Here is a 58,998-nt window from a genome sequence, read left to right on the forward strand (position 1 = left end):
ATGGAGTATTTACTTCCATGGAGAATTGATTCCCTACAAACATCATCTGTTGCAACAGCAAAGACACAAATCCTAACCAGGTGAGAGCAACTTAAAAAACTTACAACCCATGACAGGCAGGCTCCAAACAAAATCGATGTTTTGACAACATAATTATGAGGGTGTGGGGAGTATGATTCCAAAAAGAGCAACTTGTTTGTTTTGTTTCCTTTCCAATTCGTCAGCCTCTGTCTTTCAGCGAGTACTTGCAAATTATAAAATATCATTGCTTATTACCACAAACCTTTGGTAGAACATGTCAACTATTCTGCCAGATGTCACTAGGTTTCATATTTCTTGAGCAATAATCCCATCTTCATATCCTCCATCGTTTTGAGTGACGTATATTGGGCTGCACGGGCGAGACTGATCTGGTATCCCAAACAATGGACATCCAAAAGGTACCATAGATAGACCACTGACAGCACCGAGAATGCAGGCAACTGCACTTTGCAACCTCACAGCAGAACAAATCTATCTATCAATCCAGGTAATCAACCCTAGCTCAATAATTTACAAAATTCTTAAGGGGTTGGACAGGCTAGATGCAGGAAGATTGCTCCCGATGTTGGGGAAGTCCAGGACAAGGGGTCACAGCTTATCACAGGATAAGGGGGAAATCCTTTAAAACCGAGACGAGAAGAACTTTTTTCACACAGAGAGTGGTGAATCTCTGGAACTCTCTGCCGCAGAGGGTAGTCGAGGCCAGTTCATTGGCTATATTTAAGAGGGAGTTAGATGTGGCCCTTGTGGCTAAGGGGATCAGAGGGTATGGAGAGAAGGCAGGTACGGGATACTGAGTTGGATGATCAGCCGTGATCATATTGAATGGCGGTGCAGGCTCGAAGGGCCAAATGGCCTACTCCTGCACCTAATTTCTATGTTTCTATGTTTCTAATACTGAGTGCAGAAAGGCATATTGAGAGCAGTACCTGGCCAATCTAAAATTGGTAATGAGGCAACATAAGACTGCCTGCCTGTATGGTATATAGCAAGACTGCATGCGGTAGACAAAGCTAAGTAATCCCTTGACTAACAGATGAGATGAATGGTCTATGGACCAGTCTCACCTAGTTGCAAATAGTAGTGGTCATCAAAACAGCTCCAGAAACATGCCGTCCACAATTCTGGCAGAGCCCAGATTGGGGAGCGAAATGTAAGGCTCAGCGACATTCAGTTAGAGGTTTCAAGTCTCAAGGTTGCCTCCTGAGAACCCCGCATTAAATAAGTTAGCCTTCAACGAATACAGTTCACAAGGAGATTTAAGCAATGGTTGAGAGCACAGGTTACAGCAAAAGTTAATAAACAAGCCAGCATTGGGTAAAATCGTGCCCAATCCTTCTAATCTGAATGATCAACAAAGTGGTGGAAGATATCATCAACATTGCTAGGAATTCAGCAAATACTCATCACAAATCTACTTACTGATGCTCAGTTTGCATTTCACCAGGACAACTTGGATTTAGGCCTCCTCGTAGTCTTGGTCAAAGCATAGGCTAAAGAGCTGAGGTGAGAGATGATGCTGGGCAAGGGGAAGCATTTGTCTAAATGTAGCATCAATGAATCGTGGTAACATTGAAGTCAATAGTGGAATACACCAGTCATGGTTACTTAAAGCACACGGCATTGGGGGTTCAGTATTGATGTGGATAGAGAACTGGCTGGCAGACAGGAAGCAAAGAGTAGGTGTAAACGGGTCCTTTTCACAATGGCGGGCAGTGACTAGTGGGGTACCGCAAGGCTCAGTGCTGGGACCCCAGCTATTTACAATATATATTAATAATTTGGACAAGGGAATTGGATGCAACATCTCCAAGTTTGCGGATGACTAAGCTGGGGGGCAGTGTTAGCTGTGAGGAGGATGCTAGGAGGCTGCAAGGTGACTTGGATAGGCTGGGTGAGTGGGAAAATGCATGGCAGATGCAGTATAATGTAGATAAATGTGAGGTTATCCACTTTGGTGGCAAAAACAGGAAAGTAGACTATTATCTGAATGGTGGCCGATTAGGAAAAGGGGAGATGCAACGAGACGTGGGTGTCATGGTACACCAGTCATTGAAAGTAGGCATGCAGGTGCAGCAGGCAGTGAAGAAAGCAAATGGTATGTTAGCATTCATAGCAAAAGGATTCGAGTATAGGAGCAGGGAGGTTCTACTGCAGTTGTACAGGATCTTGGTGAGACCACACCTGGAGTATTGTGTACAGTTTTGGTCTCCTAATCTGAGGAAAGACATTCTTGCCATAGAGGGAATACAGAGAAGGTTCACCAGACTGATTCCTGGGATGTCAGGACTTTCACATGAAGAAAGACTGGATAGACTCGGCTTGTACTCGCTAGAATTTAGAAGATTGAGGGGGGATCTTATAGAAACTTATAAAATTCTTAAGGGGTTGGACAGGCTAGATGCAGGAAGATTGTTCCCGATGTTGGGGAAGTCCAGGACAAGGGGTCACAGTTTAAGGATAAGGGGGAAACCGAGATGAGAAAAACATTTTTCACACAGAGAGTGGTGAATCTGTGGAATCCTCTGCCACAGAAGGTAGTTGAGGCCAGTTCATTGGCTATATATAAGAGGGAGTTAAATGTGGCCCTTGTGGCTAAAGGTATCAGGGGGTATGGAGAGAAGGCAGGTACAGGATACTGAGTTGGATGATTAACCATGATTATATTGAATGGTGGTGCAGGCTCGAAGGGCCGAATGGCCTACTCCTGCACCTAATTTCTGTTTCTATAAATTACACTGGGAAAGATGGTTGCGTAAACCAGCATTTGTAGTTCCTTATTTCCACAAGATGGTTGTGCTTGTTGGATATCAATACTCATCGCCTCAAGACATGACTGCAGGTGTTTGACGGCAGAGCAATGTCATCGGCTCAACCATCTTCCACTGCATCATCAAGTTTTCAAACGATGGAAAGGGGGAGTATTTGCTGAGCAACACAATGTTCAATTTCAATTAGAAATCCTCAGAAAATGAATAATCCACACCTGGTTGCAATAAACCCTTCACAATATTCAGACACAAGCTCATCGATGGAAAATTGCATATACGCCACCAGCGAACGAGGCATGGACTATCTTCTTCAAGGGGGAATCTAATCACCTGTCCCTGATGTTTAATTGTATTACCATCAAATACCCCATCAAAGCAGAATGTAAAATTGTACAGCACAGGAAGAGGCCTCCCTGCACATTATGCTTGTGTTGACCATGATGACAAATTAAAATAATCCGATCTACCTACACATGATACATGTGCCTATTTTCTCTGGATATCCATGTGCCTATATAAATGCTTCTTGAACAGTGCTATCATATTTGCCACGTCTGGCAACACATTCAAGGCATTTGGCTCAAAAATCTCCATCTCACCTTAAACCTGTGCCTACTTGTATTTGGCATTTCCTCCCTTAGAAAAAGACTCCGACTATCCACCCAAACATATGGCTCACTTAATTGTACATGCATTTATCAGATCGCCTCTCAGCCTCTGACACTTCTGAGAAAACAAGCCATGTTCGTCCAACCTCTCCTTTTGCTAACACTTTCTTATCTGATGAACCTCTTCTGCACTCGCTCCATAGCTTCCATATCCTTCCCATAACTCAGTGACCAAAACCGCACATCAACGTCAACATGGCGTCTCAACTTTCATTGTCAAATGAAGGTAAGTATACTATACGCCTTCTTTATCACCCTTTTCATTTGTGTTCCTCAAGATTCAATCAAACTCCTTGGGGCACAACCTGACACTCAACCAAACAAACCACATTGCAAGAGCAGGCTAGAAGTTGGTCATCCTGCAGCAAGTTGCTCACAATCAGACTCCTCAGGACTTTCAACCATCTGCAAAACACAAGTTGAGAGTGCAATGGAATACTCTCTGCAGTAACTCACTTAAGGGCCTGTCCCACGAGCATGCGCCTGCACGCGGCAAACGTGACCTAAAGTGGCCGGTCCCACTTCGATCGCCGGAGCCGTATGGAGTTGTGCAGAGCTGGTCCCGACATCGCGCGGGGCTCCGAAAAACTGACCGTGTTTAAAAATTCCGCGCTGCAACGGCCTGCCGGCCCGCAGCCGCCTCGATGCCGTGTCACTCACTCGACCTCCGCGCGGCTCCCGCTTCTGGTTTAGTCGCGCTTGCCGCATGCCGTACGGCTCAAGCGACCACGTTAGGTCGCGCTTGCCGCATGCAGGCACATGCTGGTGGGACTGGCCCTTTAGGTCGCGCTTGCCGCATGCAGGTCGCATGCCCGTGGGACAGGCCCTTTAGGCTTTTGAAGCAGCACCTCCCAAACCAATAACTTCAACCAAAAATGGTATAAGAATACCACCCTCTTGTACATATCTTCAAAGGCAAATGGTGACTCTGCAATGTATCACTAGTACTTCATCATCACCAAGTCCAAATCCTGGATTTCCATGCATTATGGGATTAACTTTGCCAAAAGGATTGCAGCATTCCAAATCCCAAGAGCAGAAAGGACAGATGGTGAATGTTGGTAATGCCCAGAAACTGAAACTGAACTAAATTAAGATTTTCATTTTGAAGATCAACACTTACGGGAAAGCTTGACTTGTTTTAACTTCAATAACAAAGAACATTGGATGCCAACATTAATAGCCCAGAGCAAAAGCAGATAACATCAAACTTTGAGCTGGCCTTTCGATTTACCTGGATGAATGCTTCTACAGTAAATATACATGCCCTTTACTCAAAAGAAGAACTACATTGTTGTTGAAAATTTGAGTACAAATAAACATGCCAACATTAATTAAATGTTGCAACCTTAATTAAATTGCAATTTGCCTCATCTGATAGAACATGGTTCTATTTTTGGAGTGCTCGTGTTGCCAGTTTTCTCAGCTCTGATTTTCAAGGGGTTCTTGTCAAAAAATTCAAAATGTCCTTTTTTTAAAAAAAGATAATTGACAAAAGTTTTGTTCTTAATCTTTTTTTCCAATGTTCTCCCATTAGCCTGGAATCAGTCCATTACATCCAGAGGACCCAGAAAAACCGATGTGATTTTCTTTCGCCTTCCACTAGCTGAGCAAAAGCCAGGATAACCTCTCCCAAGTTTTATCATGGCTTAGGCACTTTCCTTTGTGTGGCAATGGCTTTAATGAGATATGCACCTATAAGAAGAGTCATTAACAATGTTTTTTGTAATCATCAGAGTTTGGGACCTTGACTATTCAACATTTTATAATTAAACAATTCTTTATCCAGCACCAATTAAATTATATAAAACGTTCTTCCTTTAACTTCCTTCCTTTAAATTCTTAAGGGGTTGGACAGGCTAGATGCAGTAAGATTGCTCCCGATGTTGGGGAAGTCCAGGACAAGGGGTCACAGCTTAAGGATAAGGGGGAAATCTTTTAAAACCGAGATGAGAAGAACTTTTTTCACACAGAGAGTGGTGAATCTCTGGAACTCTCTGCCGCAGAGGGTAGTCAAGGCCAGTTCATTGGCTATATTTAAGAGGGAGTTAGATGTGGCCCTTGTGGCTAAGGGGATCAGGGGGTATGGAGAGAAGGCAGGTACGGGATACTGAGTTGGATGATCAGCCATGATCCTATTGAATGGCGGTGCAGGCTCGAAGGGCCGAATGGCCTATTCCTGCACCTAATTTCTATGTTTCTATGTTTCTAACATTTTATAATTAAACAATTCTTTATCCAGCACCAATTAAATTATATAAAACTTTCTTCCTTTAATCTAGAGAGTTTTCCAGTAGGACAATATATTCTCCATTTCAGAATATTTCTCAAAAAGTTAGACATATTGAAAATGGACATTATATATCTAGCAAAGAAGAGGCCCAGATAAATCAAATGGAGGGCCAATGTCATTCTATTTTTCTTGTTTACATGATATATGAACATCATGTAACTCACGGAGGCTTTTGAAGCAGCATCTCCCTGGAGCCTTAATACATCACCTTTCAAACTGCTGGTGGGAGACAACTACTTCATGTTTCATCAGCAAGCTGGAATCAAGAATATTGTATGACGCATGTGAGAGTGGTCAATGTGTCAGAATCTATTAACAAATCATTAGTTATAGCAGGACTATTCATATGGGGCTTACCAGGAATTGATTAGATTGGACCAATATGGTTTGAGCAAGCAAGCAATGTCTGTGTTTTGTGTAATTCTTCATCACACATACTGATCAACACTAATAATGCATAATCAGAAAGGTACAGAGAGAAAAATTGAAAAAAGTTAGTAACCCCTTTAACTCCTTTAATTTTCCTACGTCACAAATATAACCGCTTGACAAGCTCCCCTTAGCTTCATTTCTAACCAAATACCCAGGAAAACCCCTACAAGTAGGGTAAAGAGTTCCAATTCCTCCATCTATGCCATATCGGCACCCAAGATGAGGTGTTCCATACCAGGACATCCAAGATGTCCTCATTATTTAATGTCCTCATTCTTTAGGGAACGGGAGTTGTCCTCTTACAGTTCACAGCATTGGGTTATAAGCTCCCCAAGTGGAATACAAATTGTTGTTCCTCCAGTTTGTGCATGACCTCACGCTGGCTGTACAGTGCTGTAGAATCATAAGGTCAAAGACTGTGGCGATGAGATCATGAACAGTTTGGGAGATGATGGCCTGGTATTTGTCTATGGGTTCATGGTCAAGGTTTGAGTAGGAGATGTCCTGGAGCTGGAGCCTAGCTTCAGTTTGGTAGAGGTCAGCCTGCCTGCCCTCAAATTCACCTGGACTATATCTGAAAACATCTTTCCTCTTTCTTGATCTTTTCTGCCTCCAACACAGGGACAGACTATCGACTCACAAATACTGTAAACATACAGACTCCCACAGTTACCTGGACCACACTTCCTCTCACCTTGCCTCTTGCAAAGACAATATCCCCTACTCTCAATTCCATCATCTCCACTGTGTCTGCGCCCAACATGAGATTTTCCATTCTAGCACATCTGAGATGTCCTCTTCCTTTACTAAACTCGGATTTCCCCCTTCTGACAATGATGGGCACGCATATCCTCTGTGACCCATAGTTCTGTTCTTGCTACCCCTGATTCCCCTTGTCCTCACCCATCACCCCATCAGGGGAATGGCCCCAGGGATATCCTGCAGTTTCTGCCTTCTCCCTTTCCTGATGGCCCCTCATCTACTTCCTGCCTGTACCTTAGGTATGACCTCCTCACTGTAACTCTTCTCTATGACTCTCTCACAACACCCAAATAATCTAGACGTCATTACCTTAACCTTCTATGACCCTTTTCTCAGCTCTCACGCCAAAGCCGATTCAGAGTCACTAGCAAGTTGGAATTAGAAAGTTTTATTACGAATATACATGCATCAGTGCACTTAACTCTCTCAATAAATCATGTTATTGAAGAACTATTCATATGGGTCTTACCAGGAATTAATTAGATTGGACAAATATTGACTTTTTGTTCACTTTACCATAATAGCAAAATTGGATAGATAGATTGATCTAATAGATATAATTTATTGCCACACAACCAGGGTCGGTGGAAATTTGGGTTGTCAGCAGCAGTACAATAATAAAGAACACACAACCACAATAAAACTGAAACACAAACATCCACCACAGCATTCGTCACTGCGGTGGAAGGCACAACAATTGGCCAGTCCTCCTCCATTTCCCCCCCGTGGACAGGACCAGAGTCCAGAGTCAGTCCAGGATCAGGCTCTTCCTCACCGGAGACCGCGGCTTTAAGTTGGTGTAGGCTGCAGACCGGCGGTCGAGGTTTAAAGTCTCCGCCGCAGCCAGAAGCACCGTAGACTGCAGGGCCGGCGGTCGAAGCTCCCCTCCAGGGGTGATGGTAAGTCCATGCCGGGCCCACGGTAGAAGTTGGCCGCGGGCCAGCAGTGATGGCTTCTTCTTCCCCCGGGTCCCCCACAAGGGATCCCAGGCTGCAGACGCCGCGCCAGCTGGAGCTCTGCAGACCGTGGCTTCAGGCTGCCGGCAGCCCTGGGCCAGCGAAACAGAGCGCTCCCCTCCAGCGAGCCCCAGCAAGGGCTCACCCGCTCCACAACGAGAGTCCACGCTGCGCCCGCCGCTGAAGCCCCGGGCACGTCTCCGGGAAAGGCCGCGCCGATCCTTGATGTTAGGCCACGGGGGAGGCGACCTGGAAAAACTCGCCGCTCCATGGAGGAGGCGACCAAAGCGGCTTCCCCCTTACCCCCCCCCACACCCACACCCCCCCCCACACAAAACACACACAAAGGAACATTAAATACATACTTTAAAACATGCTAAAAAATAAAAAAAGTTGAAAAAAACTGACGCACTGCTGACATGGCTGCTGCCAGAGCAGCGCCCCCTAACTGAATATCAGAATGTATATATTTTTTTATTAATTCCCCTACATGAGCCCAGCTATATATGCACACTTTGTTTTATTATAACTTTGTAGCCATTACTCTATGTTGGTCTGAGCTTCCTAACTGAATTATCCCCATTAGTTTAAGAAAGAACTGCAGATGCTGGATAAATCTGCAGCTGTAAAAATCGAAGGTAGACAAAAAATGCTGGAGAAACTCTCGGGTGAGGCAGCATCTATGGCAAGAAGGAATAGGCAATGTTTTGGGTCGAGACCCTTCTTCAGACTGATGTTGGGGGGGGCAGGAAAAAGTACAGAAGAGGCGGAGACAATAGACTTTGTGGGAGAGCTGGGAAGGGGAGGGGAAGGAGGGAGAAAGCAAGGGCTATCTAAAATTAGAGAAGTCAATGTTCATACTGCTGGGGTGTAAACTGCCTAAGTGAAATATGAGGTGCTGTTTCTCCAACTTGTGCTGGGCCTCACCATGGCCATGGAGGAGGCCAAGGACAGAAAGGTCAGATTAGGAATGGGAGGGGGAGTGCTGAGCAATCGGTTAGTTAGTACGAACTGATGGAAGGTGTTGGGCGAAGCGATTGCCGAGCCTGCGCTTGGTCTCGCCGATGTGGAGCAGTTGACACCCGGAACAGTGGATGCAGTAGATGAGGTTGGAGGAGGTGCAGGTGAACCTCTGCCTCACCTGGAAAGACTGCTTGGGTCCTTGGATGGAGTCAAGGGGGGAGGTAAAGCGACAGGTGTAGCATTTCCTTTGGTTGCAAGGGAAAGTACCCGGGGAGGGGGTGGTTTGGGTGGGAAGGGACGAACTGACCAGGGAGTTACGGATGGAGCGGTCTCTGCAGAAAGCAGAAAGGGGAGGAGATGGGAAGATGTGGCCAGTAGTAGGATTCTATTAGAGGTGGCGAAAATGTCGGAGGATTATAAGTTGTATACGACGGCTGATACGGTGGAAGGTGAGGACAAGGGGGACTCTGTCCTTGTTACGAGTAGGGAGATGGGGAGTGAGAGCGGAGCTGCGGGTTATAGAGGAGACCCTGGTGAGAGCCTCATCTATAGTCGAAGAGGGGAACCCCCTTCCCTAAAGAATGAAGACATCTCTGATGCCCTGGTCAGGAACACCTCATCCTGGGTGCAGATGCGACGTAGACAGAGGAATTGGGAGTAGGGGATAGAGTCCTTACAGGAAGCAGGGTGGGAAGAAGCATAGTCCAGATAGCCATGGGAGTCAGTGGGTTTGTAGTAGATGTTAGTCAGTCTGTTGCCTGGCATGGGGATAGTGAGGTCTAGAAACGGTAGGGAGATGTTGGAAATGGTTCAGGTAAATTTGAGTGCCGGATAGAAATTGGTGGTGAAATGGATGAAGTCAGTGAGTTCTGCATAGGTGTAGGAGGTAGCACCAATGCAGTCATCAATGTAGCGGAGGTAGAGTTCAGGGGATAGGGCCACGGTACGCCTCGAACAGGGATTGTTCGACGTACCCTACAAACAAGAGCAGAACGCGCTATCAAAACATGGAGGGGACCGGGGGACACATATTTTTGGCGGCCCCGTGTCCATGCGCACACGCACACGCACACACACGCGCGCGAGGCTTCGGATGCTCAATCCAGCCCTAAATGCAGCTCAACTCTGCCTGTCTCACCGGGTTAACTACAGCCCTGTCTGGAATGACGGGATACCAGCGCTGCTTCTTCGCGCTGGCCATATTTCCCGCAAGTCCAGGGAGGGCTGTAGGCTCACCTGGCAGGACAGGCAGAGTTGAGCTGGGTTTAGCGCTGTTTCTCTGCGCTGGCTGTGGGCCTGGGGGCACCGCACCCATCTGACTCCTGACCAAAGATCCTATAGCGGAGGATCTTTGCTGCTGACCTCTCTGGCCACCAGCGTGGCGGGGGGGGGGGGGGGGGGGTACTCGGGAGGGGACGGGACAGCGCCGGAGACCCGGCCGGGATCGATCCTGGCTGCAGATGAAGCGCAGGTCTGTGCCACGTCTCCCTCCTCCAATCATCGCGCTGAATCATCAAGTCCCGCCCCCATTGCCTGCTGACCGATGACTCTCGTCCAATCGGCGACCTCGATCATCAGTCCCACCCCCACTGTCTTGCGGAAAGCGGAGATTTCACCAGGTTTTAAAATCCAGATCACAACAACTTGGGGGGGATGTCCCCCACCTCTCAAAACATGGAGGAAACGTCCCCTCTGCCCCCCCCCCCCCGGGTTTTCCTTGGATTTGGAGGAAATGGGAGGAGTCAAAGGAAAAGTTGTTGAGGGAGTTAATTTGTTCACTCTTAAGAAGTCTTTATTGTCCCAGTATAGACACAAAAAGCTGGAGTAACTCAACGGGTCAGGCATCATCTCTGGAGAGAAGGAATGGGTGATGTTCCAGGACGAGACCCTTCTTCAGACTGGTTTGGGATAAAGGGAAACGAGAGATAGAGACGTGACTGTCGTGCTGAGTTACTCCAGTTTTATGTGTCTATCTTTGGTTTAAACCAGCATTTGCAGTTCCTGCGTACATATTTATTTTGCCAGTCCTGTTCTGAAAATGCATGTACCTACTTGTTTAGGTTATTTCAGACAATCCACCTTTGGGAGCAAGTCACCAATAGTCCGATTCTCCAAGGGAACATTAACGGGTGTCTCATCAACTAGCTGTAACATAAACAGAAAGAGAGAAATAATATTAAAGAACAAATTGAATGATAGTTTTATATTCATAGGTCTGGAATAAAGGTGGCTGTAAGGTATATAATGTCTGTATTAATCCCTGGTTGAATCATGAGGAGGGATCTTATAGAAACATATACAATTATAAAAGGACTGGACCAGCTAGATGCAGGAAAAATGTTCCCAATGTGGGGCGAGTCCAGAACCAGGGGCCACAGTCTTAGAATAAAGGGGAGGTCATTTTAGACTGAGGTGAGAAAAAACTTTTTCACCCAGAGAGTTGTAAATTTATGGAATTCCCTGCCACAGAGGGCAGTGGAGGCAAAATCATTGGATGGATTTAAGAGAGAGTTAGATAGAGCTCTAGGGGCTAGTGGAGTCAAGGGATATGGGGAGAAGGGAGGCACGGGTTATTGATAGGGGACGATCAGCCATGATCACAATGAATGGCAGTGCTGGCTCAAAGGGCCGAATGGCCTCCTCCTGCACGTATTTTCTATGTTTCTAAATGTGACTTCCTGGTCCAGCATTGCTACAATTTGCTATACTTGCCCTTTGTTTCCAAATCTCTCCATGTTTTTGAATGTCCATGATCAAGAAATTAATTTGTTTCCGAACAGGACCGTTTTACCGACACGTTCCTTTGAAGAGTTGTCTACGTATCCCCAATCACAATCCCAGTGGCATTTCCAAGTGGCACGTACTAAAATGCTGCCAAATTAATTTCATTCAAACGAACACTACTTCGCTGTACAACCACAACATTGTGGCTGCAGCAGTTAAAACATCTGAAAAGACAAGGAAAAAGGCAGGCGGTGAAAAGCTTCACTGGGGGAGACTTCAGTGCTTTTGTGGAGAGGGGGTCCTGTGTGCTACTGGTCAAATGGTGACCAACAGCCTGACACAGCTGGCAGCGGAGGCTGCAGAGTGAAACCTTTTAAGCAAGACTCTCTAAAACTAGGGGCAATGCGCTAAAGTCACCAACAGCCAGAAACTACCTCCGCCCATGACACACCGACAGCCACAAATAGGCTGCCAATTATTTTTTTGAGAGATACAATGTATTCTGCTTCTGTCAGCCTGCCACGGAGCGAATGCACAGAGTGCGTTGACAGAAGATATCTTTTCTTTAAGCCAGCAAAGCGTCCGTCATTCCACCGGCTTGTGTCACCATGCATCGGTCGTGCAAATACTTGTTGTGAAAGATCATAGTTGGTGTGTTCTTCCTCCCCTCGCCAGCACCAGCGTCCAGTGACCAGTTTTCATCTGCTGTCAATCAAGCTCCGCTCCGGAAGGTGGAACGTGATCGCTGTCCCGGGTCGCGTTCGAATTTGGAACGCAGGTGGGTCGGCAGCGGTCGCCGCAGGTGGGCAGCGGTCGCCGCGGGTGGGCAGCGGTCTCCGCGGGTGGGCAGGGGTCTCCGCGGGTGGGCAGCGGTCTCCGCGGGTGGGCAAGGGTCCCCGCGGGTGGGCAGGGGTCCCCGCGGGTGGGGAGGGGTCTCCGCGGGTGGGCAGGGGTCCCCGCGGGTGGGCAGGGGTCCCCGCGGGTGGGCAAGGGTCCCCGCGGGTGGGCAGGGGTCCCCGCGGGTGGGCAAGGGTCCCCGCGGGTGGGCAAGGGTCCCCGCAGGTGGGCAAGGGGTCTCCGCAGGTGGGCAAGGGTCCCCGCAGGTGGGCAGGGGTCTCCGCAGGTGGGCAAGGGTCCCCGCAGGTGGGCAGGGGTCCCCGCAGGTGGGGCAAGGGTCCCCGCGGGTGGGCAGGGGTCTCCGCGGGTGAGCAGTTCGAGCCTGCACCGTCATTCAATATGATCATGGCTGATCTTCCAACTCAGTATCCAGTACCTGCCTTCTCTCCATACCCCCTGATCCCTTTAGCCACAAGGCCACATCTAACCCCCTCTTAAATATAGCCAATGAACTGGCCTCAACTACCTTCTGTGGCAGAGAATTCTACAGATTCACCACTCTCTGTGTAAAAAATGATTTTCTCATCTCGGTCCTAAAAGACTTCCCTCTTATCCTTAAACTGTGACCCCTTCTTCTGGGAGACTAAGCGTAGGTTGGGCGATCGTTTCGCCGAACACCTCCGCTCAGTCCGCAATAACCAACCTGACCTCCCGGTGGCTCAGCACTTCAACTCCCCCTCCCATTCCCAATCCGACCTCTCTGTCCTGTGTCTCCTCCATTGCCAGAGTGAGCAACAGCGGAAATTGGAGGAACAGCACCTCATATTCCGCCTGGGGACCTTGCGTCCGGTTGGCATTAACATTGAATTCTCCCAATTTTGCTAACTCTTGCTGTCTCCTCCCACCCTCCCATCCGCCCGCCCTCGGGCTCCTCCTCCTGCCCTTTTCCTTCCTTCTCCCCCCCCCACCATCAGTCTGAAGAAGGGTTTCGGCCCGAAACGTCGCCTATTTCCTTCGCTCCATAGATGCCGCTGCACCTGCTGAGTTTCTCCAGCAATTTTGTGTACCTTCGATCTTCCAGCATCTGCAGTTCCTTCTTGAACCCCTTGTTCTGGACTTCCCCAACATCAGGAATAATCTTACTGCATCAAGCCTGTCCAACCCCTTAAGGATTTTGTAAGTTTCTATAAGATCCCCCCTCAATCTTCTGAATTCCAGCGTGTACAAGCCGAGTCTATCCAGTCTTTCTTCATATGAAAGTCCTGCCATCCCAGGAATCAGTCCGGTGAACCTTCTTTGTACTCCCTCTATGGCAAGAATGTCTTTCCTCAGTTTCCTCAGTATGATGAGGTGAACAAGGACTGCCATCTTGTCTCTGGCCTTGGATTTGTGGGTTTTAGATTCAGATTCAGATTCAGATTCAATTTTAATTGTCATTGTCAGTGTACAGTACAGAGACAACGAAATGCATTGATGCCTAGTTTAAGATTGGTACAAAGTGAGTGGAGTGCAGTGCTTTTGGATGAGGTGAAGTTGGATGGGTTAAGGGGAGTGGAGATATTGAGGCTTCTTCTTCCACACTTTCCTACAGTAACTGCATGAGCTGAAAATCCTGTATTTTCATCTTTTCCTTCCCCATCATCAAAGGATCCAAATCGTCTTTCTTGGTAAAACTGCATTTCTTGCAATCCGTGCTGCAATCCGTGTGTGGTGTCATCTGTTTTGGGGAAACCAGATATAGCTGAGTGATTGCTTTGCAGAGCTCCTGTTCTTGACCTTCAGCGACCTTCCAATCCTCACTGCTTTAATTCACCATCTGTAACTTTCTGCACTGTTATAATGAGGCCCAATACAGGTTCTGCATAATATTTTCCAAATGGGAAAGGTGCACTATACTGGATTCAATCCCAACTTTTACAAATGGAGTTAACTTGTTTTCTCTCCCAGTAACGGACGTAAGCAGTTCTAATGTAAATCATTGGCCTGTGATGTAGACTTAGGTTTTCGTTTGTACAGTCTGACCTGCTGAGTGTGTCCCACAGCCCTGCTATTACCAATACGGTGATGAAACAAAATACAGAGCAGAGGTGCAGAACCTGGCGGACTGGTGCACACGTAACAACTTGTCACTAAACACCTCCAAGACCAAGGAGCTGATTATTGACTTCAGGAGGTCCCATAATGGAGAATACGCCCCAATCTCCATTTACGGGGAAAGTGTGGAGAGAGTGTCCAGCTTTAAGTTTCTGGGCACTCACATGGTCCACCAACACCGCTGCGCTGGTCAAGAAGGCACAGCAACGACTGTTCTTCCTGAGGACATTAAAAAAGACTGGTCTGCCCCAACAGCTGCTGACAACGTTCTACCGCTGCACCACAGAGAGCATGTTAATGTATGGCATCTCTGTGTGGTATCTCAGCTGCACGGAGGCGGAGAGGAGAGCTCTTCAGCGCGTCGTCCACAGAGCGCAGAGGATTATTGGGACAGAGCTACCAGCCTTGGAGGGCATCTACCACACACGGTGCCTCAGGAAGGCCGTCAGCATCCATAAAGACTCCTCACACCCTTGTAACGGACTGTTCGAACTACTTCCCTCCGGCAGACGTTACAAAGCCTTCTACGCCCGTACCTCCAGACTCAGAAACAGCTTTATTCCCAGAGCTATAGCGGCTCTGAACCGGCCCTGCTGAGTGCCCCCCACCCCCCCTGGACTGTCTCCCTCGGATGGTCACGCCACACAGCTTATTTATTTATTTTACTTTTCTTTTTCATCGGTTGGAAGCTGCATACTAAATCTTGTTGCACTGACGTGCAATGACAATAAAAGATATTATTATTATTATTATTATTACATAACACAAGTAATGCAAGTGCCCCCTAACTGCCCTCTTTAGCCCCTTTAACATGGCCTTGCCCTATTAGAGATATTCCATTTCTCCAATTCATCCCTTTTGCTCCTCCTCTGCTCGTTTTTTACTATTTTTATTACTATTAATACTAAACTATTTTTTTTTTTGTTTATTTATTTTTCTAGTTCTGACAAGGGATCTCCGAAACCTTAACCCTGTTTCTCTTTCCACAAATGATGCTTGTCCTGTGGATTCTTTCCAATGTTTTATGTGTAAAATTCCAGCACTCTAGCTGTTGCTCAAAAGAATAAAGTTCACCTTTATTTTTGCAGCTTAATGGATTTTCACCATCTTGCTGCTTTTACACCTATTCACTTATCTAAATCTTAAAACATTAGGTTAATTAGTGTCTAGCTCTGCTCAGTGGTAAAACAGTAAATATAAGAACATTAGACCTTGCAATCTATAAACATGAGCAATGTCATCATTTTATTACATTAGAATAAAGGGGAGGTCATTTAAGGGGAGGTCATTTAAGGGGAGGCATTTAAGGAGGGATCTTATAGAAACTTACAAAATTCTTAGGGGGTTGGACAGGCTAGATGCAGGAAGATTGTTCCCGATGTTGGGGAAGTCCAGGACTGTTTAAGGATAAAGGGGAAATCCTTGAGAAATACATTTTTCACACAGAGAGTGGTGAGTCTCTGGAACTCTCTGCCACAGAAGGCAGTTGAGGCCATTTCATTGGCTATATTTAAGAGGGAGTTAGATGTGGCCCTTGTGGCTAAAGGGGTCAGGGGGTATGGAGAGAAGGCAGGTACAGGATACTGAGTTGGATGATCAGCCATGATCATATTGAATGGTGGTGCAGGCTCAAAGGGCCGAGTGGCCTACTCCTGCACCTATTTTCTATGTTTAAGACTGGGGTGAGAAAAAACTTTTTCACCCAGAGAGTTGTGAATTTATGGAATTCCCTGCCACAGAGGGCAGTGGAGGCCAAGTCACTGGATGGATTTAAGAGAGAGTTAGATGGAGCTCTAGGGGCTAGTGGAGTCAAGGGATATGGGGAGAAGGCAGGCACGGGTTATTGATAGGGGATGATCAGCCATTGAATGGCGGTGCAGGCTCGAAGGGCCGAATGGCCTCCTCCTGCACCTATTGTCTATGTTTCTATTAATCATTTCTTTGATCTAAATATATACCAGCATGGAAAAATACTGCAGATAAGCATTGTGGGAGAAGAAATGTGAAAGGTTACTGGTAAATGATTGAAGACACTTTATTGGAGACACAATAAACTGTTGGTGCTAAAATCTTGTTCAAAACGCAAAATGCTGGAGGAACTCGACAGGTCAGGCAGGGTTTAGGGTGGGAATTGATAGACCACATTTTGGTTTGGGAGCCCTCTTCAGGTTCTTATATCAGTACATAATCTGCCCCTGTGATGGAGATGGGATATCGAGAAAAGGGAGAGAGGTATCTGAGATGATCCAAGTGAATTTGAGGGCAGGGTGACTGTTCTTTGTAAAGTTGTTGAAATCAAAGAGTTCAACATGGGTGTAGGAGATAGCTCCAATGTAGTAGTGGAGATAGTGGATGAAATTATGCCCCTGTCCCACTTAGGAAACCTGAACGGAAACCTCTGTAGACTTTGCGCCCCACCCAAGGTTTCCGTGCGGTTTCCGGAGGTTTTTGTCAGTCTCCCTACCTGCTTCCACTACCTGCAACCTCCGGCAACCACCTGCAACCTCCGGGAACCGCACGGAAACCTTGGGTGGGGCGCAAAGTCTCCAGAGGATTCCGTCCAGGTTTCCTAAGTGGGACAGGGGCATGAGATAGTGGTGTTGGGGTACATTTGGAACAAGAAGTGTTCAAGGTAACCAACAAAAAGACTGGCACAGCTGAGGCCCATGCGAGTGCCCCTGGCCACACCTGTGACTTGAAGAAATTGAGGAGTCATAAGAGAAATTGTTAAGGGTGAGGACAACTTTCACCAGGTGGAGGAGAGTGTTATTTGAGGGGAACTAGCTAGTTGAGAAGAACACATTGTTTGGCTTGCCAAAAACAATGACTGAATTCTTTAATAACCATATAACCATATAACAATTACAGCACGGAAACAGGCCATCTCGGCCCTACAAGTCCATGCCGAACAAATTTTTTTCCCCTTAGTCCCACCTGCCTGCACTCGTACCATAACCCTCCATTCCCTTCTCATCCATATGCCTATCCAATTTATTTTTAAATGATACCAATGAACCTGCCTCCACCACTTCCACTGGGAGCTCATTCCACACCGCCACCACTCTCTGCGTAAAGAAGTTCCCCCTCATATTACCCCTAAACTTCTGTCCCTTAATTCTGAAGTCATGTCCTCTTGTTTGAATCTTCCCTATTCTCAAAGGGAAAAGCTTGTCCACATCAACTCTGTCTATCCCTCTCATCATTTTAAAGACCTCTATCAGGTCCCCCCTTAACCTTCTGCGTTCCAGAGAATAAAGACCTAACTTATTCAACCTATCTCTGTAACTTAGTTGTTGAAACCCAGGCAACATTCTAGTAAATCTCCTCTGTACTCTCTCTATTTTGTTGACATCCTTCCTATAATTTGGCGACCAAAATTGTACCCCATACTCCAGATTTGGTCTCACCAATGCCTTGTACAATTTTAACATTACATCCCAGCTTCTATACTCAATGCTCTGATTTATAAAGGCTAGCATACCAAAAGCTTTCTTTACCACCCTATCTATATGAGATTCCACCTTCAAGGAACTATGCACGGTTATACCCAGATCCCTCTGTTCAACTGTATTCTTCAATTCCCTACCATTTACCATGTACGTCCTATTTTGATTTGTCCTGCCAAGGTGTAGCACCTCACATTTATCAGCATTAAACTCCATCTGCCATCTTTCAGCCCATTTTTCCAAATGGCCTAATTCACTCTGTAGACTTTGGAAATCCTCTTCATTATCCACAACACCCCCTATCTTGGTATCATCTGCATACTTACTAATCCAATTTACCACACCTTCATCCAGATCATTGATGTACATGACAAACAACAAATGACCCAACACAGATCCCTGAGGCACCCCACTAGTCACCTGCCTCCAACCCGATAAACAGCCATCCACCATTACCCTCTGGCTTCTCCCATTCAGCCACTGTTGAATCCATCTTGCTATTCCTGCATTTATACCCAACAGTTGAACCTTCTTAACCAACCTTCCATGAGGAACCTTGTCAAAGGCCTTACTAAAGTCCATATAGACAACATCCACTGCTTTACCCTCGTCAATTTCCCTAGTAACCTCTTCAAAAAATTCAAGAAGATTAGTCAAACATGACCTTCCAGGCACAAATCCATGTTGACTGTTCGTAATCAGACCCTGTTTATCTAGATGCTTATATATATTGTCTCTAAGTATCTTTTCCATTAATTTGCCCACCACTGAAGTCAAACTAACAGGTCTATAATTGCTAGGTTTACTCTTAGAACCCTTTTTAAACAATGGAACAACATGCGCAGTACGCCAATCCTCGGGGACTATTCCCGTTTCTAATGATATTTGAAATATTTCTGTCATAGCCCCGGCTATTTCTACACTAACTTCCCTCAATGTCCTAGGGAATATCCTGTCAGGACCTGGAGACTTATCCACTTTTATATTTTTCCAAAGTGTCAGTACTTCTTTTACTTTGAACCTCATAGTATCCATAGCTACTCTACTAGTTTCCCTTACCTCACATAATTCAATATCCTTCTCCTTGGTGAATACCGAAGAAAAAAAATTGTTCAATATCTCCCCCATCTCTTTTGGCTCTGCAGATAGCTGTCCACTCTGTCTCTCCAATGGACCAATTTTATCCCTCGTTATCCTTTTGCTATTAATATAGCTGTAGAAACCCTTTGGATTGACTTTCACCTTACTTGCCAAAGCAACCTCATATCTTCTTTTAGCTTTTCTAATTTCTTTCTTAAGATTCTTTTTACATTCCTTATACTCCTCAAGCACCTCATTTACTTCATGCTGCCTATAATTATTGTAGATCTCCCTCTTTTTCCGAACAAGATGTCCAATTTCCCTTGAAAACCAGGGCTCTTTCCAATTTTTACTGTTTCCTTTCAACTGAACAGGAACATAAAGATTCTGTACTCTTAAAATTTCCCCTTTAAATGTCCTCCATTTCTCTTCTACATCTTTCCCATAAAACAAAATGTCCCAGTTCACTCCTTTTAAATCATCTCGCATCGCATCAAAGTTAGCCTTTCTCCAATCAAAAATCTCAACCCTAGGTCCAGTTCTGACCCTCTCCATAATTATCTTGAAACTAATGGTATTGTGTATACATTGAGAATTTTAATGAAAGTTTAGAAAGAGTGGCAGCATTTTTAATAATGTTATCACTTTATAAGGGAACCGTACTCTGACCCATTCTTATTTCCTAGTGGCACAATTCTGATTCTCTATCCTCAATGAAGGGAGGAACCAGCATGTGATTGCCAAAGACTAGACTGAAGTATGTGTGACCATGTTCAGCAAGAGGTTGGGACTGTTAGTGGAGATGTCTTGAGGTCAATCCCTGTATTGTGGTCATGGAGGTGGTGGACCTCCTAAGGCATATGAAGATAGATAAATCTCCTGGGCCTGATCAGATATATCCAAGCACACTGGGACACTAGAAAATAAATTGCAAGAGCCCTGTCTGAGATATACAAATCATCGTGGACAAGCTTTTCCCTTTGAGAATAGGGAAGATTCAAACAAGAGGACATGACTTCAGAATTAAGGGACAGAAGTTTAGGGGTAATATGAGGGGGAACTTCTTTACTCAGAGAGTGGTAGCGGTGTGGAATGCGCTTCCAGTGGAAGTGGTGGAGGCAGGTTCATTGGTATCATTTAAAAATAAATTGGATAGGCATATGGATGAGAAGGGAATGGAGGGTTATGGTATGAGTGCAGGCAGGTGGGACTAAGGGAAAAAAAAGTTGTTCAGCACGGACTTGTAGGGCCGAGATGGCCTGTTTCCGTGCTGTAATTGTTATATGGTTATATAGTTTGAAATGGGCGAGGTGTGCAGGAAGGAACTGCAGATGCTGGTTTACATCGAAGATAGACACAAAAAGCTGGAGTAACTCAGTGAGTCCGAGAGAATCTTTGGTGAATCTGCCAGAGATGCTGCCTGACCTGTTGAGTTCCTCCAGCTTTTGGTGATTGGTCCATTGGTGTTTGGGGTGCATGATGGCTGGGATGGGACTGTACAAGGCATAATTAGTTAATCTACGGATGACACTAAAGTGGGTGGTATCGTAAATAATGATGATGGATTATCAAAACTTACAGCTGGATCTTGACCTGCAGGTCATGTGAGCTGTGAGTGCTCGAGCAAATGAATTGCTAAATTGAGAAAAAAATAATTAAACGAGATTTTGTGTCTATAAATGGAAAAGGGTAACCAGCGAGAGAATAGGGTCCCTCAGAGACAAAAGTGGTCATCTATCCATGGTGCTACAAAAGATGGGCAAAGTCCGATATATTTTTCTTCTTTTTCTTTTACTGTGGAAAAAGACATAAAGCCAAGGAAATGGGAAAGTTAATGGTGATGTCTTGAGGACTGTCCGTACCTGAGGTACCAGATGTAAAAAGTGTGAATGTAGATCAGTGGTTCCCAACGTGGAGCGTACGCCCCACAGGGGGGCAATTTGATTTTTATGGGGGGCAATTGAGCGCGACTGAGGAGGTCTGGGTCCAAATTTTCGATTTTCGTATGAGACAATCCACAAATATTTCAATATTCTAATATAGAAATTTTCTCTCTCTTTATTACCTGTGAATACTCTTTTATGATCATATTTATCATTATTATTATTTTAATACCACCTAATGTTTTTTCTTTTTTTTTACAATTTTTTAGTAATTTCTTGCTCAGAACTTTAACTGTCTTTTGTTTATTTCATTTTTCTTTTTCATGGATGCCATGTTCTTTTGAAGCTTGTTTAAACCAAGGTATTGGCGTTTTAAGCTTCTTCAGCTGAAACGGAGTTCACTTTTTAAATGATAAGAATTATATATCACCACATGGGGGGGGGGGGGGGGGGCATCAGGATTTTAGAGGTGATTAGGTGGGGCATGGCCAAAAAAAAGGTTGGGAACCACTGATGTAGATGAACCTCCCAAGCCTGATCAGGTAAACCCATGGGGCATTGTGGAATTCTGGACAATAAATTGCAGAAATATGGGCGGCTGTCACTACTAAACAACGTACCTCGGTGACTGCCAATCACCCCCCCCCCCCCCCCCCGGACACTTATTATTTATTTTTTATTCAAATCGTTTGCTATGTCGCTCTTCAAGGGAGATGCTAAATGCATTTCGTTGTCTCTGTACTGTACACTGACAATGACAATTAAAATTGAATCTGAATCTGAATCTGAATCTGAGGTGCTGGGAGACTGGAGGATGGCTAATGTCATGCCTCTATACAAGAAGGGCTACAAAGCAAAACCTAAGAACTGTAGATCAGCACGTCTAACATCTGTGCAGGAAGATTACAACCATTGGAAAGACGGGGGCTGATTAGGGATCGTCAGCGTGGCTTTGTGTGTGGAAGACTATCTGATATTAATTTGATTGAGTTTTTTGAAGAAATAATCAAGAAGAATTACAATGGGATCTTGATCAGCTGGGCAAGAGGGCTGAAAAATGGGAAATTAAGTTTAATTCAGAAAGTGTGAGATGTTGCATTTTATGAAGTCAAACCAGGGCAGGACCTTCAGTAAACAGTCGGGCCCTGGGCAGTGTGTTAGAACAGAGAAATCTAGGAGGATCATTATATAGTTCCTTGAAAGTGGTGCTGCACGTGGATGGGGCAGTGACGAAGGCTTTTGGCAGATTAGCCTTCATCAGTCAGACTACTGAGTATAGAAGTTGGGATGTTATGTTGCCATTGTACAAGACGTCAGTGAGACCACAGATGGATTATTGTGTTCACTTCTGGTCACCCTAAGTGGCAAAGCCAAAGGCACCCAAAGGCAAATAAGCCTATACGCTGGAAAGAGTGCAGAGAGAATTTACTAGGATGTTGCCAGAACTATACGGAGAGGTTGGGCATGTTAGGACTTTATATCTTGGAGCATAGGAGGCTGATGGATGCCCTTGTAGAAGTATAGAAAATAATGAGGGGAATGGATCGGGTGAAATAAGAGGGGTTTTTTCTCCCCCAGGATAGGGGAATCAAGAACTAGAGGGCACGGGCTTGTGAGAGGGAAAAGTGGGACGAGGTGGGTTGAGGGGACTGTTTCCGTGATGTATAACTATGAGAACATTGATTTTTCTACTGATTTGCCTGTTGTCTGCTAAGCTGCTCCAAATTTAACGAGCAAAGTCACTTACACATAGGTTGGTTCCTGCAGCCAAGGTTATTCCTTGTCGTTTAGCCCAGGTGCTTGTGCTTACTGTTGCATTGGCCTGGAAGACTGTCAACATACGTTATCCAGTGCTTTTATATGCTGATGCAGCTGTATTTGAAAAGTTGGCAGTGTGCACAAACTATGAACAGTAGTTGAGATTTATGCAACATTGCCAGGCATCGGATCAAAGTCCTGACTGACAGAGACTGGTAGTGATAACCTTTGTACCATTTGAGTGGCTGACAATTAATACAGACACAAAAGGAGTAACTCAGTGGGTTAGGCAGAATCTCTGGAGAAAAATAATTTGCAGACAGTCTGAGGAAAGATCGCAACCTGAAGCGTCACATATTCCTTTTCTCCAGAGATGCTGCCTGACCCGCTAAGTTACTCCAGCTTTTTGTATCTACCTTCGTTGTAAACCAGCTTCTGCAGTTCCTTCCTATAGTTAATGCTGGGTACAGATGTGTGGTGAAACTCTTCAATTCTTATGTGCTTTATTGATGCTTCCAAAGCCTTTGATCGTGTTAATCATAGAAAGCTGTTTGGTAGATTGAGTCCAAGAGGGGTGCCTAAATATATTGTGAGAATTCTGGCTTAGACAATAGACAATAGGTGCAGGAGTAGGCCATTCGGCCCTTCGAGCCAGCATCGCCAATCAATGTGATCATGGCTGATCATCCCCAATCAGTGCCCCGTTCCTGCCTTACTGGTATGCCCACCAGACTATGCAAGTAAAATGAGCCCCATTTGGGGTTAGCAATAGTGTCAGACAAAGGGGGATTTTGTCCCCTAGTTCTTTTTCATCTCTATATTGATGCATGCACAAGCAAACATTCTCTTTGCAAGTTTAGTGCATGTACAGAGAAGGTGTCTCTGTTCAGAGCATATTGTACACCACTCAATACTGCACACCTGTGGTCAAACTACAGAAAAGCAAGCTTACAAAGACATAAAGTAGCTTATAATGATGCCATGAGAGACCTAGATGGTTTAGTGCAAGTGAAATGTTTGTGGCTGCAGGAGTCAATACTTTACAAACTGTTTTAAGAAATCTCACGTATAAATTTATTTGCTGGATTAATGACTGAAAATGAAATCATCTTGGCCTTGATTGGGGACTATCTGCCATGATCACAATGAATGGCGGTGTTGGCTCGAAGGGCCGAATGGCCTCCTCCTGCACCTGATTTCAATGTTTCTATGTGTCAGACATATGATTTAGCACAACATGCTACCAATCCCAGCTGTGGAGACATTGGTATAGATCTCATTGTAGGACATTGATTTTTTTTGATTAAATTCTTATCTTAAACCATGTATTGTGCCTTTGTATGCAATTTATTCTATGTAATGTCATAGAAACATAGAAATTAGGTGCAGGAGTAGGCCATTCGGCCCATCGAGCCTGCACCGCCATTCAATATGATCATGGCTGATCATCCAACTCAGTATCCCGTACCTGCCTTCTCTCCATACCCCCTGATTCCCTTAGCCACAAGGGCCACATCTAACTCCCTCTTAAATATAGCCAATGAACTGGCCTCAACTACCCTCTGTGGCAGAGAGTTCCAGAGATTCACCACTCTCTGTGTGAAAAAAGTTCTTCTCATCTCGGTTTTAAAGGATTTCCCCCTTATCCTTAAGCTGTGACCCCTTGTCCTGGACTTCTCTAACATCGGGAACAGTCTTCCTGCATCTAGCCTGTCCAACCCCTTAAGAATTTTGTAAGTTTGTCGTCTTTTATCTGGTCCTTGAGCCTGTAATAAAAAGTTAATATCTGAACTTATTCTCACTGATTATTGGCTGCATTCCCCAAAGTTAACTGTGCATCGTTGAACTTCATTGCATTACTGTATCTGGGTCATGGGGACGTCTGGGATTTACAGCCACAAGTGTCTGCTATCACAGCTTCCTTGGTTGCATCTTATAGATGTTCTTGCTCCCATTCCTCCACCTCCAGAAAATCTTGGACTTCCCTCTTGATTGATTGAATTGATTGATTGAAGGATACAGCCTGGAAACAGGCCCTGCAGCCCACAGAGTCCAGGCTGACTATCGATGGTCCATTCACACGAGTCCATGTTATCTCACGTGCGTATGTATCCATTCCTTCCACACTACGTACAATTTACAGAAGCCAAGTAATCTACAAACCCACATGTCTTTGAGATGCAAGGGGAAAGCGGAGCACCCAGAGGATAGAGAACGTGCAAATGTGAACATACAGAACTGTGGTCAGGATTGAACCTGGGTCTCTGGTGCTATGAGGCAGCAGCTCTACCAGCTGCACCACCGTGCCGCTTGCAGTCCTTGCTCAATTCTCAGCTTCTTCTCGATCAGGCTGTCGTTCAGCAACAACTGACAGCTCTTGGCAATTTCACTCCCAATTAAATAGCCTGTCCCCCTTTCACGACCTAATTCACGACCTTTCTAACGTGTGGACATTTTTCATCATGCTAGAACAACGCCCCGACCTACTCGATGCCACGAGCACCAACGCCTAGCATCACGGCCTGCTACGACCTACCTACGGACTTCTACGACCTTGTGATGACCCTGCTGCGAGTATGATTCAAGGGCAAACTCGACCGAGGTCGTGAAAGTGGGACAGGCCCTTAACTTGGCTTGTGGCTGCCATACAGCGCTTGCAGCGCCAGAGATACGTGGCCGATCCTGACTACGGCGCTGTCTGTACGGAATTCGTACGTTCCTCCCGTGACCTGCGTGGGTTTTCTCTGAGATCTTCGGTTTCATCTCACACTCCAAAGACGTACAGGTATGTAAGTTAATTGGCTTGTTATATGTGTAAATTGTCCCTAGTGTGTGTAGGATAGTGTTATTGTGTGGGGATCGCTGGTCGGCACGGACCCGGTGGGCCGAAGGGCCTGTTTCCACGCTGTATCTCTAAAACTAAACTCCATGCAATATTAATCACTTTCTGTGTTGTCAACCTAATAGTACCTTTAATGTTGGGAGTAGATAGTAATCCTGCCTTTCAGCAGAAACCATAAAACTGGTGCCCTATCAAGATTAGAATGAATGAGGGCTGATTAATCACATGTTGCAATGTCTGCATTTGATTTTGGGGACTATTGAGTCTAGCTTTCCCTGTTCTGTTCTGATCTGATTTGAACTTCAGCACTAATGACTAATTAAACTAATTAAAATGCATTTTGTTGTCTCTGTACTGTACACTGACAATGACAATTAAAATTGAATCTGAATCTGAATCTGAAACCAACGTTGAGCTCTGCAGATTTTTTCCTTGCTTGAGAGTTATGATTTGTGTGGCTGGAGCATATGATGGGTGGAGCTTCAGGATTTACAGGCTTTTAAAACCAACCGAGTGGCAAGGTTCAATACATTACTCAGCATAACTCTTCTTGCTTTCAGAAGCAGCACGGCAGTCGGCTCACCAGAGAGATGGCATATCTACCAAAACTTTTCAAGTACATAGACGACAATCAAGAATTGTACGTAAAAGTAAGTGCCTAGTGTTTCTGCATTTTATCTGCTCACCACAAAGAGGTACATTTTGCTGTTTTTAGAGGCAATATTTTTCCATGCAGAGAGTATATGCAAAGGGTTTGTTGTACTAATCAATTGAACTTCCAGCATGGTTTAATGTTCGGAGCACCCTTTTTATTTTGGGAAGCAGATTGCCATAAATAGAGGCATAATGGCAGTAATCTATTTAAAAATGTATTGGCACCCAAGCTCTATGCAACTTGCGCAACAAAGTTTTTTTTAAATAGGGAGATCATACATGACGTCCTCTGAATGTATCAGAGAAAATGGGTGTATGATACTAATTAAAGAATTGGGTTTGTGAGAAGATTGACTTTAATGCTCGGCTCTGTTGATACGTCTAATGAGAAGGAATATGAAGCTAATCCTTAAAACAGTCTCTCTGCCTGAATCCATATTTTTGGATGTGATGAGTCAAACTCTTTAGGACTGAATTTGTGGAAATGTGTTACAATATAACTCGTGTGACAAGCATTCTTTTAAAATATATTCTAGCTACCTGTTGTGTACCTACAGGCACATGTAGAGTTTGACATTTGAGAGAAGATTATTTTAAAGTGGCAATGACCCTGAAGTCCCTGATTTGGCATTATCTCTTTATTTGAATTTGGCTCTCCAAGCAGTGGAGACAAGTCCAGCTTGATGCTTCGAACAAAATATTTCCACATACCTAATAATAATCATTGTGTACATCTCTTCTACATATATGGTCCCCATTCCTTTTAATTATATCTTTCTACACAACGTTGTATTTTGCTGACCATTCTACACTTAAAGCAATCAATCACGTCAAGACTGTTTAAGGAAGTGTCTAAAGTATCGAATGTAGCTGCTGGTGGCTTCCTGTTCCATTCAGCCCTTTTCTTTAAAACAAAACATATTGAGATCTCATTTGTTCCCAGTCGTGTTTCTGCAGAAAATGGCAAAACTATTGAGATGTTTTTAGCTTGTTCTGCAACCTGCCACTTAGTTCTAAATTACCCATTACTTTCTCTCTAAAGTTATATCTGGGTGGGAAAATTCCAATTAGAAAATGATCACAAGATTGAGTTGGATTTTTGTTTGGTGGTTTCAGCCAGCAATTATATAACCAAGTGCTTTGAAACTCATTCTTAATGAATAAATATTTTTCAATCCTTGTACGGCTACTGTCTGTATAGAGTATACGTGTTTTCTCTGGCTATGTCAAAGAGTCAAGAGAATTTTATTGTCATGTGTCCCAGATAGGACAATGACATTTTCTGTAGGTACCTTGGTTTTGTCCCATATCCTAAATATGTCCAGTTATTTGGTGAATTGCCCACTGTAAATTGCCTCTGGTGTACAGATGAGAATGGGGGGGGGGGGGGGGGGGGTGGATGTTGGTGGGAATGGGGGCAAATGGATTACAGGGTTCGGAGATGAGTTGCAGTGATCTGTAACCATATAACAATTACAGCACGGAAACAGGCCATCTCGACCCTTCTAGTCCGTGCCGAACACATAATCTCCCCAAGTCCCATATACCTGCGCTCAGACCATAACCCTCGATTCCCTTCCCATCCATATAACTATCCAATTTATTTTTAAATGATAAAAACGAACCTGCCTCCACCACCTTCACTGGAAGCTCATTCCACACAGCTACCACTCTCTGAGTAAAGAAAGATATAGTAAAGAAAGTATAGATCTATGTCGTAGGAAGGTTGTATAGATAAAAGATCAGCTATGATGAATGGAAGAGGAGACATAAAGAACCAAACGACCGATTCACGCTTCTATTTCTTATTCCAAAAGACTGAAAAGGCAAGGTTCTGGAGTCATCCTTGGTGATTGATGTATTTCATCTGTTCTGGTAATGTAATGATTGGAGCAGGTCTCGGTAAACAAAATTTAGTACTAGTTGAAAACGTTGTTCTTTTTCATTTTGTAATGTATTTCGCAAGTAGTAGCATCAATTTGTTTTATAATTGTTTAAGAAGGAACTGTAGATGCTGGAAAATCGAAGGTACACAAAAATGCTGGAGAAACTCAGCGGGTGCAGCAGCATCTATGGAGCGAAGGAAATAGGCAACGTTTCGGCCCGAAACGTTGCCTATTTCCTTCGCTCCATAGATGCTGCTGCACCCGCTGAGTTTCTCCATCATTTTTGTGTACCTTTGTTTCATAATTGTGTTTGTTTTATTTGGTCTTGTGAACATTTTCTTTCAGTTAATATCTGGTAATTAGTTATCCATGTATGTTGTACAGATTATCTATTTTAGATGCTTCTGGTTTTATTAAAAAGCAGCTCTAATCTCCGCTATCCAGATTCATCCAGGCATGAGGTTAAATTTTACATAGACACAATGCTGGAGTAACTCAGCAGGACAGGCAGCATCTCTGGAGAGAAGGAATGGGTGGCATTTCCGTCAAGACCCTAGTTCAGAGACATCACCCATTCCTTCTCTCCAGAGATGCTGCCTGTCCTACTGAGTTACATCAGCATTTTGTGGCTATCTCTGGTTGAAACCAGCATCTGCAGTTCCTTCCTACACACGAGGTTTAATGCCACAGGTAGAAACAAATGAACTTGTTTCTCTGTAAACTAAGTTGAAGAGTGATTAACTTTGTCTTTAATTTATGAAAGTAGCTCTAACATGTATTTATTTCTTCAGCGCCTTGCAGAATGGGTGGCAATACAGAGCGTGTCCGCGTTGCCGGAGAAGAGAAGCGAAACCGTAAAAATGGTGAAATTTGTTGGCAAAGAGATCGAAAAACTGGGTGGTTCAATAGAGCTGACTGACAACGGTCAACAAAAGGTGAGAATGAATAGACCATGTGCTTTGCAATCTTCTGTCTTAGAAACATAGAAAATAGGTGCAGGAGTAGGCCATTCGGCCCTTCGAGCCTGCACCCCCATTCAATATGATCATGGCTGATCATCCAACTCAGTATCCCGTACCTGCCTTCTCTCCATACCCCCTGATCCCTTTAGCCACAAGGGCCACATCTAACCCCCTCTTAAATATAGCCAATGAACTGGCCTCAACTACCTTCTGTGGCAGAGAATTCCAGAGATTCACCACTCCCTGTGTGAAAAATGTTTTTCTCATCTCGGTTCTAAAAGATTTCCCCCTTATCCTTAAACTGTGACCCCTTGTTCTGGACTTCCCCAACATCGAGAACAATCTTCCTGCATCTAGCCTGTCCAACTCCTTAAGAATTGTGTAAGTTTCTATAAGATCCCTCCTCAATCTTCTAAAGTCTTGTGAAGTTTCAGTTTTTCTTTAGTGTTGAATCTTGTGTTGTGGTCTCTTGCGCCTGTTGGTGGTTTCACAGTTTATTTCACGTAATCCATAGCGTGTATTAGTAATTGAGATGATACAATTCTCTCCACAACAAGTTTCACAGTTGGTCATTGATATGCTTTGAATTAGCTGCCAGATGGAACAGAGATTCCCTATCCTCCAATCCTATTGGGCACGCTTGGCAACGACGCAGCCAAGAAAACCTTGTGCATCTATGGACATCTGGATGTTCAGCCTGCTGAGATTGAGGATGGATGGGATACTGACCCCTTCACTTTGGTGGAAAAAGATGGTAAGGTTCTTTGTTAATAACATTTATTGGAATTCCATGTCTGGCATAAGCTGGAAAATCATTTCATGAAATACACACTGTCATGTTTCTCCATCTCACCTTTGGTCCAAAACTTTGATTGAGTAGTATAAACGTTGAATATTTTGACAGATGAATGCACACACAAATGAAGGGCGTTTGATGGAAAGCACCATGGCCGCATTTTAATTCCAAAAATGCTTTAAATATTTTGTTTTAATACAGTCAAGTTTGTCTTTGAATGCCTCGCTCAAAGGTGAAAGATAAATAGTACTTCAGTGATTATAGGTGAGCTGTGGGCCTTAAGGATGTATCAATCAATATTTATTACATGTCATTTGAACCTCAGTGAGGCGCAAACGAAACTCCGTTTCCACAGCTATACAAACAAAGACAATATCCTACAGATATACACACAATTCAATTTACAAAAACATCCATCACAGTGAACCCACTGTGATGGAAGGCAAAGTCTTTTCTTTCCCCTGTTCTCCATTATCTCCCGATGTCCAAGCCCCAGGCGGGTGATGGTGAGTCCCATGGCCATGAGGCCGCGCGGGGCGATTTACGGCCCCGCTCCCAGTCTAAATGTCACAAAGTTGGAGCCCCCGGCGGACGCTGGAATGTCCCACAGCCATGAAGCCGTGGGACAGTATGGGATGGTCTTGAGAAACAAACTAACCAATATGAGGTGCTGATATGAGGTTAGGTCTCATCTGGGATATAAAATCCCGATAATATGTGGGTGAAAATCAACTGCTGTTTTTGGACATAATTACAGTTCTTGTTTAAAAATGAATAATTTTTTGCTCTATGGAAAACATGTCAAGAAAATTCCTCGATTGAGCAATGAGGGGGAACCTGACTCTGAAATTGTTCTCCAAAATGGACTGGCAGGACAGGAGGATTTGCTTTGTTTCTGCACTATGACAACATTTTCAATGATAGTCATTTTATGGAAAAGAATTCCCAAGTTCATTTTTAAACCCGAGGTGGTTCTGGTTCTGAATCTATTTTAAGCATGATTCAGTCAATATTTTAATGGTGCCTCTGTCTGTAAATATAAGGATGTGGCCTCATTTGATACGCCAGATCCTACTCCCACCTACAGGAAGAGTTCTCCACAGTGTTGTTGCTTATAATTATTTATCGTACAACATTATTATCATCCATCTCATTGCTTGTTAGGGAGCCATGCTATGTACAACTACTGTGCATTTGCCATCAAAGCAGCAACAACACCTCAAATATATTTCATCAGTTGTAAAGAACTTTGGGATATCCCAATGAAATTTTTTTTTTCATTAGAAACATAGAAAATAGGTACAGGAGGAGGCTATTCGGCCGTTCGAGCCAGCACCGCCATTCATTGTGATCATGGCTGATCGTCCCCTATCAATAACCCGTGCCTGCCTTCTCCCCATATCCCTTGACTCCACTAGCCCCTAGAGCTCTATCTAACTCTCTCTTAAATCCATCCAGTGACTTGGCCTCCACTGCCCTCTGCGGCAGGGAATTCCATAAATTCACAACTCTCTGGGTGAAAAACGTTTTTTTTCACCTCAGTCTTAAATGACCTCCCCTTTATTCTAAGGCTGTGGCCCCTGGTTCTGGACTCGTCCAACATTGGGAAATTTTTTCCTGCATCTAGCTTGGTCCAGTTCTTTTATAATTTTATATGTTTCTATAAGATCCCTCTCATCCTTCTAAACTCCAGTGAATACAAGCCTAGTCTTTTCAATCTTTCCTCATATGACAGTCCCGCCATCCCAGGGATCAATCTCGTGAACCTACGCTGCACTGCCTCAATCACAAAGATGTCCTTCCTCAAATTAGGAGACCAAAACTGTACACGATACTCCAGATGTGGTCTCACCAGAGCTGGAGTATTATATTCTGAGATTATGAATGCCATTGACACTGTGCTTGTAACTGAAACCAACTATATGGTTGATTATGGAGTTCCATAGAAAGTCTTTCTTTGAATCATTAGTGAGTTTTGTGAAAACAAGATTGCATCTTTCATGATTCAGTCCACTTATTACAGTTATGGTTGCTGTCTCATTTATACAGAAATATCCACTGCTTGCCTTTTATCAATGAAGATCTTTCATCTTTGACCAAGGCATTCAAAGACAAAGATGGATTTACCCTCCCCATTTCTAGCTTGTTATATCATTACTGTGACCACATTCCATCTGAGCCCTTCTCCCCAAAATCAGCTTGGAATAATTAGAAGTGAACATATGCCATGATTGACCTTTTTATCCAGTCTTTACTGGTAAAGATTAAATCTGAACTCAAAGCTGTGGTGTTGTATTGTATTTATGACACAATTGCCTTAGACCAATGGTCTCCAAATTATGGCCAAACGTGGCGGGATTTTATCCGGCCCTCAGCAAGGTCCCGACACTTTCCGTGCCTCGGGCTGTTTAGCGGGTTCTGTGGCAGCGCAGCTTTAGAGATACAGTGCGGAAACAGGCCCTTCGGCCCATCGAAGCGATGCCCGTACGCACGAGTTGTGCTAGTGCGCACACACACACTCGGGACAAATTCATTTAACTGGAGTGTGGGAGGAAACCAGAGCACCCGGAGAAAACCCACGCAGGTGCAAACTCCGTACAGACAGCACCCGTAGTCAGGATGGAACCCGGGTCTCTGGTGCTGTGAGGCTGCTCCTGTGTTGCAAAGGCAAGTTGTGTGGGGTGGGGAGTGGAGCGAGAGGGTGAGGTAGGTGTGTAGCAGTCTCCCGTGAACAGCTCTCTCTCTTTTTCTCTCCCCCCCCCCCCCCCCCCCCCCGATGGGTGAGCATTATGCATCTTTGTTAATATGCCTGAGGTGTCATCACAGTGCGTGTGTGTGAGAGGGAGAGAGAGATAGAGATTGTGAGCGAGCCTGTGTGAGTGTTTGTGTGTGTGTGTCTGTTTGTGTGAATCTGTGTGTGTGTGTGTCTGTTTGTGTGAATCTGTGTGTGTGTGTGTGTCTGTTTGAATCTGTGTGTGTGTGTGTGTGTGTGTGTGTGTGTCGGTATGCGGGTCTATGTGTCTGTGTGTGATTTGGTATGTGGGAGTCCACGTGTGCGTTTGTGTCGGTGTGTGTGTGTGTGACATTTCTTTATTTTTACCTGCGTCCTGCAAAAATGGGCCAAATATATAATGTGGCCCTCATGCTGAAAGGTTTGGGCCCCCTGCCTTAGACAGTTGTTGTGACATACTTCTCCCAGAGAAAATGTAATTTAATGCTGAAACTTCCCTTCTTGGAACATGTTTCAGAGTAGTCATGTCCTGTTTTTTTTCTACTAGCAATCAAAACGCTAAGGAAAATGCAGTATTTGCATTAGGACATTAAGGGCCACGTGAGACGTTGTCATAGTGGATTGTGGTTAACTTAAAAAAAATAAAAATTAGCTGAGGACGAGTTTTAAGGAAATGAGTAATTCAGATTCAATTTTAATTGTCATTGTCAGTGTACAGTACAGAGACAACGAAATGCATTAAAACTGATCCACAGAGTCTGTAAACCTGGTAATCCAACTTTACCCTCATTCCATTTCATCATCTGAGCCGTCATTACTCATGCTTCTACTTTACTGCATACAGTCTTCTGATTGCATTACTACACACTTTTCTATTTAGAAGAAATGTTCATGCTTCAAATAGTGGGGAAAAAATGATGGAGGAACTCAGCAAGCCAGGCAACATCTTTGAAGGGAAGTGGACAGAAGATGTTTTTGGTCAGGAGCCTTCTTCAGACTGGTTGTTTAAGAAAGAACTGTGGATGCTGGAAAAATCGAAGGTAGACAAAAATGTTGGAGAAACTCAGTGGGTGAGGCAGCATCTATGGAGCGAAGGACATTTTTGCCACCTCCCACAGGATCTCACCACCGCCCACATCTTCCCATCTCCTCCCCTTTCAGCTTTCCACAGAGACCGCTCCCTCCGTAACTCCCTGGTCAATTCGTTCCTTCCCACCCAAACCACCCCATCCCCTGGTACTTTCCCTTGCAACCGCAGGAAATGCTACACTTGTCGCTTTACCTCCCCCCTTGACTACATCCAAGGACCCAAGCCGTCTTTCCAGGTGCGGCAGAGGTTCACCTGCACCTCCTCCAACCTCATCTATTGCATCCGCTGCTCTAGGTGTCAACTGCTCTACATCGGTGAGACCAAGCGCAGGCTTGGCGATCGCTTCACCCAACACCTCCACAAAGTTTGCATTAACCAACCTGATCTCCCGGTGGTTCAGCACTTCAACTCCCCCTCTCATTCCGAATCCGACCTTTCTGTCCTGGGCCTCCTCCGTGGCCAGAGTGAGTCCCACCGTAAATTAGAGGAGCAGCACCTCATATTTTGCTTGGGTAGTTTACACCCCAGTGGTATGAACATTGACCTCCAATTTCAGGTAGTCCCTGCTTTCTCCCTCCTTTCCCTCCCCTTTGCAGGTCTCCCACAGCCCACTGTCTCCGCCTCTACCTTTCTTCTTCCCGCCCCCCCCCCCCCCCCCAACATCAGTCTGAAGAAGGGTCTCGACCTGAAACGTCACCTATTCCTTCACTCCATAGATGCTGCCTCACCCGCTGAGTTTCGCCAGCATTTTTGTATACCTTCTTCAGCATGGTACTGAGAACATTTGGGTGAGAAAATGATGTTGTCTGGCACATTGAGTTCCTCCAGCAATTATTCTTTTTTTTTTATGCCCAAGATTACAGCATCTGCAGTCCCTTAATATCTCCAAGCTTAGTTTTTCCTTTTCCCCACAAATGCTCCTTGAGTGTTTCCAGGAATTCCTGTTTTGTTGACATTTTAAGGATCATCTCCACTCTTTTTTAGATTCTACCAATAGTTGACCCAACATGACAAGCATTCACCAATGAACTACATACTCCCAGCTGACTTCCATTGCGAAATGTATGCACTGTCTACTTGGACTAGTTAAAAAAAAAATAGTTAGGAAACCATTAACATACAGAATTAAATGTAAGCAATGATATGCATATCAAGTCGTCGAGAATAGTTTTGGGAGGTTTGTACTGTCTGAGCATTCCTGAGGTTGGAGGCACACATTGATCCAGGCAGGGTCCATACAGCTGCAGTGTCAGTCAGAATTAACCCTGCAATATTTGTTGCAGGTCAAGGCTAAAGGAAATGTCACAATAGAGGATTATCAGAATGGTTTGCTGACTGGGGTGTATTTCTCTGCCCTTTCTGTCTAGGAAGTAGTTCTGTGTTTAGACGAGCAATCAAAAAGGAATAGTTAAGATCTTAATTTTAACTAAATCAAACAATTGCCTTTCTGTCTCTCTATCTTGTAATGTTAAAATTGTACAAGGCATTGGTGAGGCCAATTCTGGAGTATGGTGTACAATTTTGGTCGCCTAATTATAGGAAGGATGTCAACAAAATAGAGAGAGTACAGAGGACATTTACTAGAATGTTGCCTGGGTTTCAACACCTAAGTTACAGAGAAAGGTTGAACAAGTTAGGGCTTTATTCTTTGGAGCGCAGAAGGTTAAGGGGGGACTTGATAGGGTCTTTAAAATGATGAGACGGATAGACAGAGTTGACGTGGATAAGCTTTTCCCACTGAGAGTAGGGAAGATTCAAACAAGGGGACATGACTTCAGAATTAAGGGGCAGAAGTTTAGGGGTAACATGAGGGGGAACTTCTTTACTCAGAGAGTGGTGGCTGTGTGGAATGAGCTTCCAGTGAAGGTGGTGGAGGCAGGTTCGTTTTTATCATTTAAAAATAAATTGGATAGTTATATGGATGGGAATATGGACGGGAAAGGAATGGAGGGTTATGGTCTGAGCGCAGGTATATGGGACTAGGGGAGAATACGTGTTCGGCACGGACTAGAAGGGTCGAGATGGCCTGTTTCCGTGCTGTAATTGTTAAATGGTTATATCTTGAGTGACTCTTGGAGGGAAAGAGTTGCTGAGCTTGACATTGAGTTAACAGTTCCCTTTTTAAAAGGTTTCAAGTCACTGTTTCAGCAAGCAGTGCAATTAAATCATTTATTGTGTCTTGATATCTGATACTATCAATAGTGCGATAATGTCATTGCACAACATATTGTAAGAGTTAATGATTGTTTTTTACCTCTTTATTGTGTTTGTTGCTAACCCTGTTTTGTCTCCGCTGAATTAACACTAAGAAATAATTTGCCGTGCTGGCAAAAATCATGATGCATTAATTTTGTACATTGCCCAAATTTAAAGGGCCATTGGAACAACCAGAACTGCCTTTTGTGTATTATTTAACAGAGGGGGTGGAACAAGGGTGCCTTCATTTAAAAGTATGTACTTTCCTGCCTGCCTCAGCTTCGTAGACACTTGTCGGACTACACACCTTTTCCCAAATACATTGCATAAATGTTAGTCAGTTAGTTTGGAGGGATTTTATGTGGTGGTGGTGGTGGTGTGTAGGGTGAAGGGGGGGGCACTTGGCCACTGTTCCTCTCCGAAGCCAGCAACTCTACCCCTGGCTGCGAGGCGCTCCAAATCCAGCGCGGCCCGCGGCGGACGTCCCAGCTCCGAGATGTCGGGAGTCGGCGGCGTCGCAGCGCTTCCAGCGGGGAGCGGGCAAAGGTTGCGGCAACGCTGATTCGCGGTGCGATGGTGGGAGCCGCGGATTTTCAACTGGAGCTCCGACCCCGGCAACTCTACCCCTGGCGCGGTAAATCCAGCGACGTGTTTTTTTTAATGAAACCCGGTAAGGCATGCTGGTATCCCAGACTGCGACGCCGCCGACTAGACATTCGCGGACTCTCTTATTTGGAGCGCCTCACAGCCAGGGGTATTTGCCTAATACAACTAACAGCGTCCTGCTTAAACGGCGACGACGGTAAGGCTGTCCGCTCCCCGCAATTCTGTTAAACACAAGAAACTTGACTTTAATTTTACGATGTTTTTTTCCAGGGAGGAGCAGTCGCATGAGCGACCATGGGTTAAGTAAACGCGAGCTTTGGTGCGCAGACGACATCTGGAAAAAAATGGCCGGTATAGAGCTTTTCGTTGGAACATAAAAGGTCGCCCTGCCACACAATGTACTGTGGCTGTTCCTCTGAAAAATCTCTGGAGACGTGTTCAACCGTTTCTCGTGTATATTGTCATTACCGATGCAAAAATTCCTATCACCCCTTAAAGCTTTCATTCTGTTAAACAGAAGAATTCTTTAATTCGTTTTTTTTTTGCATGAGCGAATTAAGTAACCATCTAACCATATAACTGTTGCAGTCGGTGCACAGAATGTACTGTGCTTAAAAAAATCTCTGGAGACGTGTTCTCTCGGTATATTGTCATTACCAATGGAAAAGATCACCCCACCTTTCATTCCATCTGAACCATGGGGGAGGTGGTGAAGTAAAACTCTGTTCAGCCAACATACGTTTAGATTAGAGATACAGCATGGAAACAGGCCCTTTGGCTCACCGAGTCTGTGCTGGCAGCGATCACCACACACTAAAGGACCTGTCCCACTTACGTGTCCTTGGCACGCAAATTACTCTAATCTCGTGGTCACGCTGAGCCGCGATGGTCCCTCAAAGGTCGGGCGCGATTACATGCGTACGCACAGTCGTCTGGAGCGCGTGACGTCATTTGAAGATGGACACAAAGCGGGAGTAACTCAGCTGGACCGGCAGCATCTCTGGAGAGAAGCAATGGGTGACGTTTCGTGTCAGGACTCTTCTTCAGTCTGAAAAGGGTCTTGACCCAAAACGTCACCCATTGCTTCTCTCCAGAGATGCTGCCGGTCCCGCTGAGTTACTCCAGCATTTTGTGTCTGTCTTCAATTTTCTTGGCCCCGCTCTGGGAGTAGAAGTGGGGGCGGATCCAGACTGCAACGGCCGTGAGCCCCAGGCCGAGCTCGGCGATCGTTTACCTGCTTCTGCTGCTGTTGGAGGTGAGACATTACGTCGCGCCAGGGTCTTGGGCCGGTCCCACTTTGGCCGTCAGTTACACAACACCAGTTTTTCTTAAAAATTAACGTTTCATTGTTACAAAATAAAAGATATGGGTAATGAAATTGCGACATATTGGTCCCTACTAAGACATCAAAATATTATAATGAAATAGCCATAAATACTATTAATTGGTCTGATAAAACCTCAATACTTACACAACCGTTGCAATAAATTAGTAGATGCAAGCTGTAAACAATGTGTAACGGTTATAATGAAGAGTGGAAAGTTAAGACATACATGTGTGTGCCCACCCATAACCATAGGTGTCCATGGAACCGTGCAAAATTTCAAACTGACTCTCTTGTCATCAACAAAAGTTATTTAAAAGAGTAAGATATGATGGTCTAGAAGCCAAAGTCTAGATTCATAGGCATTATTTCATTATTACATGGCCAAATACATGTAATGACCAAAAACAGGACTGACCATATAACCATATAACAATTACAGCACGGAAACAGGCCATCTCGGCCCTACAAGTCCGTGCCGAACAACTTTTTTTTCCTTAGTCCCACCTGCCTGCACTCATACCATAACCCTCCATTCCCTTCTCATCCATATACCTATCCAATTTATTTTTAAATGATATGATACCAACGAACCTGCCTCCACCACTTCCACTGGGAGCTCATTCCACACCGCTACCACTCTCTGAGTAAAGAAGTTCCCCCTCATATTACCCCTAAACTTCTGTCCCTTAATTCTGAAGTCATGTCCTCTTGTTTGAATCTTCCCTATTCTCAAAGGGAAAAGCTTGTCCACATCAACTCTGTCTATCCCTCTCATCATTTTAAAGACCTCTATCAAGTCCCCCCTTAACCTTCTGCGCTCCAGAGAATAAAGACCTAGATTTGTAATCATTTTTTAATTGGGTTGCTAAAACTTCTTCAGACCCCAGACAACGTTCTTCAACATTCCATTTGGAACATTATGGTAAAGAAATGAGAGCAGCGGTGGTCGAGTTGCTGCCTTATAGCACAAGAGACCCGGGTTCAATCCGAATTACAGGTGTCGTTTGCACCAAGTTTGTATGTTTTCCCTGTACCCGCCCGGGGTTTCTCCGATTTCTTCCCACGTTCCAAAGCCGTGGGCGGCCACGGTGGCGCAGCGGTAGAGTTGCTGCTTTACAGCGCCAGAGACCCGGGTTCGATCCCGACTGTGGGTGATGTCTGTGCGGAGTTTGCACGTTCTCCCCGTGACCATGTGAGTCTTCGCCGAGATCTACAATTTCCTCTCTCACTCCGGGTATGTAGGTTAATTGACTTGGTGCATGTGTAAATTGTCCCTAGTGTGTGTAGGATAGTGTTACTGTGTGGGGATCGCTGATTGGTGCAGACTTGGTGGGCCGAAGGGCCTGTTTCCATGCTGTATCTCTCAACTAAACTGAAAGTGCAGAATTGTAGGTTGATTGGATGCTGTAAATTATCACTAGTGTGTGGAATAGAACACAACGATGTCTTAGTAGGGACCAATATGTAGCAATTTCATTACCCACATCTTTTATTTTGTAACAATGAAAAGTTATTTTTTAAGAAAAACTGGTGTAGGATGTAATTTGAATTTATTTAAATATAAATATTCTAATATGTGTGTCATAATGAAGTTAGTCTCGTCTTTCATTCCCAATTCGATAAAGAATTGTAAAATGTTGAGCTTTTTTGTAGGAAAGCTGTATGGAAGGGGCTCCACTGATGACAAAGGACCAGTGTTGGCATGGCTAAACTGCATTGAAGCTCTTCAAAAATTAAAGCAGGTAAGAAGGTTTATTTAGTGTTTGACTCTGGGTGTGCTGCCATGCCTTATCTCTGGAAGGCAAAGACCAATTAAAATATTTATGCTTACAACAGCCATTCCTTGCAATTGCTAAAGCAGTAGATTCAGCTGATGCATGGATCTGACTTTGACCTTCCTGCAGGAGATTCCAGTTAATATCAAGTTCTGCTTGGAAGGAATGGAGGAGTCTGGGTCAGAAGGTCTTGATGATTTGGTCCATGGCCGCAAAGACACATTCTTCAAGGACGTGGATTTTGTCTGTATTTCCGATAACTACTGGCTTGGCAAGAAGAAGCCCTGTATAACATATGGTCTCCGTGGTATCAGTTACTTCTCACTGGAGGTACCTTTTACTTTCTCTTTTTGCTTCACGTATATTCTGCATGTTCAAGTGGTTTTATTTAATTTATCAGCTGTTCAGGGTTAACGATGCTTCTTGGAGTCAAAGATACACAAAAATGCTGGAGAAACTCAGCGGGTGCAGCAGCATCTATGGAGCGAAGGAGATCGGCAACGTTTCAGGCCGAAACCCTTCTTCAGACCCCTCTTGGAGTCAAAGTTGCTTTAAAAAGATCACTACGCTATTTAAATTCCATGTGCAGTATATGATAGAATATTAAGTGTAAAAACTTATGAGAGTAACCCCGGGGATGATTGGGTTAACATATGATGAGCATTTGGCAGCTCTGAGCCTGTACTCGCTGGAGTTTAAAAGGATATGGAGGGGGGGAATCTTGTAGAAACTTACCGTATAATGAAAGGCCTGGATAGAGTGGATGTGGATAGGACATTTCTACTAGTGGGAGATTTGAGGACTAGAGGACACAGCCTCTGAATAAAAGGATGTACCTTTAGAAAAGGGGCGAAGAGATATTTCTTTAGTCAGAGGGTGGTAAATCTGTGGAATTCATTGCAACAGGCTGCTGTAATATTGGATGTTTTTAAAGTGGATATTAACACGTTTTACATGGGTATGGGTGTCAAAGGTTACGGTGAGAAGGCAGGGGAATGGGATTGAAAGGGAATGATAGATCAGCCATGATTCGATTGCAGAGTAGACTCTATGGGCCAAATAATCCAATTCTGCTCCTATGAGATACACCTGAAAATGTTGGATATCCTTGGATCCGGCAGTATCTGCGAAAAGAGAGAGTGGAAGATAATATTTCAAATTGACGAACAGATTTTGAAACTGCAGATTTGCATTTTCTGAGAAAATACACAGGAGAAAGAAGCAGGTGGGGAAAAGAAGTGGTTGGCCAAAGGACAAAAATGTTTGATTCAAGCACAAGATCCCAAGGAATCATTGCACAATTAATATGGACGGAATGTTTCTTGTGGAAGAATCTGGAGCTATTGTCTCTAGTTGCCAATGCACTGAAGTGGAGAGAGAGGTTATTGTCGGACAGATGGGAATAGAAACATAGAAATTAGGTGCAGGAGTAGGCCATTTGGCCCTTCGAGCCTGCACCGCCATTCAATATGATCATGGCTGATCATCCAACTCAGTATCCCGTACCTGCCCTCTCTCCATACCCCCTGATCCCTTTAGCCACAGGGTCCACAATGTCACGTTGAGGCTATGAATACATTGGTCATCATCTCATTGAATTTCAGACTTGAATGGGGCTAAATGGCCTCCACATTTCGTGTGGATATCTTGTACGAAAGTGTTAACATGTCATGATTCCACCATCTAGGTTGAATGCTCAAACAAGGATCTACACTCTGGTGTGTTTGGTGGTACAGTGCATGAAGCAATGACGGACCTGATTTATTTAATGGGTAAGAACTTATTGCTCACTCCTGGATTATTATGAATGAGATGGGGTGAGGTGATCAATTTAATTTTGTTATTAATGGGGCAAATCTTGTAAAAGGCTCAAAGTAAATTAAGCCAGTTAAGAGCCTATTTCCTGTAATGCACTTTAATAATCTATACATAACTATAGCTCTGATCTTGTGCTCGTCCGGTTTACGCGGTTTTTTCTGTTTGCGCAAAAATGGTATGCGATGGCACTACGGTTTTTCGCCCGCTCACTCATCGTTCTCCTGTGCTGTGAGTGCACCAAGTTTTGTTCCCATCGGGACACTATTGTAAAAGTTAGCGAGGTTTAAAAATCCTAAAAAACCGCGCGTGCGCAGATCAATCTCCTCTCCTGCCAGTCAGCGCCGCGCGGATTGGTCGCTTCTCCTGTCACTCCCCGGGACGATCCGCCCCTACCTGTGCCATCGCGTCTTTACTTGGGCTGAGGGGGGTCTCCAACTGGACACAATTTTCGGAGGGACCGGAAGCGGCCCGGCACGGCGCTGTCGCCAAACGGAAAATCTGATCTGGGCGGAGGAGAGCGTCCAGCGCCCGCTGTGTCCCAAATGCACCGCCACGCAACGCCGCGCAGCTCCAGCCCCTTCCCCTCTGGTCCCCTTTCCTCCACCCGTGATAGCCCCCTCTCACCCATGGCTCTTCCCCCGTCTTGTCTCCAAGCTCTCCCCCCCCCCCCCCCCCCCCACACCAACGCACACACCAGGCCGATCTGAGGCCTGGCTCTGAGGGTGCTGATGGCTGATGCTCCTCTGGGGCAATCAACAAGGGAGAGGAGCGGCAACCTCGAGACCCTGGAATGGGAGAGTGGGGGGAGGGAGGGGGGAGAGGGAGGGAGGGAGGGACTGACTGAGTTTAGGGGAAAGGAGGGTGAGGGACTTGGGGGAGGAGGTTAGGGGAAAGGAAGGGGGAGTAGGGCAGGGATTGGGGGAGTGGGGGGACCATAGAGGGAGAGGAAATGCCGTTTCTGCAGCCATACAGAGCAGTGGGAAAGGTAGGGAGTGGGGAATAGAGGGAAATGATCCATCACAGCTGGGGGAGGGAGATGAGCGCAGTGGGGGAGGCGAGGAGGGAAAGTGGGGGGGATAGGGAGAGGTGAGGAGTGGGGGATAGGAGGAGGGAGGGGAGAGAAGTTATGGAGGGAGGGAATGACTGAGGGTAGGGGAAAGGAGAGGGAGAGAGATGTGAGGGAGGGATTGGGGAGGAGAGAAGGAGAGGTGAAAGAAGAGATGGGGTGAAGAGGAGGGGGAGAGAGTGCTAGGGATGAGGGGAAATTGGGTACAATTAGGGGCTATGGGTGTGTGGCGGAATATTGCGTTCAGGGACCAAGCCTCCTGTGTGACTTGGTCTAGTGTGCTTTATTTACAAAACAATCTTCCATTTTATTTCCACGTACAAAGAGGATGTTTTCAATAGTCAGTCATACAGCAAGAAAGAGGCCCTTCAGCCCAACTCATCCATGCTGTCCAAGATACTCATATGTGCTTGTCGCATTTGCCAGCATTTGACTCCGATTCCTGAGGTCATAGGGATGGAGGGATAGCAGATAGAAACATAGAAACATAGAAATTAGGTGCAGGAGTAGGCCATTCGGCCCTTCGAGCCTGCACCGCCATTCAATATGATCATGGCTGATCATCCAACTCAGTATCCCGTACCTGCCTTCTCTCCATACCCTCTGATCCCCTTAGCCACAAGAGCCACATCTAACTCCCTCTTAAATATAGCCAATGAACTGGCCTCGACTACCCTCTGTGGCAGAGAGTTCCAGAGATTCACCACTCTCTGTGTGAAAAAAGTTCTTCTCATCTCAGATTTAAAGGATTTCCCCCTTATCCTTAAACTGTGACCCCTTGTCCTGGACTTCCCCAACATCGGGAGCAATCTTCCTGCATCTAGCCTGTCCAGCCCCTTAAGAATTTTGTAAGTTTCTATAAGATCCCCTCTCAGTCTCCTAAATTCTAGAGAGTATAAACCAAGTCTATCCAGTCTTTCTTCATAAGACAGTCCTGACATCCCAGGAATCAGTCTGGTGAACCTTCTCTGCACTCCCTCTATGGCAAGAATGTCCTTCCTCAGATTTGGAGACCAAAACTGTACGCAATACTCCAGGTGTGGTCTCACCAAGACCCTGTACAACTGCAGTAGAACCTCCCTGCTCCTATACTCAAATCCTTTTGCTATGAAAGCTAACATACTATTCGCTTTCTTCACTGCCTGCTGCACCTGTATGCCTACCTTCAATGACTGGTGTACCATGACACCCAGGTCTCGCTGCATGGAAGATGATGCTTTTGTATCCATGAAGTTGAGGGGAGATCCATGCCATCCTCTTGGGAGAGAGGATTAAGTTGAAACATTGTCAATAATAGAACTGAAATTTGCAAATTATAGTCTGCGCTCCTACACACTTATCTTAATCACTTCAATGAGGGGTGAGTGGGAAGTTATATTTGTATCTGTGACTTTCCCTATGAACATTTTGCTTGCATTCATGAATTAATAATACTGGGTTCAAAGAAGGGAATATTTTCTATACATAAACCTGCATGTGCTATCGAGATTATCAAAGTGTTTGAAACAGTGCAAATCAGCTATGTTATAGATTCCAAAGACTCTTCAAATTCAATATTGGAACCTGTTTATTTTTTACTAATTGTACAAATATTACAACTTAATCTTTTTTTTTTCAATCAGGCAAGCTGGTGGACCGAAAGGGAATGATCCTTATTCCTGGTATTGAAAAATCCGTGGCACCAGTTACGGATGAGGAAAGGAAATTGTATGATAAAATAGATTTTGATATTGCAGAGTACTGCAAGGATGTGGGCACCAGTCAGCTGTTGCACACCACAAAGGTGCGTTTATAATGTAACCAAAATCTTGATTCGGTGGATTGTTCTGTCATAGAAACATAGAAATTAGGTGCAGGAGTAGGCCATTCGGCCCTTCGAGCCTGCACCGCCATTCAATATGATCATGGCTGATCATCCAACTCCGTATCCCGTACCTGCCTTCTCTCCATACCCCCTGATCCCCTCAGCCACAAGGGCCACATCTAACTCCCTCTTAAATATAGCCAATGAACTGGCCTCGGCTACCCTCTGTGGCAGAGAGTTCCAGAGATTCACCACACTCTGTGTGAAAAAAGTTTTTCTCATCTCGGTTTTAAAGGATTTCCCCCTTATCCTTAAGCTGTGACCCCTTGGCCTGGACTTCCCCAACATCGGGAACAATCTTCCTGCATCTAGCCTGTCCAACCCCTTAAGAATTTTGTAAGTTTCTATAAGATCCCCTCTCAATCTCCTAAATTCTAGATAGTATATACCAAGTCTATCCAGTCTTTCTTCATAAGACAGTCGTGACATCCCAGGAATCAGTCTGGTGAACCTTCTCTGCACTCCCTCTATGGAAATAATATCCTTCCTAATATAGAAACACAGAATGTTTATAATGTTTATAATGTTTATAATGTAATTTGAATGCTCCCTTTCTTGACAATTTTTCAGAATTGCATCTTTGTTCCCTTGGGGTCACTTTGCTGCATAAGAATTTGACGGAACTGAAATTACAGTTGTGTCCATAATTATAGACAACAGACAATAGTGCAGGAGTTGGCCATCCCCAATCAGTACCCCGTTCCTGCCTTCTCCCCATATCCCCTGACTCCGCTATTTTTAAGAGCCCTACGTAGCTCTGTCTTGAAAGCATCCAGAGAACCTGCCTCCACTGCCCTCTGAGGCAAAGAATTCCACTGGAGAATGATATGGCTTAAATGTGTTTATGTTGGCGTGGATTTGATGGTGGTGAGCAACATAACATTCATTACTCTGGCACTTGTTAGTTCTGCTAGAGGAAGATATTCCATTTATGTTTGTAACTATCAGTGACTCACTTCTGTGCAACACTATCTTGTGCTTCTGTGCAGAGTATTTTGCACTTTTGATGAACTGGGAAGACATGATGCTTTTGATGAATGGAAGACGATGCTTTTGCATAACCAATTCGGATGAAGGATCTGTACTGAGAAATTTACTGGTTCAGTTTCTTTGACTGAATTTAGATGTATTTCCAACTATAATTACTTTGTAATTGGACAGGCTAGATGCAGGAAGAATGTTCCCGATGTTGGGGGAGTCCAGGACAAGGGGTCACAGCTTAAGGATAAGGGGGAAATCCTTTAAAACCGAGATGAGGAGAACTTTTTTCACACAGAGAGTGGTGAATCTCTGGAACTCTCTGCCACAGAGGGTAGTTGAGGCCAGTTCATTGGCTATATTTAAGAGGGAGTTAGATGTGGCCCTTGTGGCCAAGGGGATCAGAGGGTATGGAGAGAAGGCAGGTACGGGATACTGAGTTGGATGATCAGCCATGATCATATTAAATGGCGGTGCAGGCTCGAAGGGCCGAATGGCCTACTCCTGCACCTAATTTCTATGTTTCTATGTTTCTACTTTGCTAAAGACAAATATAGAGAAGAAAATAAACAGCCCAGGAAATGTAAATTAAAGTTTTTTAAATGTATTTATGGAATAGGTTTTTCCCATTGGAGTAGATTATTCCAGATCCCAATGCTGCTGGGAGGGCTGTGAGAATGGTTGGATCAGAACTTCTTGTCTTGCCTTTGACATAGAAACGTAGAAAATAGGTGCAGGAGGAGGCCATTCGGCCCTTCGAGCCAGCACCGCTTGCTGGTGGTTTTAAATTGGGTTATATATGCACTGACAGGTTAACCTTTGTTATTTTTATTAAAATTAAAATTGATACTTGTTCCACTTTGCATGACATTTAAATAAAAGGGCATCTTGAGTTTAAACTGGGCCATGAAACACAAATTGAAAATGAACACTATCGGTAGGGACAGCACAGAGGTAGAGTTGATGCCTTATAGTACCAGACACATGGGTTCGACCCTGACTACCATTTCTTGTCTGGACGGAGTTTGCACGGTCGTCCTGTGACCTGTGTGGTTTTTCTCTGGGACCTCTCTGTTTGTATGCAATCCATTACAAACTCAAGAGTGAATCATCCTTCTTTTATTAAGATATAAAGGAGAGAGACAACCATACACAGCCATGCATTTCAAAATCAACTATGTTCTGACCGCAGAAACCAAAACTGACAGGCTGCCAACAGCAGCCCAAAACCCAGACTGGACTACTAGGTGGAATGTGTGGCATGCATAATATGTGTAGTGGAGATTATATAGACATGGATTCATATATTTAATCCACACTCTGAAGACGTACAGGTTTGTAGGCTAATTGGCATGTTTTATTTCTAAAGTGGCCCTTGTGAATGTAGGATACTGTATGCGTGAGGGGATAGTTTGTTGGCACTGACTCGGTGGGCCGAAGGGCCTGTTTCTACACTGTATCTCTAAACTAAATGAGGTGTGGCAGCACATGGCTGATTTCTGACTCCAGAGTTCGCTGCAAGTATTTGGATGTCTCTTGCAAATTAATTGGCATGTTGACACTAAATCAAATCATGATGACAGACTGAACAAGTTGTGTCTAATGATAGAAACATGAATTTTGGTGATCTTTTGCAATTCATCTGTGCATTGGTTTTCATTTCATTTAAGCTGTCTTTTTAATCAAAACATATTCTGCTTCCAGGAACAAATTCTGATGCACCGATGGAGATATCCATCCTTGTCATTACATGGAATTGAAGGGGCTTTTTCTGGTACAGGAGCTAAAACTGTCATTCCCAGGAAAGTTATTGGCAAGTTTTCTATTCGATTGGTGCCAAACATGGATCCAGAAGTGGTTCAGAAGCAGGTATTGAGCACTTGTTGGGAAGGCAGTAAATAATTGCTTTATGTATGTCCCACAATCATGGCCTTTGATACATTTGTACATCTACTTGGATCCTGTACACCCTCAAGCAATCGAGTTGATTTTATAATCTTCACCTAATTATCTATACTCCTTATTTCCTGCTATATTGTAGAGACCCTATAAAATGTCACAAAAAAATATTCAGTAAAAGTTCACAATCGTTAAATACACTGCAGGCCACCTATGTTAACATTGAGCATTAATGGTTAATTACAAGATACAAGATACATTTAATTGTCATTTGGACCCCTTGAGGTCCAAACGAAATGCCGTTTCTGCAGCCATACATTACAAACACATAGACCCAAGACACAACATAATTTACATAAACATCCATCACATCGCTGTGATGGAAGGCCAAATAAACTTATCTCTCCACTGCACTCCCCCCCCACCCCCCATGTCAGAGTCAAAGTCAAAGCCCCCGGCTGGCGATGGCGATTGTCCCGTGGCCATTAAAGCCACGCCGGGTGGTGCGAGGTCGCACACCGGGTCTTGGTGTTGGAGCCCCCGGTGTGCGCTCGCAGAGTCCCGCGGCCATTCCAAGCCGCGCGGGGCAGTGATGTAGGCCCCGCTCCAGGAGCTCTTCGACCCCACAACTCGGGCTTGAGAAGTCGCCGTTGCGAGAGCCCTGAAAAACGGTCTCCCTCCAGGGAGCCGCGGGCTCCCGGTGCCGCCGTCCACAGACCTGCCGTTGGAGCCTCCGACTCTCCGGTCGGGCCGCAGCAGCAGCAGCAGCAGCGCTCCTCCACCGCTCCACCCGCTCCGGACTCGGCCAGCCCCACGACGGCGACGGTGAGTCGTAGCACCAGAGTCCCCGGTCTCTTCCTGTTGGAGGCCGCTCCTCGTTGCGGCCCCAACAACAACGGAAACCCGACGAGAAAAGGTCGGGTCTCCCGTGCAGGGAGAGATTTAAAAAGTTCCCCCCACCCCCGCCCCCCCCCACACACACACACCCCAACAAAAAATAACAAAAACTACATAGAAACATAGACAGAAAATAATAAAACGCGGACAGACTGCAGAGGCCGCTGCTGACCAGAGCCGCGCCGCCCACCGGATTTTGGGGCTGTGATCAAGCTGATACAAATGTTTGTGTCACAGACCTTTACATTCACTGCCAAGTAACTTTATGAAAAGCCACCCACTTGCATCAAGACTTTTAGCTCTTAAAATGTATTCCTGAGAATAATGGACTAATCGGTTAAACCCAAAACTGGATGGTTGTTAGGAAAGTAGTTCCTATTATTTTCAATGTACTGTTGCACTCCTACAAAACGCATAACATTCAGATACAACTGTTTGAGCTAAAATACAGATATATCTAATATACCAGATGCACAACAGCAACAATGGATTGTTCCTTTCTACTGAAAAGCTATCTAGATCATGTTATCTGATTTAGAAACTGATATCCATATCAAATTTACAGTACGATTACAGCTGAAATTTGTAAAGATTTAAATTGGGTAATTCTGATTGCATTAGGTTTTGAAAGAATGAGCAATTTGTAAAAAAAGTTATTTGCCTCTCACAAAACACATTCGAGCTGATAAATTACTTTGGAAGTATGAGCACAATAGGGTCACACTAACAGCAATCAAGTGAATGTTTTTTATTGCTTAATGCTACATTGCATTTGGGGATATTTTGGCAGTGATTATATGTAATAAGTGTATGCTTTCCTCCGTTTCTCTTGTTAACTTTCACTGGGTAACAATGCGAACCAGCTCAGTGCAAAAACTCTACCAATAAGTCACAAAGGGAATGTATTTCTTTTGTATGTATGAAATTCCACTTCTCTGGCTCCTATCAATTGTTTTAAAATCTCTCTTCATTTGACATTTGGTCTTTTTAGGTTGTGGATTATGTCCAAAAGGTATTTTGTGAGTATGGAAGCCCAAACAAGATGAAGGTGTACATGCTTCATGGTTCCAAGCCCTGGCTAGCAGACTGCAACCACCCACACTATACTGCTGGCAGGGCTGCAATGAAAAGAGGTTGGTAGTAGAAATTGCAATCAAATACTGAATTATATTGTTACAACCACCATAAAAATATTGATACTTTCCTGGGATTAAAGTTTTATGAACTTCCCTGCCCGCCCCCGGTGAAGGAGAAAAGTTGACTGTTAGAACAGTTGCTATCTGACTGACGTGATTACAGGTTGTAATTTTAATGAATATTATCATTTGATTTTTGTGCATTGTAGTTATACTTTTGAAATTCTTCACCAAGATTTGCCTGCAAACCCAGTTAAAGTTCTAGCTCGCTGTTCAGCTCTCAGTCTGTGTGGATTGTTAATTTGTGCAAATGGACAAAGGAGTCGGGGAGAATTGGTCACTCAGTCATTCAAACCTGCTCTACCAGCACTAATGGTGGTGGCTAATCTGTCAGTCACCTAGACTCCACACTTCTGGCCTGCTGCGATCTTGCACCTCTTCATTTGAAATCTATCTCTCTCTTAAAAATATTCAGACTCATCTTCTGCAGCCCTTTAAAAGATCCACAAATCTTCAATAGACAATAGGTGCAGGAGTAGGCCATTCGGCCCTTCGAGCCAGCACCGCCATTCAATGTGATCATGGCTGATCATCCCCAATCAGTACCCCGTTCCTGCCTTCTCCCCATATCCCCTGACTCCGCTATCTTTAAGAGCCCTATCTAGCTCTCCCTTGAAAGTATCCAGAGAACCTGCCTCCACCGCCCTCTGAGGCAGAGAATTCCACAGACTCACAACAATGAAGTCAGTCAAAACAGACCAGCTGACACTGATCTTCCTTCTGTAAAGTTGATGATATTGTTCTTGGCAGTGAGATGACATTTTAAGAAAGGACTCGAGAGTATAAGTGAAAACTTTGGAGCATTGTTTTGGATTTTGAAATTTGTTTGATTTAATGTTTTTAATTGCACAATACGCAAATCATTTTTTTTTTTAATATAGTATTTGGAGTTGAACCAGATATGACCAGAGAAGGTGGCAGCATTCCCGTTACCTTGACATTCCAGGAAGCTACAGGAAAGACTGTGATGTTGCTGCCTATTGGAGCTTCAGATGATGGTGCTCACTCCCAGAATGAGAAGATCAACCGGTAAGGGAACAGATGCTTTGAAAGCATTGTCCTTGTAACAAAATTAAGCTGACTGACTTGCATGTTTTTAAGAGGATAAATTAATTTGTGGTGAAGAGTTGGCTGAATTACAAGGAAGAAGAGTTATTTTCAGTGTGTATTTAATTAGAAGGGACACTGACAAGATTTGGATGGAGGCTAACCAGAGTTGGTGTGGTGCATCAGGACCAGCACAGATCATTTGGGCTGAATTCTTCTTTTGTTATAAACTCTTTGTTTCATTACCACATTGCTCCAGCTATAAACCACAGCATGGACATTCAGAGAATAGCAGTTTCAATCACTAATCCATATGATATCATTTAGTTCCTCAAGGGTATTTTGGTGGTATTACATCCTATGAAAAGTTTAAACGCATGCTCAATAAAATGAGTATTATTTGCCTCGAGTGAAGTTGTGTACAGTCTCTCGCAAGCCAATTTTTAGCACGGGTTAGACACAATTCTGGAGTAACTCAGCAGGACAGGCAGCATCTCTGGAGAGAAGGAATGGGGTGGCGTTTCGGGTAGAGACCCTTCTTAATACGGGTTCATCAATATCAAAGCTGGCAAGAAGAATTGACAACATTATGAATGTCGCAAGGGTACATTTATAAGGAATAAAAACCTAATATGACTGTAATGAAAAATCTACAATTGGTCTCTGCGATTTGAGCCTGAACTTAGGAATGGAACAGGAGTGGTTGGAAAACGGTAGATAATTACAAAAAACGGGGCAAGATCATACTTTTCTTTGCTCTCTCCTTCCAACAGGGGGCAGCAAAAGCATGCTCCAATGCCCTGTCCCTTCAAGAGGAATGGGAAAGTTGAAAGGAACTTAGAAACATAGAAAATAGGTGCAGGAGTAGGCCATTCAGCCCTTCGATATGATCATGGCTGATCATCCAACTCAGTATCCCGTACCTGCCTTCTCTCCATACCCCCTGATCCCTTTAGCCACAAGGGCCACATCTAACTCCCTCTTAAATATAGCCAATGAACTGTGGCCTCAACTACCTTCTGTGGCAGAGAATTCCACAGATTCACCACTCTCTGTGTGAAAAATGTTTTTCTCATCTCGGTTCTAAAATATTTCCCCCTTATCCTTAAACTGTGACCCCTTGTCCTGGACTTCCCCAACATCGGGAACAATCTTCCTGCATCTAGCCTGTCCAACTCCTTAAGAATTTTGTAAGTTTCTATAAGATCCCCCCTCAATCTTCTAAAGTCTTGTGAAGTTTCAGTTTTTCTTTAGTGTTGAATCTTGTGTTGTGGTCTCTTGCGCCTGTTGGTGGTTTCACAGTTTATTTCACGTAATCAATAGCGTGGATTAGTAATTGAGATGATACAATTCTCTCCACAACAAGTTTCACAGTTGGTCATTGATATGCTCAACCCCTTAAGAATGTTGTAAGTTTCTATAAGATCCCCCCCTCAATCTTCTGAATTCTAGCGTGTACAAGCCAAACTTAAAACTATTGCATGAGAATGTAGCGGAATTTTAAAGTGAATGTTTTTGAATCTTGCGTTGCTTTATTCTGGAAATGAGTATGTTGTAACCTGACCCTGGACTTGTGCCAACATGAAGCATGGAAACATTAAAAATAGGTGCAGGAGTAGGCCAATCGAGCCAGCACATGCAATATGATCATGGCTGATCATCTAGAATCATTACCCCGTCCTGCTTTTTCCCCATATCCCTTGATCCCTTTAACCCTAAGAGGTAAATCTAACTCTTGAAAACATTTCTCAGGACAGTTTGGAAATAATTTGCATTTATGGTGTCGTAGAGTGTGGAAACAGGCCCTTCGGCCCAACTTGCCCACACTGGCCAACATGTCCCTGCTACACTAATCCCACCCACCTGCGCTTGGTCCGTATCCCTCCAAACCTGTCCTATCCATGTACCTGTCTAACTATTTCTTAACGATTGGATAGTCCCAGCCTCAACTACCTCCTCTGGCAGCTTGTTCCATACACCCACCACCCTTTGTGTGAAGAAGTTACCCCTCAGATTCATATTCAATCTTTTCCCCTTCACATTGAACCTATGTCCTCTGCTCTTCGATTTCCCCCCATTCTGGGCAAGAGATCTATTCCTCTCATGACCTTATACACCTCTATGAGATCACCCCTCATCCTCCTGTGCCCCAAGGAATAGAGTCCCAGCCTACTCAACCTCTCCCTATAGCTCACACCCTCTAATCCTGGTTACATCCTGGTAAATCTTCTCTGGACCCTTTCAAGCTTGACAATATATTTCCTATAACATGGCACTCAGAACAGAACTGGTGCTTCTTCTATAATGTTTTTATTTAAAAAAGCAACTCCAAGTTGTTGGCTGAGGAGTAATCAAGTGGTCCCTTGAGAGGCCACAGAGGGCTGATTTCATAGAATTACTGTTTGAAACCTGGATGACTGAAGTTCAGGTTTTGGGTTGAAGGTAAAAGGAAAAGCATAAGTGATGGACTGTGAGCTGGAGGGTTAGAAAAGAGAAGAAGGAAGTGTATTGTGGCATTTATTATGTTATGTTTTATTATCCCAACAGAAGCAACTATATTCAAGGCACGAAGGTGCTGGGTGCTTACTTCCATGAACTTTCCTCATTGAAGTGACAACAGTCTGGATTGATAGAATTGCTGAAGTGCTTTCCAAAACTCTGCATCCAACAAGATTCCCTTTATCACATGGTGCAGGGACATAATGGGGAACAGTGGTGTTATTGATAACGTTCGATGGGTGTGTAAATAATAAAGATCAGCTTTATTTCTTGATTGCAATTTTAATTTTATACTTGCTGTACAACCAATCCTTGTGGAGCATAAAACAATATGATGACTTCTGCCTGGAGAATGGTGGAAGCAGATTCTACACTATCTTCCATAGATCAATTGTATAAGTACTTAAAGCTAAAACATTGAAGGCCAGTGGGACTAATTAGGCAGCTGCCATCAAAAATTGGCTGAATGCCATCTTACTAAACTCTTCAATCTCTGCTTCAATAAAAATATAATTGAATCCAATAAGTGTGGCGATTAAATTTGTGTGTTAATTAAAATCGGTGAATTTCACAGCCTCTCATCAGAAGCAAAATGAAGCTATAACATTGTAAGTTAATAAAGTCGCCCTTGGCAGAGAGAATTTACCATTTCAATCCAGGCTGATCTGGAGGTGTTTTTATTGGCAATGCTGATCTTTTAATTCCCATGGAAAGCTAAATGACAACTTGCAGGTATGGCCAAATCTTGAAAATAAGAATGTATGCGTAAGTCAAATAGCTTACCAGCAAATGAAACTGAGGTGTTTAAGAAGGAACTGCAGATGCTGGAAAATGGAAGGTATTACAAAAATGCTGGAGAAACTCAGCAGATGCAGCAGCATCTATGGAGCGAAGGAAATGGGCAACGTTTCGGGCCGAAACCCTTCTTCATGAGGAATGCTTGTCAGACAGCACATGAGGAATGCTTGTAAAGTCCGAACGTGATGAATGCCTGCACACACAGCACATGGTAGGTAGGCCTGCTGGTGACGATATTTAAAGCATAGCCCTTTCGTTTTCAACACTGAGGAGGAAGATTTCCGTGAGTGTATACGGGATGGTTTTTTAAGCCAATATGTAGAGAAACCAACTAGAAGACAGGCCATCCTAGACTGGGTATTGTGTAATGAGGAAGGATTAGTTAGCAATCTTGTTGTGCAAAGCCCCTTGGACAACAGTGACCATAATATGGTAGAATTCTGCATTAAGATGGAGAGTGACACAGTTAATTCAGAAACAAAGATCCTGAACTTAAATAAAGGAGACTCTGATGGTATGAGACTTGAATAACGGACAAATTACACTTAAAGGGTTGATGGTGGAGATGCAATGGCAAACATTTAAAGACCACATGGATGAACTCCAAAAATTGTTCATCCCTGTCTGGCGAAAAAATAAAACGGGGAAGGCGGCTCAACTGTGGCGAATGAGGAGAATCAAGGGTAATGTTAAATCCAAGGAAAAGGCAGATACATTGGCCAGAGGAAGCAGCAGACCGGAGGACTGGGAGAAATTTAGAACTCAACTGAGGACAAAGGGATTAATTATGAGGGGTTTGGGGGGTGAGGGGGGGAAGAGGGTGAAAGAAAGCTTTTGGGGAACATAAAAACGGACTAAAATTTTCTTTAGATATATAAAAAGGATAAGATTAGTGAAGACAAATGTAGGTCCCTTACAATCAGAGACAGGTGAATTTATAATGGGAAACAAAGAAATGGTAGAACAGGTAAACGAGTACTTTGTTTGGTTCTATCTTCACTAAGGAAGACACAATCTCCCAGAAATAGGAATGGGGAATGAGGATCTAGCGGGAGAAACTAAAGGGAATCCACATTAGACAGAAAATAGTGTTCGGTAAATTATTGAGATTGAAGGCAGATAATTCCCCATGGCCTGATGGTCTGCATCCCAGAGTACTCAAGGAGGTGGCCCTAGAAATCACGGATGCATTGGTGATCATTTTCCAATGTTCTCTCGACTCTGGATCAGTTCCTGTGGACTGGAGAGAAACCAATGTAACCCTACTTTTTTAAGAAAGGAGGGAGAGGGAAAAGGGGAATTATAGACCAGTTAGCCTTACATCGATAGTGGGGAAGATGCTCGAGTCAATTGTTAAAGATGTTATAGCAGCGTACTTGTAAAGCAGTGACGGGATCGGTCAAAGTCAGCATGGATTTATGGATTAAAGGCCGATAAATCCCCAGGGCCAGATAGGCTGCATCCCAGAGTACTTAAGGACATAGCCCCAGAAATAGTGGATGCATTAGTGATAATTTTTCAAAACTCTTTAGATTCTGGAGTAGTTCCTGAGGATTGGAGGGTAGCTAATGTAACACCACTTTTTAAGAAGGGAGGGAGAGAGAAAACGGGGAATTACAGACTAGTTAGTCTAACATCGGTAGTGGGGAAACTGCTAGAGTCAGTTATTAAAGATGGGATAGCAGCACATTTGGAAAGTGGTAAAATCATTGGACAAAGTCAGCATGGATTTATGAAAGGTAAATCATGTCTGACGAATCTTATAGAATTTTTCGAGGATGTAACTAGTAGTGTGGATAAGGGAGAACCAGTGGATGTGTTCTATTTGGACTTTCAGAAGGCTTTCGACAAGGTTCCACATAACAGATTAGTATACAAACTTAAAGCACACGGTATTGGGGGTTCAGTATTGATGTGGATAGAGAACTGGCTGGCAAACAGGAAGCAAAGAGTAGGAGTAAACGGGTCCTTTTCACAATGGCGGGCAGTAACTAGTGGGGTACCGCAAGGCTCAGTTCTGGGACCCCAGCTATTTACGATATATATTAATGATTTGGACGAGGGAATTGAATGCAACATCTCCAAGTTTGCGGATGACACGAAGCTGGGGAGCAGTGTTAGCTGTGAGGAGGATGCTAGGAGGCTGCAAGGTGACTTGGATAGGCTGGGTGAGTGGGCAAATGCATGGCAGATGCAGTATAATGTGGATAAATGTGAGGTTATCCACTTTGGTGACAAAAACAGGAAAGTAGATTATTATCTGAATGGTGGCCGATTAGGAAAGGGGGACATGCAACGAGACCTGGGTGTCATGGTACACCAGTCGTTAAAAGTAGGCATGCAGGTGCAGCAGGCAGTGAAGAAGGCGAATGGTATGTTAGCACTCATAGCAAAAGGATTTGAGTATAGGAGCAGGGAGGTTCTACTGCAGTTGTACAGGGTCTTGGTGAGACCACACTTGGAGTATTGCGTACAGTTTTGGTCTCCTAATCTGAGGAAAGACATTCTTGCCATAGAGGGAGTACAGAGAAGGTTCACCAGACTGATTCCTGGGATGTCAGGACTTTCATATGAAGAAAGACTGGATAGACTCGGTTTGTACTCGCTAGAATTTAGAAGATTGGGGGGGCGATCTTATAGAAACTTACAAAATTCTTAAGGGGTTGGACAGGCTAGATGCAGGAAGATTGTTCAATATTGTTGGGAAAGTCCAGAACAAGGGGTCACAGTTTAAGGATAAGGGGGAAATCTTTTAGGACCAAGATGAGGAAAACATTTTTCACACAGAGAGTGGTGAATCTCTGGAATTCTCTGCCACAGAGGGTAGTTGAGGCCAGTTCATTGACTATATTTAAGAGGGAGTTAGATGTGGCCCTTGTGGCTAAAGGGATCAGGGGGTATGGAGAGAAGGCAGGTACAGCATACTGAGTTGGATGATCAGCCATGATCATATTAAATGGTGCTGCAGGCTCGAAGGGCCGAATGGCCTACTCCTGCACCTATTTTCTATGTTTCTAGGAAGGGGAAATCATGCTTGACTAATCTGTAATTTTTTGAGAATGTGCCAAGTAGAATGTATAAGGGAGAGCCAGAAGATGTGGTGTATTTGGACTTTCAAAAAGCCTTTGGCAAGCTCCCACACACAAGTGTGCAAAATTAGAGCACATGGTATTAGTGGTAGAGTATTGACATGGATGGAGAACTGGTTGGCAGACAGGAAACAAAGAGTAAGAATTAACTGGTCCTTTCCAGAATGGCAGGCAGTGATTAGTGGGGAGCCTCAAGGCTCGGTGCTGGGACAATATATATTTACAATGTATATTAACTATTTAGACAAGAGAATTAAATATGACATCTCCAAGTTTGCGGATGACACAAAGCTGGGTAGCAGTGTGAGCTGCAATGAGGATGCTATGAGGCTGCAGGGTGACTTGGATAGGTTGGGTGAGTAGGCAGATGCAGTATAATATGGATAAATGGAGGTTATCCACTTTGGTGGCAAGAACAGCAAGGCAGATTATTATCTGAATGGTGTCAGATTAGGAAAAGTTTGCTATGTCGCTCTTCAAGGGAGATGCTAAATGCATTTCGTTGTCTCTGTACTGTACACTGACAATGACAATTAAATTGAATCTGAATCTGAATCTGAATCTGAAAAGGGAAGGTGCAACGAGACTTGGGTGTGCTTGTACATCAGTCACTGAAAGTAAGCATGCAGGTGCAGCAGGCAGTGAAGAAAGCTAATGGCATGTTGGCCTTCATTGCAATAGGACCTTCATTTCGAGAAGATTTGAGTTTAGGAGCAAGAAGGTCCTATTGCAGTTGTACTGGGCCCTGGTGAGACCACACCTGGAGTATTGTGTGCAATTTTGATCTCCTAATTTGAGGAAGGACATGATTGCTCTTGAGGGAGTGCAGCGTAGGTTCACTAAGTTAATTCCCGAGATGGTGGGACTGACATATGATGAAAGAATGGGTCGACTGGGCTTGTATTCACTTAAATTCAGAAGGATGAGAGGGAATCTTATAGAAACATATAACATTCTTAAAGGATTGAAAAGGCAAGATGCAGGAAAAATGTTCCTGATGTTGGGTGAGTCCAGAACCAGGGGTTACCGTTTAAGAATAAGGGGTAGGCCATTTAGGACTGAGATGAGGAAAACCTTTTCACCCTGAGAGTTGTGAATCTGTGGAATTCTCTGCCACAAGGCAGTGGAGGCCAATTCACTGGATGTTTTCAAGAGAGAGTTAGATTTAGCTCTTAGGGCTAAAGGAATCAAGAGATGTGGTGAGGGGAAAGCAGGAACGGGTACTGATTTTAGATGATCAGCCATGATCATATTGAATGACGGTGCTGGCTCGAAGGACTCAATGGCCTACTACTGCACCTATTTTTAGATGTTTCAACAAATCTTTTGAATTTAAATTTTGGCAATATTTACCCATCATATTATGAATATGATTAATAGTAAAATTCATGACATTTTTAGAACATTTCATGACTTTTAATTGTTCTGCAGCAGCTTAGAATGCAACAAATGTAAATACATTTTTATGTGGAATGGAACGGTTTTATAAGTGGAATGCATATTTCACACATTTTTAGTAAGTTTTTTGTATAGGTGACCAAGTGGATCACGCATCTATATCTATTATCTATTCGATATCTTCTATCTACAACTAAAACTCATCTTGTCCTCTTCCGGTTTGCGATTTTTTAAATTTGCGCAAAAACAGTACCCTATATCGCTAGGATATTTTTGCCACGTTACTCACCGTTCTCCTCTGCTCCAAGTGCACCAGGTTTTGTTCTGATTTATAATCAATCATGGATGATCAATCATGGATCAGATCTTGTTCTTTCAAATCAGGCGAGGCAGGGTCCTGTAGGAAGTCCAAGTACCACCTCGGTGAGGCCATCAGAAAAGCAAAGAGTAAACTGGAGGATGAGATGAATGTTTGGCATCTGTGCTTTCATGCCATCACTTCCTGCAAGGGGAAACCAAGTGGTAGCTTGAGCTAAACAAGTAATCACTCCAATCACTCCTGTTGTAGGCCTCATCAAAGGGGGCAATGAGGAGGAGTATAGAGACACAATTAACAACTTTGTGGAGTGGAGTGCACACAATAATCTCCATCTCAACACCAAAAAAACGAAGGAGATAGTTGTGGATTTCAGGAGGGGAGGAGGAGGACTCAACCAACACCAATCACCATCAGGGGCACTGAGGTGGAGGTGGTCGCCAACCACAGGTACCTTGGTGTGCAGCTTGACAGTGAGCTGGACTGGAAGAGTCATATGGAGGCGGTGTACAGGAAGGGACAAAGTAGACTGTATTTTTTAAGGAGGCTAAAGTAATTT

General features: G+C 44.3%; 1 protein-coding gene across 4 annotated transcripts; it reads left to right on the forward strand.

Moving 5' to 3' along the window:
- Positions 1-12,271: 12,271 nt before the first annotated feature.
- Positions 12,272-53,364, forward strand: LOC129696749 (cytosolic non-specific dipeptidase-like). Of its 4 annotated transcripts, none has more exons than XM_055634891.1 (13): positions 12,272-12,389; positions 25,179-25,494; positions 26,112-26,201; positions 28,883-29,026; positions 29,645-29,807; positions 39,453-39,541; positions 39,704-39,904; positions 41,262-41,346; positions 44,081-44,241; positions 47,005-47,169; positions 49,088-49,229; positions 50,174-50,321; positions 52,887-53,364. In XM_055634891.1, the coding sequence occupies exons 3-13, from the start codon at positions 26,142-26,144 to the stop codon at positions 52,951-52,953; spliced, it is 1,425 nt and encodes a 474-aa protein (XP_055490866.1). In that variant the 5' UTR covers positions 12,272-12,389; positions 25,179-25,494; positions 26,112-26,141; the 3' UTR covers positions 52,954-53,364. The 4 variants fall into 4 exon arrangements, with proteins under 4 accessions (XP_055490866.1, XP_055490868.1, XP_055490865.1 ...); XM_055634890.1 differs by lacking the exon at positions 12,272-12,389 and adding an exon at positions 21,447-21,493; XM_055634893.1 differs by lacking the exon at positions 25,179-25,494 and having other exon boundaries at positions 12,367-12,389.
- Positions 53,365-58,998: the final 5,634 nt, after the last annotated feature.

Source organism: Leucoraja erinacea, chromosome 4, assembly GCF_028641065.1.
Source record: "Leucoraja erinacea ecotype New England chromosome 4, Leri_hhj_1, whole genome shotgun sequence".
Lineage (NCBI taxonomy): Eukaryota > Metazoa > Chordata > Chondrichthyes > Rajiformes > Rajidae > Leucoraja > Leucoraja erinaceus.

Excerpts from the sequence above, each read along its gene's own strand:
- LOC129696749 (XM_055634891.1), top strand. The coding sequence starts at position 26,142 with ATGGCATATCTACCAAAACTTTTCAAGTACATAGACGACAATCAAGAA. Across the intron at positions 29,027-29,644 it reads CTGACAACGGTCAACAAAAG|CTGCCAGATGGAACAGAGAT; the intron begins GTGAGAATGAAT and ends GCTTTGAATTAG. Across the intron at positions 50,322-52,886 it reads CAGAATGAGAAGATCAACCG|AAGCAACTATATTCAAGGCA; the intron begins GTAAGGGAACAG and ends TTATCCCAACAG.